At 43.8% G+C, this 62,372-nt stretch overlaps 1 protein-coding gene across 3 annotated transcripts; it reads left to right on the top strand.

The window, feature by feature from the left end:
- The first annotated feature begins 13,003 nt into the window (after positions 1-13,003).
- Positions 13,004-26,176, top strand: LOC130309300 (uncharacterized). 3 transcript variants are annotated; one of them, XM_056552310.1, is made up of 13 exons: positions 13,004-13,238; positions 15,423-15,463; positions 16,583-16,654; positions 20,542-20,586; positions 21,088-21,135; positions 21,861-21,968; positions 23,066-23,119; positions 23,266-23,385; positions 24,479-24,526; positions 24,612-24,695; positions 24,869-25,102; positions 25,230-25,509; positions 26,008-26,176. In XM_056552310.1, exons 2-11 carry the CDS (start codon positions 15,428-15,430, stop codon positions 25,073-25,075), a joined length of 822 nt encoding a protein of 273 aa, XP_056408285.1. In that variant the 5' UTR covers positions 13,004-13,238; positions 15,423-15,427; the 3' UTR covers positions 25,076-25,102; positions 25,230-25,509; positions 26,008-26,176. The 3 variants fall into 3 exon arrangements, with proteins under 3 accessions (XP_056408285.1, XP_056408283.1, XP_056408282.1); XM_056552308.1 differs by having other exon boundaries at positions 23,063-23,119; positions 25,230-25,370; XM_056552307.1 differs by having other exon boundaries at positions 23,063-23,119.
- The last annotated feature ends 36,196 nt before the right edge of the window (positions 26,177-62,372 follow it).

The following is a 62,372-nucleotide window of genomic DNA, read 5'->3' as shown; positions in this document are numbered from 1 at the left end:
AATAGCATATTAAAATCTAATGACAGCATATAAAAGTCACCTATGGAGAGTAAACAGTGTAAAGTTAATATAAAAAAAAAGTTTTTTTTTAATAAATGACCCTCACTAATAAGAAAATTAAATCATGCCCCTTTTCCCATTAAAAAAAATTGTAAATAAAATATAAAAATGATAAGTATGAAATGTAAATAATGCCCCCTTGATGCCCAGCATAGTATGAGAAAGTAGGTAAGTGGGTGGGGGGAAAGGGTAGGGGGATTGGGTGGTGGTGGGTAGGTAATTTGCCCTCCCCTATTAGGTTATGCCCCCCTGTAGGTAGGTAAGAAATACTTCTTCTAAGGTAGAAGCCCCCAGTAAATCGGTAATGCCCCCAGTAAGTAGATAGGTAATGCCGCCAGTAGGTAGGTAGTAGGTAATGCCCCTAGTAGGTAGGTAATTGACAATGCCCCCAAAAGGTAGTGCCCCCAGTTGGTAGGTAGTAGGTAATGTCATCAGTAGGTCATGTCTGAAGTAGGTAGGTAGTGCCCCCAGTAGGTAGGTAGTAGATAATGCCCCCAGTAGGCAGTGCCCCCAGTAGGTTGTATGTAATGCCCAAAGGTAGGTAATGCCTCCAGTAGATAGTGCCCCCATGTAGGTACTATTCCCAGGTTGGTCATGCCTTCAGGTAAGTAGGACCCCCAACTACGTAGTGTCCCCAGATGAGAAATGCCCCCAAAAAGGTCCTCTTAAAAAAACAAAAAAAAAACAAAACACCTTTCTGATGATTTTGCACTGAGGCCGGGCTCTCAAAATCCTTCAGAGCAGCATGGGACTTTTCTGGAAGCCGTGTGATGAAATGACGTCATCATGTGGCCTGCAGCGCCTTAAAGGGGTACTCCCATGGAAAAAAATTTTTAAATCAACTGTTGCCAGAAAGTTAAACAGATTTGTAAATTACTTCTATTAAAAAATCTTAATCCTTCCAGTACTTATTAGCTGCTGAATACTACAGAGCAAATTATTTTCTTTTTGGAACACAGAGCTCTCTGCTGACATCACAAGCACAGTGCTCTCTGCTGACATCTCTGCCCATTTTAGGGAATGTCCAGAGCGGCATATGTTTGCTATGGGGATTTTCTCCAACTCTGGACAGTTCTTAAAATGGACAGACATGTCATCAGAGAGCACTGTGGTCATGATGTCAGCAGAGAGCTCTGTGTTCCAAAAAGAAAACAATTTCCTCAGTATTCAGCAGCTAATAAGTACTGGAAGGATTAAGATTTTTAATAGAAGTAATTTACAAATCTGTTTAACTTTCTGGAACCAGTTGATAAAAAAAAAAGTTTTCCACTGGAGTACTCCTTTAATGACCAATAACCCATAATTCGAGCACGTGCCATAGCAAGCAGACCCCAGTTGATTCCTGTAGCTGAGGGCCACCACTAGCAGGCCAACATGCGGCGATCCGCAGCCAGCTATTAACCATTTAGCTTGCCGCTGTCAAAGCTGACAGCAGCATCTAAAGGAACCTTTAAGTGGACCCTGGTAGTCTAGTCGGGTGCGTGGGGTTGTGAAAACTTTACATTACCCTCTTTTCCAAAATTCCATATAAAAAATATGTAAACATAATAAAAATAAACATATTTGGTATCACAACATGTGTTAAAAAATATGTAAACGTTAAAAATACCAGACCCCAGAATTGCGTTTTTTTTTATCACATCATACCCCAAAAATGAAGTAAAATGCAAACAAAAAAGTCTGATCAATGCCACAATGGTACTGATAAAAACTACAGATCAGGTGCAAAAAATGTGCCCTCATAGAGCCTGGTAAACAAAATAAAAAAAAACTTATAGTGGTCAGAAATTGGCAATTTTATTTATTTTTTTTAAAAGTAAAAAAAAAATTAAAATGAATAAAACATGATGCAAACTATACAAATTGGGTATTGTTTAAATTGCGCCGACCTAAAGTGTCAAGATTACATGTTAGTTCGACTGTATGGTGAGTGGTGTAAAAAAAAAAAAAACTCATTTGCAGAATTGCTTTTTTTTCCAGTTTAGGAGCATATATTATGGAAAAATGAACGAAGACATTACAAAGTACAATTGTCCCGCATAAAATAAGCCTTTATATGGATGTGTAGATGAAAAAATAAAAGAGCTATGGCTATTAAAGGGCGAGGAGGAAAAAACTAAAGTGCAACAACGAAAATTGGCCAGGGGGTTAAACAGCGCTCTTCTGCTTCTGTGCTGGGGCAGCTGCAGGGGGAAAGTGGGGGCTCGGGCCTCTTACTCTGATGGCGGCCCCGCATGTCAGATTTACAATAAGGGGCACCATGTAAAAACAAACCCCCACTGAGGTTGCAAAAGTGTAAAAAGGGAAAGGTGCATTGCAAAGTACAATTTGTCCTACAAATCCCTCATATGGGCCTGTGGAGGGAAAAATAAAGTGCTATGTCACTTAGAGGAAAGGGAGAAAAAAACGGAAATGCAAACATGACGTTTTCTTAAGGCCAAAATGAGCTGTGTCCTTAAGGGGTTAGTAACATATTTATGGGACACATTGGTCCAGATTTATCATAGAATATCTATGGTAGAGATTAGAGATGAGCGAACTTTTCAAAAATTTGATTCGGCCGATTCGCGCCGAATTTTCCAGAAAAGTTTGTTTCGATCCGAATTTATTTGCGGCGAATCGATGTTAAAAAAGGCTATTTCTAGCCTACATACAGCCTCTATAGGGGTATAGAACACTTTGCTGTGTCGTAAAACGCATATGGAGTGTGCTGGGGTAGTGAAATAATACTGTTATTGTCACGATTCGGCTGGCTGGAGGTGGATCCTCTGTGCCAGAGAGGGATTGGCGTGGACCATGTCGGTGGACCAGTTCTAAGTTGCTACTGGTATTCACCAGAGCCCGCCGCAAAGTGGGATGGTCTTGCAGCGGCGGTAGCAACCAGGTCGTATCCACCGGCAACGGCTCAACCTCTCTGACTGCTGAGATAAGCGCGGTACAAGGGAGTAGACAAGAGCAAGGTCGGACGTAGCAGAAGGTCAGGGCAGGCAGCAAGGATCGTAGTCAGGGGCAACTGCAGGAGGTCTGGAACACAGGCTAGGAACACACAAGGAAACGCTTTCACTGGCACAATGGCAACAAGATCCGGCAAGGGAGTGCAGGGGAAGTGAGGTATAAGTAGGGAAGTGCACAGGTGAAGGTACTGATAAAAAACCTCATGCGCCAATCAGTGGCGCACCGGCCCTTTAAATCGCAAAGACCCGGCGCGCGCCCTAAGGAGCGGGGCCGCGCGCGCCGGGACAGCACAGACGGGGAACGGGTCTGGTAAGCGAGTCGGGATGCGCATCGCGAGCGGGCGCGTCCCGCATCGCGAATCGCATCCAGGCTGGGAACATTATCGCAGCGCACCCGGTCGGCAGGTCTGACCGGGGCGCTGCGAATAGGAGAACGCTGTGAGCGCTCCGGGGAGGAGCGGGGACCCGAAGCACTCGGCGTAACAGTACCCCCCCTTGGGTCTCCCCCTCTTTTTGGAACCTGAGAATTTGAGGATAAGATTCTTGTCCAGGATGTTGTCCTCAGGTTCCCATGATCTCTCCTCTGGGCCGCAATTCTCCCAATCAACCCCAAAAATTTTTTTACCTCTGACCGTCTTGGATGCCAGAATTTCTTTTACCGAAAAAACGTCAGAGGACCCGGAAACTGGAGTGGGAGAAACAACTTTGGGAGAGAAGCGGTTAAGGATGAGTGGTTTAAGGAGAGAGACATGGAAAGCATTGGGAATACGAAGAGAAGGAGGAAGAAGGAGTTTGTAAGAGACAGGGTTGATTTGGCACTTGATTTTGAAAGGACCAAGATAACGTGGTCCCAGTTTATAACTGGGGACACGCAAGCGGACATACTTGGCGGAGAGCCATACTTTGTCTCCGGGAGAAAAAAGGGGGGGAATTCTTCTTTTCCTATCGGCATGTTTTTTCATCCGGGATGAAGCCTGTAAGAGAGAATTTTGAGTCTCTTTCCATATGGTGGAGAAGTCCCGAGTCACCTCATCAACAGCGGGCAAACCAGAGGGCATGGGAGTGGGAAGTGGGGGAAGAGGGTGACGGCCGTACACCACGAAGAATGGGGATTTAGCAGAAGATTCAGAGACTCTGAAATTGTACTAGAATTCGGCCCATGGTAGAAGATCTGCCCAGTCATCCTGGTGGGAGGAAACAAAATGTCGCAAATAGTCACCCAGAACCTGATTAATTCTTTCTACTTGCCCATTGGATTGGGGATGATAAGAAGACGAGAAGTTTAATTTGATTTTGAGCTGATTACAGAGGGCCCTCCAGAATTTAGACACAAATTGGACGCCTCTATCCGAGACGATATGCGTGGGCAGCCCGTGAAGGCGAAAAATGTGTATAAAAAATTGCTTCGCCAACTGAGGCGCAGAAGGAAGACCTGGAAGAGGGATAAAATGTGCCATCTTGGAGAATCGATCAACGACCACCCAAATAACTGTGTTGCCATGGGATAAAGGTAAGTCAGTAATAAAGTCCATACCAATCTGAGACCATGGTCGTTCAGGAACAGGCAGAGGATGGAGGAGACCAGCAGGCTTCTGGCGAGGGGTCTTGTCCCGGGCACAGACTGTACAAGCCCGCACGAAATCAACAACATCAGCTTCCAGGGTAGGCCACCAATAAAATCGAGAGATGAGCTGGATGGATTTTTTGATGCCAGCATGGCCTGCGAGGTGTGAGGAGTGTCCCCACTTGAGAATCCTGAGGCGTTGGCGTGGAGAGACGAAGGTCTTCCCTGGAGGAGTTTGTCTGATGGAAGCTGGAGAAGTGGAGATCAGACAGTCCGGAGGAATAATGTGTTGCGGGGAAGCTTCCACTTCAGAGGCATCCGATGAAGAGAGAGGGCATCAGCCCTAATGTTCTTGTCAGCAGGGCGTAAAATGAATTTCAAAGTTAAAACGGGCAAAGAACGACGACCACCTAGCCTGGCGAGGGTTCAGCTGTTGGGCAGACTGAAGATAAGAGAGATTCTTGTGATCAGTGTATATAATAACTGGATATTTGGATCCCTCCAGCAGGTGCCTCCATTCCTCAAGCGACAATTTTATGGCCAATAGTTCTCGATCACCAATGGAGTAGTTTTTCCTCCGCCGGAGAGAAGGTCCTAGAAAAGAAACCACAAGTAACAGCATGCCCGGAAGAATTTTTTTGTAGGAGCACTGCTCCAGCTCCCACCGAGGAGGCGTCTACCTCCAGCGAGAAGGGCCTAGATGGATCAGGTCTGGAGAGTACGGGAGCAGAAGAAAAGGCAGTCTTGAGATGATTGAATGCGTCTTCCGCTTGAGGAGGCCAAGATTTAGGGTTGGCGTTTTTCTTGGTTAGGGCCACGATAGGAGCCACAATAGTGGAAAAGTGGGAAATAAATTGTCTGTAATAATTGGCAAACCCCAAAAACGTTGGATAGCACGGAGTCCGGAGGGGCGTGGTCAATCCAATACGGCTGATAGTTTATCTGGGTCCATTTGTAGTCCCTGGCCAGAGACTAAGTATCCTAGGAAGGGAAGAGATTGACATTCAAAGAGACATTTTTCTATTTTGGCATATAATTGATTGTCCCGAAGTCTCTGAAGAACCATGCGGACATGCTGGCAGTGTTCTTCTAGGTTAGCAGAAAAAATCAGAATATCGTCTAGGTAAACCACAACACAGGTATATAGAAGATCACGAAAAATTTCATTTACAAAGTCTTGGAAGACGGCAGGGGCGTTGCAAAGCCCAAAGGGCATAACCAGATATTCAAAGTGTCCATCTCTGGTGTTAAATGCGGTCTTCCACTCGTCCCCCTCCCTGATGCGGATGAGATTATATGCACCTCTTAAGTCCAGCTTGGTAAAGATGTGGGCGCCTCGTAGGCAATCAAAGAGTTCCGAGATAAGAGGTAGGGGATAGCATTTTTTTACAGTGATTTTATTAAGTCCGCGGTAATCAATGCAAGGGCGTAAGGAGCCGTCTTTTTTGGAAACTAAAAAAAATCCAGCTCCGGCAGGGGAGGAAGACTTGCGGATAAACCCCTTATTTAAATTCTCTTGGATGTACTCCAACATGGCTTGTGTTTCCGGAGCAGACAGAGGATAGATTCTGCCCCGGGGTGGAGTAGTACCAGGGAGGAGGTCAATAGGACAGTCATAAGGCCTGTGAGGAGGCAAAGTCTCTGCTTGTTTTTTGCAAAAAACATCAGCATAATCCAGATAGGCCTTGGGGAGACCAGATATCGGAGGAACCACAGGGTCTTGACTGACAGTACAGGGAGCAGGCTTAAGACAGTCCTTGTGGCAAGAAGTACCCCAGTTCTTGATTTCCCCGGTGGTCCAATCGAGGGTTGGGGAATGGCGTTGAAGCCACGATAATCCAAGAAGAATTTCCGAAGTGCAGTTAGAGAGGACCAGAAATTAAATTTTTTCGTGATGGGGTCCGATGCACATTAAGAGGGGTTCCGTGCGGTAACGCACAGTACAGTCCAATCTTTCATTATTAACAGAGGCGATATAGAGGGGTCTGGCGAGACTGGTCACTGGGATGTTGAACCTGTTGATGAAAGAGGCCAAAATAAAAGGCCAAAATAAAATTTCCTGCAGATCCGGAATCCAAGAAGGCCATAGCTGAGAAGGAGAAGGTAGAAGAAGAAATCCGCACAGGCACAGTAAGACGTGGAGAAGCAGAGTTCACATCCAGAGCTGTCTCACCTTTGTGCGGAGTCGGAGTGCGTCTTTCCTGACGTGGAGGTCGGATAGGACAATCCTTCAAGAAGTGTTCGGTACTGGCACAGTACAGGCAAAGGTTCTCAATGCGGCGTTGTGTCCTCTCTTGAGATGTCAAGCGAGACCGGTCAACTTGCATAGCCTCCACGGCGGAAGGCGCAGGAACGGATTGCAGTGGACCAGAGGAGAGAGGAGCCGGGGAGAGAAACCGCCTCGTGCGCACAAAGTCCATATCCTGGCGGAGCTCCTGACGCCTTTCGGAAAAACGCATGTCAATGCGGGTGGCAAGATGAATAAGTTCATGCAGGTTAGCAGGGATTTCTCGTGCGGCCAGCACATCTTTGATCTTACTGGATAGGCTTTTTTTAAAGGTCGCGCAGAGGGCCTCGTTATTCCAGGACAATTCGGAGGCGAGAGTACAGAATTGGATGGCGTACTCGCCAACAGAAGAATTACCCTGGACCAGGTTCAGCAGGGCAGTCTCGGCAGAAGAGGCTCGGGCAGGTTCCTCGAAGACCCTTCGAATCTCCGTGAGGAAAGAGTGTACAGAGGCAGTGACAGGATCATTGCGGTCCCAGAGCGGTGTGGCCCATGACAGGGCTTTCCCAGACAGAAGGCTGACTACGAAAGCCACCTTTGACCTTTCAGTTGGAAACTGGTCCGACATCATCTCCAAATGCAGGGAACATTGTGAAAGAAAACCACGGCAAAATTTTGAGTCCCCATCAAATTTGTCCGGCAAAGATAAACGGAGGCTGGATGCGGCCACTCGCTGCGGAGGAGGTGCAGGAGCTGGCGGAGGAGATGATTGTTGAAGCTGTGGTAGTAGCTGCTGTAGCATCACGGTCAGTTGAGAGCTGGTGGCCTTGTTGCGCTGCTGGGCGACCACCGTAGTGAGGTCAGCGACAACTGGCAGCGGGACCTCAGCGGGATCCATGGCCGGATCTACTGTCACGATTCGGCTGGCTGGAGGTGGATCCTCTGTGCCAGAGAGGGATTGGCGTGGACCGTGTCGGTGGACCGGTTCTAAGTTGCTACTGGTATTCACCAGAGCCCGCCGCAAAGTGGGATGGTCTTGCAGCGGCGGTAGCAACCAGGTCGTATCCACCGGCAACGGCTCAACCTCTCTGACTGCTGAGATAAGCACGGTACAAGGGAGTAGACAAGAGCAAGGTCGGACATAGCAGAAGGTCAGGGCAGGCAGCAAGGATCGTAGTCAGGGGCAACGGCAGGAGGTCTGGAACACAGGCTAGGAACACACAAGGAAACGCTTTCACTGGCACAATGGCAACAAGATCCGGCAAGGGAGTGCAGGGAAAGTGAGGTATAAGTAGGGAAGTGCACAGGTGAAGGTACTGATAAAAAAACCTCATGCGCCAATCAGTGGCGCACCGGCCCTTTAAATCGCAAAGACCCGGCGCGCGCGCGCCCTAAGGAGCGGGGCCGCGCGCGCCGGGACAGCACAGATGGGGAACGGGTCTGGTAAGCGAGTCGGGATGCGCATAGCAAGCGGGCGGGTCCCGCATCGCGAATCGCATCCCGGCTGGGAACATTATCGCAGCGCACCCGGTCGGCACAGCAGCACAATGACAGAGCCTGGTGGTGGCATCAGTGTCAGGAGACCATATAGTGACTGAATGACATAGCGTGGACATGTTGGCAGCAAGAGGAGACCATTTAGTGGCTGAATGGCACAGCGCTGATGCACTAGTATACTACACACCAGGGCTTCACAATCCCCCCCCAAAAAACAACACAATATATGAAGCTTTTTGACAAAGATTTCTCATTGGTAGCACCCGCTATCCAAAAATTAGAAATTTCCAGACCCAGGCCCCACCTCTGCGGCATCAGTAACCCATATATTGCTTGAAGGACACAGCCTGGAGTTGGCTGATGCACCAGTACACACCAGGGCTTCACAATCTCCCCTCCAAAATCAACACAATGAGAAATTTTTGTCAAAGATTTCTCATTGGTAGCACCAGCTTTCCAAAAATTTGAAATTTCCAGAACCAGGCCCCACCCCTGTGGCATCAGTAACCCATATATTGCCTGCATGACACAGCCTGGAGTTGGCTGATGCAAGAGTACACACCAGGGCTTCACAATCCCCCCCCCAAAAAAAAAACAACACAATATAGGACATTTTTGTCAAAGATTTCTCATTGGTAGCACCCGATATCCAAAAATTTGAAATTTCCAGACCCAGGCCCTACCTCTGCGGCATCAGGAACCCATATATTGCCTGAAGGACACAGCCTGGAGTTGGCTGATGCACAGTACACACCCGGGCTTCACAATCCCCTCCAAAAAACAACAACATTTTAGAAATTTCTTAAAGAAATACCTTTGTGTAAGAACAAGCGCATATCCAACAGAAAATTGGCCAGGGGGTTAAACAGCGCTCTTCTGCTTCTGTGCTGGGGCAGCTGCAGGGGGAATGTGGGGGCTCGGGCCTCTTACTCTGATGGCGGCCCCGCATGTCAGATTTACAATAAGGGGCACCATGTAAAAACAAACCCCCACTAAGGTTGCAAAAGTGTAAAAAGGGAAAGGTGCATTGCAAAGTACAATTTGTCCTACAAATACATCATATGGGCCTGTGGAGGGAAAAATAAAGTGTTATGTCACTTAGAGGAAAGGGAGAAAAAAACGGAAATGCAAACATGACGTTTTCTTAAGGCTAAAATGAGCTGTGTCCTTAAGGGGTTAGTAACATATTTATGTGACACATTGGCCCAGATTTATCATAGAATGTCTATGGTAGAGCTATATCCCCACGTTTATTTGGGTGGTGGGTTTGACTAGCGTGCATCTTATTTATCAAGAAGGTGCAGCAGGATGATGAATTTTGCGCAGCTCTGCTGTGGTGGGAAAAGCTCTACCACATACAGATGCTTGTGAGGGAGGGAAGTAGACACTTTCCCGGGTCCTGAATTTGGCAGGTTAGGTGTTTTTACTTACTTTCACAGAGCTGCCGGGCATCATCGTGATCGGTGATGTCTGGCATTAGAGATGGGTCCTGTGGCAGATAGCCGCCAGGACCACCCAGCTGTGACCCGTGCTCAGCTCCTGAGCGCATGTCATAGAAGGGGAGTGGGACGCTGTCGTCCACAAGGGGTTAAAGGTTGAATTGTGGAAGGTAGAAATTATTCTCACGCCAACTGGTAAGTGGTGTAGCGCTGCGCCTTAAAAAGTACCTTTGCGCACAAAATAGCGACTTTTGACAAAAGTCGCAAATGATAAAACACGTGACCACTGCATGGTCAAAAAGAAAAAGTTCTACGCGAAGGAAAAAGAGAAAACTGTCTATATCAAAAGGCGCATAAAAGTCGCTAAATATGCTGCTTGCGCCTGAACTGCGCCTAAACATAGATAAAAAAAACTGCTCTAAAACCAATGATAAATCCCTCCCATTGTGTTTACCCTTTTTTTTCCTCATCTATATTTGGCGCTATTTTGGAGCAAGTGTCCTTTTTTTTGCCTTTCGTTTTACACATTACCAGCACACAAAAAGGTGTAGAAAAATGCTTCACTTACACCTACAGAGGGACATTCATCATTGTGGGGGGCATTCATCATTGTGGGGGGCATTCATCATTGTGGGGGGGGGCATTCATCATTGTGGGGGGGGGGCATTCATCATTGTGGGGGGCATTTATAATTGTGGGGGGGGGGGCATTCATCATTGTGGGGGGGGCATTCATCATTGTGGGGGGCATTCATCATTCTGGGAGGGGCATTTATCATTGTGGGGGGCATTTATCATTGTGTGGGGCATTCATCATTGTGGGGGGCATTCATCATTGTGGGGGCATTCATCATTGTGGGGGCATTCATCATTGTGTGGGGGGCATTCATCATTGTGGGGGGCATTCATCATTGGGGGGGCATTCATCATTGTGGGGGGCATTCATCATTGGGGGGCATTCATCATTCTGGGAGGGGCATTCATCATTGTGGGGGGCAATTATCATTGTGTGGGGCATTCATCATTGTGGGGGGCATTCATCATTCTGGGGGCATTCACCATTGTGGGGGCATTCATCATTCTGGGGGGCATTCATCATTGTGGGGGGCATTCATCATTCTGGGGGGAATTCATCCTTGTGTGGGGCATTCATCATTCTGGGGGCATTCATCATTGAGGGGGGCATTCATCATTGTGGGGGGGGCATTCATCATTGTGGGGGGCATTCATCATTGTGGGGGGCATTCATCATTGTGGGGGGCATTTATCATTGTAGGTGTAAGTGAAGTATTTTCTACACCTTTTCTGTGTGCTGTAATGTGTAGGAACAACTAATGTATTATATGGTCACAGAACATTTGATACATTTTGTGCAGGTCACATTTTCTGAAATTTCTCTCTTCACATACACCAAAAATCTAAGCTAAGTCTGGGCTGGTGTAGTTAAGAGAATTCTCTGTGGTTTTGCGCCTTTCCCCAAAAAGGCGCAGTTCATACGACCGTCCACATCATGCATATTGCCATCATGTGTATCAGTGGATTACAACTCAAAATCTGCAGAAATGTGTAAAGCAAAAGGAGCAAAAGAGGCGCAAAAAAGGAAACTTGCGTCAAAATAGCGTCAAATCTAGACAGAAAAAAGGGTAAACACAAATATTAATGCCCCCATTATGTATGACATTTTTTTGTCAGCAAAAGAATTAAAAAAATGTTTTTGGGATCTGTAATTATGGCATTCCCAATGTGATATAGACTCCAGATGATAACGTTATGAGTTTATAGTTTATAGATAACAAATGTATATATTTTATTTTATCCTATTAAGGAAGCAGGGCCTGTATGCCCTGCGCCCACTCCCTTTCTATAATGCGGGGTCACGCCGTGACCTCATGTCATAGTGGGTCGGGCCGACCTCTAACAGCGGCCGGTACCCGTGGCTAATAGCGGGCATAACTGATCGCGGTGACGTGTGCTGTTAACCCTTTAGACACAGCGATCAAAGTTGATCGTCGTGTCTAAAGTTAAAAAACAATGATTCCCGGCAGCTCAGTTGGGTCGATCGGGACCACCCGATCCTCTGTACGGACACGAGGAGGTTCCCTACCTTCCTCCTCATTGTCCGATCGCCAAATGACTGCTCCGTGCCTGAGATTCAGGCAGGAGCAGTCAAACGGCGATAACACTGATCAATGCTATGCTATGGCATAGCATTGATGAGAGATCAGTGTATTGCATGTTATAGCCCCCTATGGAAAAAAAAAGTTTGATTCAACCCCTCCCCTAATAAGATTTTGAATCAACCCCCTTTTCCCATTTAAAAAAAAAACTGTGTAAATGTCCAAACTATAAAAATATATCATTAATAAAACCGCACAGTCAATGGCGTACGTGTAAAAAAATTCAAAGTCCATAATAGAGTATTTTTGGTCACTTTTTCTACGTATATATTTTCCTGCATGTAGTTATGATTTTTTCCAGAAGTCTGACAAAATCAAACCTATATAAGTAGGGGATCATTTTAACCGTATGGACCTACAGAATAATGATAAGGTGTCATTTTTACTGAAAAATGCACTGCGTAGAAACGGAAGCCCCCAAAAGTTACAAAATGGCCTTTTTTTCTTCAATTTTGTTGCACAATGATTTTTTTTTTTTTTTTTGGTTTTGCCGTAGATTTTTGGGTAAAATGACAATAAAAAAAAAGTTATTACAGAGTAGAATTGGTGGCGCAAAAAATAAGCCATCTTATGGATTTTTAGGTGCAAGACTGAAAGGGTTATGATTTTTAAAAGGTAAATAGGGAAAAATCCAAAGTGCAAAAATGGAAAAATGCTGAGTCCTTAAGCGGTTAATTTATTTTTTTGTGAGCAATTCCTTTTTGTGCCCAGAGTTGTAGTTTGGGGTTCAGTCCCCTATCAGCTGATGGCCGGGTCGGCTTTATTCCAGAATTGGGTTATGATGAGGAGACGCCCCCTGTGAGCACAGAAGTGACAGTTCACACAGTGATACAATCTCTAGAAGTGATGCTGTATATAGAAGTATATACTGCGGGGTGTCCCCTTCTATACAATTATGGCTCTTTCTTCCAGCGCTATGTAAAATGGCCATATCCAGTGTATACACAGCCAGAATAGTCCAGGCTGTAGAGGCTGACCTGTGTAAGGCAGAAATGACAGGTAATGCTGATGTCATCGATGATGTCATAATGACAGGGAGGCTAGTAATTCCATGCGCAGCTGATTTCAGCCCAGTGTGCACTTGATCTCTGATCGGTGTGTGTTTCTTTCGCTTGCTGTTTATTGGCTAGTTTTGTTTCGTCTGGTGACAACATCTGATCCAGCAGCGCTTTTTGCGCCACTGCGCAACTTGCGCAGCTTTTCTTCGCTTGCTGTTTATTGGCTAGTGATATTCCTTCTGGTGACAACATCTGGACCAGCGGCGCGTTTTGCGCAACAGTGCGACTTGCACGACTACTTGATTATTGTGACTGTCTCAAAGGTAAGAATTTTATCATTTATTACTTATAATCCCAGTATATATATATATATAAAACACAACGTGTGTGTGTATGTTCCAGCATCACGTCCAAACGGCTAAACATATTAACATGAAACTTGGCCACATGTTACTTATATATCATCAACAAACATAGGATAGGTGATTTAACCCTTACTCACCCCCATTTGCCAGGGGCGGGGTTTATGTTTAAAGTCCCATACAAGTCAATGGGAAATATATGTTACTGCATAACTTCCAAACGGCTGGAGATATTTCGATAATACTTGGTCATATGTTACTTATATGTCCACTTAAAATATAGGATAGTTAATTTAACCCTTAACTACCCCCATTTGTGAGGGTCAGGGTTTTTGTTTAAAGTCCCATGCAAATCAATGGGAAATGTATGTTCCCACATAACTTCCATACGGCTGGAGATATTTCAATACCTGGTACACATATTACGGGTCGGGATAGGAGGTCGGGATAGGAGGTCGGGATAGGAGGACCAGGATAGGAGAACCGGGATAGGAGGATGGGATAGGAGGTCGGGATAGGAGGTCGGGATAGGAGGTCGGGATAGGAGGTCGGGATAGGAGGACGGGATAGGAGGTCGAGATAGGAGGACGGCATAGGAGGTCATGATAGGAGGATGGGATAGGAGGACGGGAAAAGAGGACGGGAAAGGAGGTCGAGATATGAGGACGGGAAAGGAGGACGGGAAAGGAGGACGGGAAAGGAGGATGGGAAAGGAGGACGGGATAGGAGGACGGGATAGGAGGTTGGGATAGGAGGTCGGGATAGGAAGTCAAAAGCTTCCTCCTTTGTTTATTTTCCTCCCCAACAAGGATTAGGAAGGAAAAACCGGGCAACGCCGGGTACTCAGCTAGTAAATATATATATATATATATATATATATATATATAGTAGAGTTCTCATACAAGGCCACATTCACACACAACATTAGTAATGTCATTTCTATTCCCCCTAATACTTCACCATAACGAGATGTTATAGGAATTTTGTGTGATTCTCATAACTTGGATAAGTTCCTATATCAAGGTTTCCCAACCAGTGTGCCTCCAGCTGTTGCAAAACTACAACTCCAAGCATGCCCGGACAGCTGAAGGCTGTCCGGGCATGCTTGGAGTTGGAGTTTTGCAACAGCTGGAGGCACATTGGTTAGAAAACATTGATATACTGTATAAACAGATATACACATGAGATAGGCTGTCCGGGCATGCTTGGAGTTGTAGTTTTGCAACAGCTGGAGGCACACTGGTTAGAAAACATTGATATACTGTATAAACAGATATACACATGAGATAGGCTGTCCGGGCATGCTTGGAGTTGTAGTTTTGCAACAGCTGGAGGCACACTGGTTAGAAAACATTGATATACTGTATAAACAGATATACACATGAGATAGGCTGTCCGGGCATGCTTGGAGTTGTAGTTTTGCAACAGCTGGAGGCACACTGGTTAGAAAACATTGATATACTGTATAAACTGTATAAATTCCCTATTCAAAGGTATCACACATTTGATAATATAAAATAGGAGAAGACAAGGTTTTTAGTTTTTAAAGAACATTTGATAAATGAGGAATGACACCTGTTTCCCACAATTTAGGTCCCTTCCCCTCTTTACTAAGGACCGCCCTAATGGCACTTCCATCCTAACAAAATATCACATTAATAATTTATAAATTACTTCTATTAAAAAATCTTAATCCTTCCAGTACTTTTTAGGGGCTGTATACTACAGAGGAAATGCTTTACTTTTTAGATTTCTCTGATGACCACAGTGCTCTCTGCTGACCTCTGCTGTCCATTTTAGGAACTGTCCAGAGCAGGAGAAAATCCCCATAGCAAACATATGCTGCTCTGGACAGTTCCTAAAATGGACAGCAGAGGTCAGCAGAGAGCACTGTGGTCGTGACATCAGAGAAATCTAAAAAGTAAAGCATTTCCTCTGTAGTATATAGCCCCTAAAAAGTACTGGAAGGATTAAGATTTTTTAATAGAAGTAATTTACAAATCTATTTAACTTTTTGACACCAGTTGATTAAAAAAAAAAAAAAAAAAGTTTTCCACGGGAGTACCCCTTTAAAGACACTACAGAATTTGTATTTATTTGTTGTTTTATTATATTATTAAGATGATTTTATTTTTATTTCCTCAGTCACAATGGATAATTGGAGAAGAGGAGACTCCCCCGATGAGGTAATTTGTCTTATCTGAATCATCTATCTAGATATTTGTAGCTTCTATAACATATCTGTAGAGCAGGGTTTCCCAACCAGGGTGCCTCCAGCTGTTGCAAAATTACAACTCCCAGCATGCCTGGACAGCCTTTGGCTGTCCAGGCATGCTGGGAGTTGTAGTTTTGCAACAGCTGGAGGCACCCTGATTGGGAAACACTGGTGTAGAGAATCAGTAAATCCCTTATACAGACTCCATTCTACTCATACAGTCTGGTCATCCTCTAGTGAGCTGGCATCAGGTATAGACAGACTGTAATCTGCTTAACATTCATGGTCCATGCCCGGGTATCATTAGTTGTCTGGGCATGCTGGGAGTTGTAGTTTTGCAACATCTGGATGGCCATAGTTTGGAGACCACTGCTGTAGCCTAAAACTGATAGAGATAATATCCCTGTATGTATATTGATCTAACAGGATACTGTTATATACACTGGTAATCTTTTATGTGTCGGTTCTCTTTAAAGGGGTACTCCGGTGGAGAATAAGTCAGCTGGTGCCACAAAGTTATACCGATTTGTAGATTACTTCTATTTAATAATCTTACTATACTACAGAGGAAGTTGTGTAGTTTTTTTTTCCAGTTGAGGCAAATCCCCATAGCAAACCTCTCCTGCTCTGGACAGTTCCTGAGATGGACACAGGTGTCAGCAGAGAGCACTGTGGTCAGACTGGAATGAACTACACAGCTTCCTTTGGAGCATACAGCAGCTGATAAGTACTGGAAGGATTAAGATTTTTAAACAAAAGTAATTAACAAATCTGTATAACTTTCCGGCACCAGTTGATTTAAAATAATATTTTACACCGGAGTTCCCCTTTAAAGGGCTTATCTAGGAACAGAAAAACAGAGCTAATTGCTTTCCAAAAAAACGCTCCCCGTCTGTCTCCAAGTTGGGGTAGGTTCTGCAGCTCAGTTCCATGGAGGTGAATGAAGCCAAGTTGTAATACCACACCCAACCTGGAGACAGATGTGGAGCTGTTTTTGAAAGAAATTAGCTCTGTTTTTGTATTCATGGATAATCCCTTTAATGTTCTCATGTTTCTGATCTTTTCTTCCTCTTTTCTATGTTCACTATAGGAGAATATGAGGAGACAACCACCACCTCCACCTTCTTCACCTACTGATGAAATGATGGAGAATAACGCTGAGGTACTGTCTGCTGTCATCATATATGTGTTATAGTAAGAAGAATACCCCCATTATTGTATCGGGCTCCTCTGTATGGACTCATGTACACTGGTACGGGGCCTGGACTGCGGGGCTCGGAGCCATACAGTCTTAACCCATTGTTATACAGGCTCAGTGCCCTTTATGAGAGTCTCCTATACTGTACAACATATAAAGTTATAGGATTATTTTTATATAAAGTTATATCATATTTAACCCCTTAAGGACGCAGCTCATTTTCACCTTAAAGGGGTATTCCAGGCTAAAACTTTTTTTTATATATCAACTGGCTCCGGAAAGTTAAACAGATTTGTAAATTACTTCTATTAAAAAATTGTAATCCTTCCAATAGTTATTAGCTTCTGAAGTTTTCTGTCTAACTGCTCAATGATGATGTCACGTCCCGGGACCTGTGCATGATGGGAGAATATCCCCATAGGAACTGCACAGCTCCCGGGACGTGACATCATCATTGAGCAGTTAGACAGAAATGGGTGCACAACAGCAAATTTTTTTTTTACATTTATTTTCTATTCTGGTTTGTAATATTTTAAATATTGTTAAAGACAGTATCAAGGTATGCTCACATGCTGTCAGATCAGATGAAGATAATGGGGGGATATTCTCCCATCATGCACAGCTCCCGGGACGTGACATCATCATTGAGCAGTTAGACAGAAAACTTCAGACGCTAATAACTATTGGAAGGATTAAAATTTTTTAATAGAAGTAATTTACAAAATCTGTTTAACTTTCCGGAGCCAGTTGATATATAAAAAAAAAGTTTTTGCCTGGAATACCCCTTTAACCCTTTAGGTGTTTCACAGGAATAGCAGCAAAGTTAAATTCAAAATCTATTTTACAAGGGGTAAAAAGAGAAAAATCTTCCTAAAATTTTAAGCCAATTTCTCTCGAGTAAGGAAATACCTCATATGTGTATGTGAAGTGCTCTGTGGGTGCACTAGAGGGCTCAGAAGGGAAGGAGCCACAATGGGATTTTGGAGATTGAGTTTTTCTGAAATGGTTTTTGGGGCGGCATGTCACATTTAGGAAGCCTCTATAGTGCCAGAACAGCAAAAAAAAAAAAAAAAAAAAAAAAAAAAAAACAAACACATGCCATACTATTTTGGAAACTACACCCCTCAGGGAATGTAACAAGGGGTCCAGTGAGCCTCAACACCCCACAGGTGTTTTGACAACTTTTCATTAACGTTGGACGTGTAAATGAATTTTTTTCCCCACTAAAATGCAGTTTTCCCCAAAAATTTTACATTTTTACAAGAAATAATAGGAGAAAATGCCCCCCAATATTTGTAACATGGCATACTATTTTGGAAACTACACCCCTCAGGGAATGTAACAAGGGGTACAGTGAACCTTACCACCCCACAGGTGTTTGACGACTTTTAGTTAAAGTTGGATGTGTAAATGAATTTAAATTTTTTTCCACTAAAATGCAGTTTTTTCCACAAATTTTACATCTCTACAAGGGGTAATAGGAGAAAATGCACCCCAAAATTTGTAACCCCATTTCAAATTTTTTACCCAATTTAGGGTAACACCAGCATTTTAGTAAAAAAAAAATGTTTTTGCCATTTTCCCATCCAACTTAACAAAAATTCATCAAACACTTGTGGGGTGTTCAGGCTCACTATACCCCTTGTTACGTTCCATGAGGCGTGTAATTTCCAAAATTGGGTCACATGTGGGTATTTATTTATTTGGGGTTTATGTCAGAACCGCTGTAATATCGGCCACCCCTGTGCAAATCACCAATTTAGGCCTCAAATGTACATGGTGCACTCTCACTCCTGAGCCTTGTTATGCGCCCGCAGAGCATTTTACGTCCACATATGGGGTATTTCCGTACTCATGAGAAATTGCGTTACAAATTTTGGGGGTCTTTATTTCCTTTTACCTCTTGTGAAAATAAAAAGTATGGGGCAACACCAGCATGTTAGTGTAAAAACACTATTTTTTTTTACACTAACCGGGTGATATAGACCCCAACTTTTCGTTTTCATAAGGGGTAAAAAGAGAAAAAGCCCCCCAAAATTTGTAACTCAATTTCTCCCGAGTACGGAAATACCCCATATGTGGCCCTAAACTGTTTCCTTGAAATACGACAGGGCTCCAAAGTGAGAGAGCGCCATGCGCATTTGAGGACTAAATTAGGGATTGCATAGGGGTGGACATAGGGGTATTCTACGCCAGTGATTCCCAAACAGGGTGCCTCCAGCTGTTGCTAAACTCACAGCATGCCTGGACAGTCAGTGGCTGTCCAGAAATGCTGGGAGTTGTTGTTTTTACGATATGTTTTCTATTTTTATTGGGGGGGGGGGGGGGACAGTATAAGGGGTATATATGTAGTGTTTTACCCTTTATTATGTGTTAGTGTAGTGTTTTTAGGGTACATTCGCACTGACGGGTTTACAGTGAGTTCCCCGCTAGGAGTTTACGATGCGGCAGAAAGTTTTCCGCAGCTCAAACTTGAGGCAGGGAACTTAGTGTAAACCTGCCGGTGTGAATGTAACCTCCAGCTGTTGCAAAAGAAGTTTCACTGGTAGGAAAACCTTCAGTTAGGTTCCGTTACCTAACTCACTATTTTGCAACCAGGGTGCCTCCAGCTGTTGCAAAACTACAACTCCCAGCATGTACTGATCTCCGAAGGGCATGCTGGGAGATGTAGTTATGCAACAGCTGGATGTATGCAACTACAACTCCCAGCATGCCGAGACAGCTGTTTGGGCATGCTGGGATTTGCAGTTTTTAACCATCTGGAGGGCTACAGTTTAGAGACCACTGTACTGTGATCTTCAAACTGTGGCCCTCCAGATGTTGCAAAACTACAAATCCCAGCATGCCCAGACAGCAAACTGCATACGCCCTGCGTCCGAAGAGGTTAAAGTCTTAAATATTATATAACATCTGAAGCCGATATGATATTCTCCCATACTTTACATGACTTTTATATGATAGTCTCCCATATTATATAACGTATGATGTTTACATGATAGTTTCTAATATAATATATGACATTTATATGATAGTCTCCTATATTATATATGACTTTTATATGATAGTCTCCCATATTATATAACGTATGATGTTTACATGATAGTTTCTAATATAATATATGACATTTATATGATAGTCTCCTATATTATATATGACTTTTATATTATATTCTCCTATATTATATATGACTTTTATATTATATTCTCCTATATTATATATGACTTTTATATGATATTCTCCCATATTATATAGGACTTTTATATGATATTCTCCCATATTATATATCACTTTTATATTATATTCTCCCATATTATATATGACTTTGATATGATATGGATTTATTAAATGCAACGCGTTTCGCTGCGCATGCGCAGCTTCATCAGGCATAACAAGAGAAGGCTGATGACAGATATATATATAACTTTTATATGATAATCTCCCATATTATATAGGACTTTTATATTATATTCTCCTATATTATATATGACTTTTATATTATATTCTCCCATATTATATAGGACTTTTATATGATATTCTCCCATATTATATAGGACTTTTATATGATATTCTCCCATATTATATAGGACTTTTATATTATATTCTCCTATATTATATATGACTTTTATATGATATTCTCCCATATTATATAGGACTTTTATATTATATTCTCCCATATTATATATGACTTTGACATGATATTCTCCTATATTATATATGACTTTTATATTATATTCTCCTATATTATATATGACTTTTATATGATATTCTCCCATATTATATATGACTTTTATATGATATTCTCCCATATTATATAGGACTTTTATATGATATTCTCCCATCTTGTCTTACAGGTTACGGCACATCTACCTGGGCAGTGCCTTGAGGACAGCGTACAGGTTAGATTCTCTTTGCATTACCTTCTATCTATATCTTATTACTTCATTATGTTTGGCAAGAAGAAATGACTATGGCTTTGTTCACATCTGAGCAGGAGACCGATGTGGGGTCTCTGACTAGGATACATACCTGCAGCCCGGAGTGGTGTCCCTCTGAAGGTCCGCTTCTTTCTTCAGTGAATTGTGCAGGAGGCGGGCCCGCTGGTTGAATTTGAATATTCATGAGCGCTGGTCATGTGAGCACTCAGTAGGCGCAACCACTCACGTGACCAGCGCCCATGAAATATTCAAGCTCCCCTGGTAGGCCCGCCTCCTGTGCGCAATTCACCGAAGAAAGAAGCGGACCATCAGAGGGACACTGCTCCGAGCTGCAGGTACGTATCTTAGTCAGAGACCCCGCATCGTCTCCTGTTCCCCCGCACTATAACCCAGTGTATTGAGTTCAGTATGGGGGAACAGAATGATCGTTTTCCTTTAAACTTATTGATGCTTCTATTTCAGGTTCTCCCAAGAGTTACCTGTCAGCTCGCCCAGTTTACCATCTCTGAGGTTTGTATCTATGTATTTTTCTATTTAGCAAACGGATGTTGAGGCAGCGCAGCCAGAGTAAAGTGTAGTTGGTGGGTGCTGGCTAGTTTAAACAGTCCCGGTCGCAGACAGTATAGAAATATCCAGTAAAAAGGTTCAGCAGCACACCAGAAGAATTGCAAATGGGGATTTTTAATGTCCCATGTTCAGATACAACGTTTCAGCAGTTTCCCACTGCCTTTCTCAAGCATCTCATGCTGAAACGTTGTATCTGAACATGGGACATTAAAAATCCCCATTTGCAATTCTTCTGGTGTGCTGCTGAACCTTTTTACTGGATATTTTACTATTTATTTATCTGCTTGGGCAGGTTACCAACCAGTAACGGCTCTGCGGGCAGATACCTTGGATAACGCCAAGGGAGATGCCGGGAGCATATGTGGTCCCTTAGTAGCTTTGGCAAAAAGGGACATCGAACCTGGAACCTCGCAGGTACTTTTTGGTCTGGAGGCGAAGGGTAAGGTTTGTTGGGGGCCTCTCTCCTGTCGGAGAAGGGCTTGCGATAGACCGCATCCTTTGTGCACATTTTTTAGTGTAACACGTTCGCACTTTTTCTTGCACTTTGGGTGATTCGAGAGCACGTTCCTCGGCTCTTAAAAAAAATGTATTTGTAATGTTTATTTAATTCATTATGTTTTATACCTCCCTTATAACAAAACCTCTCCTTTGTCTCCCATTATATTTAGACTGATAGCACATCATCAGATGAGGATACAAGTTCGGATGAATCCAGTCCCATCAGCCCCATCCGTCCTAACAGTCCTATTAGCTCCATCGGCAGCATCAGCCTTCAGGTATTCCCTTTTCTTTCATTTACCTTTTATATGTAACACTTATGTATAATGCCAAATCGCTTCTTGGCCTTTTGGCTAAGATCAAGTGTAGTACCTCTTTAGCTAGTTGGCGGTGTGGGAGACCACCAAGGCAGGAGATGGGAACCACACAGAACAGTCCAGGTGTACCAGGGTAAGCCATGTGCATCCGGCGGCCGAGCCTGAAGCGACCTGCGCCATCTGGATTTGGCCCTAAGGTTCTAGTAGAGTGAAGGCCGAGGTGCAAAAGTGCCCTGGGAGTGGTGACCCCAGGGTGCCGGAACTCACTTGGGATTGGCTACCCCACTTGACTGATGGCACGAAGCACGCACTTTTTTCTCTCATTCTTCTGAGCATTCACCTCTAGCGTTCCGGCCTTCTGGCTCTTGATCTGCAGAGGATTTTTATAGATCATTCACTTATTTCTATTATGTGTTTTTGTCACTGTGCTCACGTTTGTGTTCTTTATGTGTCACAAGGATTTGGTAGTATGCGGTAGCCCTTCTGGGTGTCCCTCCTGCCAGTCTAGGGGAGGTGAGTGTGTGGTCATTAGGTTCCTCACCTCCTTGCCATACCCTGTGGTACTCCTGCTTCAGCATGAGTTCCAAACCGGTTTTACTGGTTCCTTGGTGGCAATCTGGTTAACGCCTAGTTGCCCGCCGGGAACACTTTTCGGTCCCTGAGTAGCTTAAGCCAAAGGGGACATTGTACCTGGAACATCGCAGGTGTCTTATGGCCCGGAGGCGAAGGGTTTGGTTTAGTTGGGGGGCCTCTCCTTTCAGAGAAGGGCTTGCAATGGACCGCATCCTTGTGCACGGTTTTTGTGTGAACACTTTTGCACTTGTTACTTGCACTTGGGTGATTTGGGAGCACGCACTTCGGCTCTTCAAAAAAAAATCTACCTATCTATCTTATATTTACCTACCTATCTATCTTATATCCACCGATCTATCCGTCTATCTATCTATCTTATATCTACCTATCTATCTATTCTAAGGCTATGCTCATCTTTAGCTTAAAAATACTAATAAAACACTCTTTTGATTTTTATCTGATCTTCTCCCGTATTTTCTTAGCAGGTCCCAGCACCCCAGTGTCCTCAGCACATCTTTCTTCATTGTCCTGGCTCCCTGGTTAGTTTATACTTTTCATATTGTTTATATGTAATGTTTATTTCATTAATTTATTGTGTAGAACACCCTGTTTGTTATATATCTGCCTTATAACAATAGCACATATGGTAACCCTGGACCTCTCCTTTATCTCCCATTATACTCAGACTGATAGTTCTTCATCAGATGAGGAAACAACAAGTTCGGATGAATACAGTCCCATCAGCCCCATCCGTCCTAACAGTCCCATCTGTCCTATCGGCTCGATCAGCAGCATCAGTGATCAGGTATTCCCTTTTCATTCATTTACCTTTTTTATATAACACTTCTGTATAATGCCAATGACTTTTTGTGTAAGGCTATGTTTGCACGGCGGAATTTCCGCAGGGAATTCCGCAGAGATTCCGCAGCAGCAGTGTCCCATTAGATTCAATTGGATCCTGCCGCTCTGTTCAGAGGGCAGAATTTCTGCACCAGAAACATTAAGGGTACGTTACCACCTGGCGTATTTTGCTGCGTATTTGCTGCATATTTGCTGCTGCGTATTTTATTTCCCATTGAAGTCAATGGGAAAGAAAATATGCAGCAGCAAATATGCAGCAAATACGCAGCAAAATACGCCAGGTGGGAACGTACCTTAAACGTGAAATTAAATTCCAGTGTCCGCAGAAAGAATAGTATGTTATGCCGGCGCTCCGCTCTCAGGGGCAATGTTCACGCAGAGATTTTCCTTGAGAACATAGCCTAAGATGAATCCCATAGCTGGAGCTAGGCTACACATATCAGATCATTTAATCCCCTGATATCTACTATTGTAGGAGAATCAGGACACCCCCATACACTGGGCTCCTCTATATATAGCCTGGGTTTTATGATTAAGGGTAGAAAGTCCCGTGTCTGTCTCCTCCATCATGCCCCTAACATGGGCCAATTCCTCTAGTAGTGTGCCACATAGGCAAAAAATGTGAGGATCCAGCCGAAGGCTGAGGCCAGACTTACCAGAGGTTCTCCACTCCTGGTTATACATTAGCCCCATTGTCTATAAATGAAGTGGCAGATGACATACTTGCTCCGGACAGTTCCTAAAATGGACAGAGGTGTCAGCAGAGAGCACTGTGGTCTGACAGAAAGGAAATTTATAAAGAAAAGAACTTCCTGTGTAGCATATAGCAGCTGATAAGTACTGGAAGGGTTATGATTTTTAAATAGAAGTAATTTGCAAATCTAATGCAAAAAGAAGCACACTAGTGCTTGCTTCTTCCGGCCTCTTTGAAGGACTCAGGACCCCCAGGAATCTTTAATTTCATGATCTTGGCCGACTGTATATTCCAGAGAGCACTCTACTATGTAATATTAATGTCTCCTCTTTTATGTTTTCAGCCACAACCAAGGTACTCCGTAAGATACCCAGGACAAGTCATCCCGGAGGTCAGTTTCTTCTCATAAATAATATGTAATATAATAATAAGAATAATATCTAATAAGGTGTATTTCTTCTGGCATCTTATACTAGGATTGGTTCATTGGTCCCATGCCTGAGTTGGCCTCAATGCCGGAGTATAGGGCCATGTGTGAGTGGTACAGCTCAGACCGCGAGGTACGTACTATACAAATACATGGAGCTATGTCTATAAGCCAGTGTGGCTCCAGCTGTTGCAAAACTAAAACTCTCAGCATACCCAGACAGCCTTTGGCTGACCGGACATGCTGAGAGTAGTGGTATTTCAATGCAAGAATAAGCCTAACATATAACCACTTTATTCACCACAGGCACATAGAGATAATCTGGTGGTCACACGCAGTCATGTCGGCAGACCATCTGAAGCAACATCAGCAGAGGAATTAATAAGTATAAACATTACATGTGCCTTCAACTGCACCATAACATCGAGGCCATTCATGAGATTATATAGAAACCTTAGATCGAGACTTATGAAGGCGGCCCAAAGATTACGGAGGGCCCTGCAACAGCACTGACAAAAAAAAAAAAAAAGAGAGTCCAAGGTAAGTGCCGGTTATTGCTGACATCTCTACACTCACACAGTAATATCACAATCCTCTTGTGGTCGGTGAAGGACATCGAGCACTCGTCATAAATAATGTTATAAATAATATCTGTTTTCTTTTCCAGAAACATCTATGAACATCTCCCTCCTGCCAGGGGGACTCTCTGAAGCGATAGAGTACTGAGGGCCAGTAGAAGCCGGACATGCCCTGTGAAGCCTGTGTACTCCGCTATGTCCATAATAAAAGGATTGAGACCTATTGAAAAGTGCCGTTCTGCTTTATTTCTATACCTTTGTATCACTTTGGGGATGTTTATTGATTTGGGAACAGAGCATCATGTCCACAATCTAGGCTATCCTGTAGATGGTGAACCACATGGACTGTCGTTACTGAAGGACTACAAGGTGCACATATTTGTGGTGTACAGCCGACTCTGAGGTGTTTTCCTTTGCAAAAACTGCAACAATATACAGGACCTCTCTACACTGAATTCCAAATGTGTCTCAGTCTTTGGAAATATATAGTTAAGGGCAGGAGGGGAACCTACATGTAATAAAGCTGACCAAGATATTGCCTCAAATAATCCTGTGAAACCATTATATAGGGAAATCCATCTGACCACAAAATACACAGGCCAACCGGGCAAGCAGAATTATGCCCACCTGATCCCATGCCATATAACAACCGTTTCCCTGCTATACTCCTCCCACTCCCCGTTTCCTTCAAATATTCTCACATTGCCCTTCCCCCACATAACAGGCTGGGTCTGGCTTTTCTCTTACATTGTAGAAGCATAGAATGAGTATATAAAATATAATAATGGGGACTGTTCTCTGTTCTAGAAAGAAATATCTGTATGAATTCTAATTTTCCCTTATATATTTTGTCTCTCTTTATTCTAGCATAACGATTCATGAAACCAGTGGATAAACAGCTAAAGCTGAGAGCAAGATTGTGGCCTTGGTCATAAACGTACCTGTCCTCGCTATTGCGCTGCACCTGTTCCCTGAGGAGCACTGCTGGGACTTGTCCTCATTACACTCTCCTCATTTATGGACTTAACATTTTTGGGACCTGAAATTAATAAAATCATTGTTTATTACTTATCTGTGCATCTAAGTATCTTTATGAATCGTAACAGTACTTACATTTCCCAAAATGTCATAAATATGTAATAGTTGTGGGTCCCTCAAGGATTTGCACCAATCTTGAGAACAACCCCCACCCTCCTTGTATGGCCTGCTTGTGGAGACCAGAGGGGATTGGTAAGACAAAAATAACCAAAATTGCAATTGTTTCTTCTAGTATCATACAATAAACCTGAATAGTACAGAGGCACAGGAACCCTATAGTCCACATGCAACTCTACTGTGTGAGATCCATCTTAAAGGGGGATTCTTATCTCAGCATTTTATCCCCTAGTCACAGGATTGGAAATAACATGCTGATCAGTGGGGTTCTGAGCTAAACACTCGGTCAAAAGCCCCTTAAAGAATGAATAGAGCTGGACCATGCATGTGTAACATAGTAACATAGTTCATAAGGTTGAAAAAGACCAGAGTCCATCAAGTTCAACCTATAACCCTAATGAGTCCCTACTGTGTTGATACAGAGGAAGGCAAAAAACCCTCATACTAGAGGTAAAAATTCCTTCCCGACTCCAAAATGGCACCAGAATAAATCCCTGGATCAACGTTCTGTCCCTATAAATCTAGTATCCATAACCAGCGATGTTATTATTCTCCAAAAATGCATCCAGACCCCTTTTGATCTCTTTTACAGAGTTCACCATGACCACCTCCTCAGGCAGAGAATTCCACAGTCTCATTGCTCTTACAGTAGAGAACCCCTGTCTGTGCTGGTGTAGAAACCTTCTCTCCTCTAGACATAGAGGATGCCCCCTTGTTATAGATACAGTCCTGGGTATAAAAAGATCATGGAGAGATCTCTGTACTGTCCCCTGATATATTTATACATAGTTATTAGGTCTCCCCTAAGCCTTCTTTTTTCTAAACTAAATAACCCTAATTCTGATAATCTTTCTGGGTACTGTAGTCCTCCCATTCCCCGTATTACCCTGGTTGCTCGTCTTTGAACCCTCTCCAGCTCCACTATATCTTTCTTGTACACTGGTGCCCAGTACTGTACACAGTATTCTATGTGTGATCTGACTAGTGATTTGTACAGCGGTAGAATTATTTCCTTGTCATGGGCATCTATGCCCCTATTGATGCACCCCATGATCTTATTTACCTTGGCAGCAGCTGCCCGACACTGTTCACTACAGCTAAATTTACTGTTAACTAAGACTCCTAAATCCTTTTCCATGTCAGTCGTCCCAAGTGTTCTCCTATTTAATACATAAGCCCAGCCAGGATTTTTCTTCCCCATGTGCATTACCTTACATTTATCAGTGTTGAACCTCATCTGCCACTTCCCAGCCCAAACCTCCAACCTATCCAGATCCATTTGTAACAGTGCACAGTCCTCTATAGTGTTTACCGCTTTACAGAGTTTAGTATCATCTGCAAAGATTGCTACTTTACTATTCAACCCCTCTAGTGACGGATATTCGGACCAATTAAAATGGCCCTGCCCATATAAGGGAGTGGCGGCCATAGCGCGCTCTCTTGTTCCCGGGCTTTGATGAGAGAAGGATCTGCGCTGCTGTCATCAGTGAGTTTAGGAATGAGCCTTGCGGCAACGGCTGATCGTTACCAAACCGTGAGTGTATCAATCCCTAAGCACTCTGAAAGATCACCGGACCTTATCTATCCCCTAAATCCGGAAAGATCTTCGCAATTAACCCTAAATTCAGAGACTTATAAACAAGTCAGCAACAACTGTCAGTCAGTGAAGTGTATAGAGACTGTATTGATGAGACTGTTACTGTTCATTGGATGTACTGCAAGCCTTTAAGTAAAGTTTATCCAAGTTCAAGTTCAACTACCTTGTGGACCTTCAGTCATTTTATGCATGCACCTATCGTTACTGGGAAGGGCGGCAATAGGCCGGAGAATTACCTCAGCATACTAGCCCTCAGCCTGGCGTCACGAACAATAGGGTTAACCTTAACCCCTGATATACTGAAACAAAACCCTGACTACACTACCCCTACCCCAGAGGCCTACCACATATAGTTAAAAAACATTTGGGGGTAAGTTTTACTCTCTTTGGCAATGAGTCTTTCTGTCTCTCTTTTTGCAGCTTTTATTTGTTTTTTTTTTACATATTTTATATTTTTCTCTATACCTTTTAAATGCTTCTTCACTGCCATCATATTTTAGTAGTTTTTTGTCATTTATTGGCCCCTTAACATTTTTATTCATCCATATTGGTTTTCTTTTATTTCTGACCCTTTAATTCCCATATGGTATATCGATCTTACAGTGAGAATCTTAAAGTCTCCCTTTTAATGTCAGTATTCTTGTTTTTGAGGAAATTATCCCAATTTATATTGATAAGGACTTCTCTGAGTTGATCAAAAGCAGACCTAAAGCTCTACTGTAGTCTCATATGTCCACAAAACATTGTTCCAATAGCCTTGTGGTTTGTCCAAGTGATCTTTAGCAAACTACAGATAGGCAGCAATGTTGTTTTTGGGGAGTAGCTTTCTCCTTGCAATCCTGCCATGCACACCATTATTTTTATGTGTCCTCTGATGGTGGCCATTAACCCTTTGAGGATCAAGGGACGTATTTGTTTCATGTTTTTAATTGCCCGATACAATCCCTTGGTCCTCAAAGGGTTAAGCTTAAAGTGTACCTGTCATCAACAAAACCTTTTTATATAATGTAGATTAGAGATGAGTGAACTTTTGAAAAATTCGATTCGATCGATTCAACGAATTTTCCGAAAAAGTTTGTTTTGATTCAAATTTTTTTGCGGTGAATCTATATTAAAAAAGGCTATTTCTAGCCTACATACAGCCTCTATAGGGGTATAGAACACTTTGCTGTGTTCTAAAACGCATATGGAGTGTGCTGGGGCAGTGAAATAATACTGTTCTTCAGAATAACATGCAGATTACCGGCATAGCTTTTAGAATCACTGCCGCACAACAGCACAATGACAGAGCCTGATGGTGGCATCAGTGTGAGGAGACCATATAGTGACTGAATGACACAGCTTGGAGGTGTTGGCAGCAAGAGGAGACCATATAGTGGCTGAATGGCACAGCCCGGAGTTGCCAGCAGCATGAGTAGGCACTAGGCATTCACAATCCTTAAGATTTAAAGATGAATTAAGAAATTTAAACAGAAGATTTTGGATAGCGGGTGCTACCTATGAGAAAATGTGAAATTCCCAGACCCAGGCCCCACAGCGGCATCAGTAAACCATATATTGCCTGAATGACACAGCCTGGAGTTGGCTGATGCATAAGTACACACCAGGGCTTCACAATCCCGCCAAAAAACCACAACAATTTTAGAAATTTATGAAGAAGATTTTGGATAGCAGTTGCTATCTAAGAGAAAATTTTAAATTCCCAGATCCAGGCCCAGCAGCGGCATCAGTAAACCATATATTGCCTGAATGACACAGCCTGTAGTTGGCTGATGCACGAGTACACAGCAGGGCTTCACAATCCCCCCCAAAAAACACAACAATTTTAGAAATTTTTAAAAAAGATTTTTGATAGCGGGTGCTACCTATTAGAAAATGTGAAATTCCCAGACCCAGGCCCCACAGCGGCATCAGTAAACCATATATTGCCTGAGTAACACAGCCTGGAGTTGGCTGATGCATGAGGAGACCATTGAAATGTCTGATTTGTTAACTTGAAATTTAAATCAAACTTTGAGTGTCCCGGACCCCAGCGTGTGGGTACGAAGGACCAAATCCAACAAGCCCCCACAGGGCTCATGTGGCCGTGAGATGTAGGCGCAACGTCTCCATTGCCCTGACTGGCCCTTTTTTTGTTTTTGTACCTTTGTTTAAGAACAAGCGCATATCCAAGAGTCCAGAAGACTCTATAATGTAGGATGGTGGACCACAAAAAGACATTCTTCTCTAAAGTAATGTTTTCTGAAATAAAGAAGCAGAGTTCATCCATCTCCGTATTATTTTTGACAATTTTAATTAAAAAATCACACACAACAAGCGTTCAATGGTGTAATGGTTATTATTCTGGAAAATTCAAGTTTATTACTGACAAAATCCTAAAATATAAAAAAATAACAGTACCCAATAGGGTTTAATAACCCCATACATTGCACCATAAATGTTGAAATTTTTATTAAGCATGTATGTATCTATTTCACAAATCGTAAAATTAAAGGCCCAAGCCCAGAAGCATCATGAAGGCAAGTAGTTCCTGAAAGACACAGGAGCAGTCAGGAGTAGGCATCAGCAGTACCCAAGAGGCTTTCATAACCCCTTACATGGCACGATCGAGATCGAGCAATAACAGGTGTGTGAGGCCCTCAGATGTCCGGGGCTGCACGCGCGCTACACTGAACGGACCAGCGTGTGTCTATCCTTCACCGACAAGTGTGGGTAACCCGCTCAACCCCGTTCATGATAGGGATCGGGGATTGCAATTATTTGCCATGAAAGAAGAATTCCAACTAAGTGCTGGTCATAAGCTCTGGTTCATTAAGTCCCTGGCCTTTGTACACACCGCCTGTCTCTACTACCGATTGGATGGTTTAGTGAGGTGCTCTGATCGGCCCCGGCGGGGTAGGCGACAGCCCTGGCAGACGCCGAGAATTTAAAGATCATTTTTGAAATTAGCATTAAGCATGTATTAGCTACTTCTAAACTTCCAAAAATTAAAGGCCCTAGGCCAGAAGCATCAGTGAGGCAAGAAGTTCCTGAAAGACACGGGATGATCCAGGAGCAGGCATTCACAGTACCCAAGAGGGTTTCATAACCCCTTACATATAAAGATCAATGTTGAAATTTGCATTAAGCAGGTATTTAGCTACTGCTAAACATTCAAAAATTAAAGGGCCAAGGCCCGAAGCATCTGTGAGGCAAGTAGTTCCTGAAAGACACAGGATGAGTCAGGAGCAGGCATTCGCAGTACCAAATTCATAATCCTAATTGATAACCCAAGAGGGTTTCATAACCCTAATTGGGAAGTGTTGGTGTAGCAGCATGGTCAATCTACTCTGAGGCATCTAGCATTGGTGGCTGGAAATCCTGGCTGATCCATCCCTGATTCATCTTGACAAACGTCATTCTCTCCACATTTTTAGTGGACAGACGAGTTCGCCTTGGGGTGACTATGGCCCCGGCCACACTAAACACCTGCTCTGATGGCACACTACTGGCCGGGCAGGACAGCTTTTCCAGGGCAAACTCTGCCAGTTGCGGCCATGAATCAAGTTTGGCTGCCCAGAAGTCCATCGGATCTTCAAGGTGTGTTGGCATGGCCATGTCAAGGTATGCCACCACCTTCTGGTTCAGGTCCTGCTCCATGTCTACCTGCTGCTGATGAGTTGCTTCACTATGTGGGTGAAGAAAGCTACTCATCAGCGACTGTAGACTCAGGCTGCTGCTGATTGAGCTGGTACTGCTCCTGCCACCCCTCCCCTCCCCAGTAACCATGGCAGTGGAAGGTGAGCGCAGAGGGCCCCCCGAGTTAGACTTGCGGGTGGATGGACCATGTGGCCGATAGGCATCGGCCAACTGACTACGTAGGATCTCTCTGTAGTAGGTCAGTTGGTCCTCCCTCTCAGTGGGTGTAAAAAAGGCCCCCATTCTGGTACGGTAGCGAGGGTTTAATAAGGTGGAGATCCAGAAGTCATCCCGCTGACGAATTTTGACAATTCGGGGGTCACTACGTAAGCAACTGAGCATGCATCATGCCATTTGCGCCAGTGGCTCGGAGGGACTACCTGCCTCCATCTCCACTGCATACTGCCACGGTGTGTCTGGGTCCTCTGTCTCGCCTTCCTCATAATCCTCCAGCTCCACTGGCTGCTCCTGCTCCTCCTCTCCTGACCGATCACTAGAAACACCGGCCATCTCATCCAACCTAAACTGTGCTCCGCTCTGCCCCTCATCCTCCTCCTCCAGTTCAGCCCCCACAGGGCTCATGTAGTCTTGAGATGTTGGTGCAATGTCTCCATTGCTGTGACCAGCCATGGTTTCAATAATTTGTTGTAGGAAATGTAGGAGTGGAATTACGTTGTTCACGGCGTAATCCAGGTGACTTACAAATAAAGAATATAGTGGTAGACAGACCTCTAGGTACATATTAAATAAACAGTATTAGATAAATATTAGAATTGAGATGTGAGGTAGGTGTGTATGTGCAAATAGACTAGCAGTAGATAATATAAGTAAAAATTAGTTTATTAATGTAAAATATAGTAGTCCTAGCAGGGCCCTTGCTATGGATCTACTAAATATATAAACAATAAATTTGTACAAAAACAGTTAAAAATAATATTACGTTGTGCAAAAAATAATAAAAAATATTAAAATATCAAATAAAATAATGGGGCAGTCACCAATGGTATAGGAAATTGTGGACAGTTATAATGCTTTGTAATCCATAGAAATGCTTTGTAATCCACAGAGATACTTTTAGAGTACAGTGATCCCTCAACTTACAATGGCCTCAACATCTTTTCTGGACCATTGTAAGTTGAAACCAGACTCAACATACAATACTCCGGACAATCCAGATCTGCAAAACATATCAATAGCTGGAAGAACTGACCAATCAGAATGGACATTTCACTGGTAAAACACCTGTATTACTGAAGCGTATGCACTGAATTCCTGTCTGGTAGTGCCCCCTACAGTACAGGGAGGTATTACATGTTCTGTACTCTTTACCTGTACCAGGGTTACCTGCTCCTTTGGACACCAGTTGAGGGCGGCTCCATGTTACTTTTTTAGGACACTGTGTACTGTACAGGACCCTGAAGAAGCTCCTGTCCTCTACATAGACCAGCAAATCCTTACATATAAAAGTAAGAAAGATCTGCTGGGAGCTGTAAATCACTGTCTATGTCAGTGTTTCCCAAGCAGGGAGCCCCCAGCATTGCAAAACTACAACTCCCAGCATGCCCGGACAGCCTTTGGCTGTCCGGGCATGCTGGGAGTTGTAGTTTTGCAACAGCTGGAGGCTCCCTGCTTGGGAAACACTGACATAGACAGTGATTTACAGCTCCCAGCAGATCTTTCTTACTTTTATATGTAAGGATTTGCTTTATCTGTATTAGTTATCTACTTATTTTTCTTTAATCCTCACTTTTTCCTATTTTTGGATGACATTGGGCCTTTAGAACCAATTACCAGGTTTCCATTGAGTTATGATCTTAACATACAATGGTTTCAACATACAATGGTCATCCTGGAACCGATTAATATTGTAACTTGAGGGACCACTGTATACTTCAAGTATAATTGCAGTCCACTGAAGTTTTAGCAAAATAGTAACAAATAGAATATCAAATAAAGTATATGCCTGTGCTTCTGGACCACTCACCGCTCCGCTGTGTGCAGGAAACCTGGGATGGAATACCCTATTTCGCTGGGCTCCGTATCGCAGACTGGCTTGGCGGCCAGCTCAGTGTGGATGTCTGCGTGATAAGTCCGAGGATTTCCCAATTCTGATGGCAACAAGGATGCGGTGTGTGGCTGGTGAGTGGATGCAGGTGCAGATTAGCAATGCTGAAGGCGTCGTCCATGTGTTTGAGAGCGCATGTATGCACAGTGGTCCCAAAAGCAAGGGATTCCAGCTGTTGCAAATGGTAGGATGGTGTTAGGCTTCCAATGGTGATCTGAATGCTGGGGGTGGATAAGCTAGACGCATTTCGGGAGTGTCCCCTTTTTCAATAGCTGTTGTATACCCCATGTTTGAGGGTTTATATAGTCCATGTTGCTTTAATTGGTGGCTGATTTAAGGTTCGTTACAAACTGTGGACTGGGTTGTTGGTGACGTGTAAAACACGGACTAGATCATGCACAATTTAAACATAGTGTATAGAAATAAGTTAGGAATGGCTGGTCGTTACGAAAAAATTTGAAAAGTGGAATGTAAGTAGAGATATATCATAACGATGTAAAATTGGTTCATATGGGTATAGAATGAATTATTCTAGAATCTAGAGTGTGAATTTTATGTGGATGAATAAAGTATGCTGATAGAATGGATAACATAGATAGTACGTTTAATAAATAATATCAACATATGGATAGATGGAAACCATGAACATATGTATAATATATAGCTACAGAGATATAGAAATATGAAAATTAAAAATTAGAAATATAAAGTTGTATATGTTAAAATATATAAAAAATATACAAAATGTATATAAAAATTTGTATATGGTTATATTGGTTATATATTGTAATGGATGCTAAATCTATAAAAAAAAAAGTGTCAAAATAGTATAAAAGATGGTACAGTTTGTAAATGATTATGGCTAAAACTATAAAAAAAAAATTGAAAAATGTTTTTACAAAAAAAATCTTTTACAACATTTTTTATAAAAAATTCTAAAAAAAATAAATAAAAAAATACATTATAAAGGAAAGAATTTGATTTTGTTAAAATTTTATATGAAAAACCAAATGAAAATAGGGTGCTATAATTAAGATGTGATAATAAATTAGACAATAAATAAGACAATAAATGTGGACTACTGGTGCAGATGAAATTATCCATGTGAGTCATGACCCTGGGCCCATCCAGACGCTGATAGACAGCCTGGTACTGGATGGGGCGAGGGGCAAGGCCCAAAATGGAGGCATCACAGGAATCCAAAAACTTCCAATTCCGAATTTAAGCCCTTGGGTTCTTGAGATTCAAATTCATAGATCTTCCTGGCTTGTAATTGCCTCCCCTACAATCTTTCTTTATTTTTTGAATGCCTGTATATGTCATATTAGATGGGTCCTGTTGATGGTGGTGTAAAAAGTGTAATGATAATGGATGTTTGGTGTTTCCTTTTCTTATGTTATAAATGTGTTCTGAAATCCTTGCTTTAAGTGCTCTTTTTGTCCTGCCACATATTGTTTGTTGCAACCACATTGTATAATATAAATGATACTTTTAGTATTACAGGAGATATTATCTGTAATTTCCCAACAGAAATTATTGACTGTGAAATGTTTTCTGTTTTCTTTTGAAATGTGGTTAGTTTACAGTTTGAACATGTGTTGCATCTAAAAAAAACTTTAAAATGAAGCCATGTGTTATCTGTGTATGGCCCTAGTTTGTTTTGGATCGTTGGGGCTACTTGTAAACTTAGATTAGGAGCTTTTGAATAAATAATGGAGAGGGTTGGGGTTAAAATAGAATTTAAAAATTTGTCTTGATGTAAAAGATGCCAATGTTTGTTGAGGATTTTTTCCATTTTTTAATATTCTTGGTTAAAAGGTAATATGAGACGTGTTTCGTTGTCTTCCTTTGACATGGGGGGGGTGTCTAAAAAATATGTTTTTCTATCTTGGTTTTCTATTTTAGTTTTGGCTTTTTCTAGAATTGAATTTGGATAGCCTATTTCTTTAAATTTGTCTGTAAGGGATTGTGCTTCTATTTGGTATTGATCATCATAAGTACAATTACGTTTAAGGCGTAGATATTGGCCTGATGGTATATTCAGAAGCCATCTAGGAAGGTGGCAACTGGAGAACAGAATGAAACTATTTTTTGCTGTTGGTTTGTGAAAAGTATTTATTTCAAGTTTACTACCTGTGCTCCTTATTTTAAGATCTAAAAATTCAATGGATGTAGTATCGTTGGATGAAGTAAAAGAGAGATTCCAATCGTTTTTGTTAATATCTTTTAAAAACAGGTTTAGATCATCCAAAGAATTTTGCCAGACTAAAATGATGTCATCTATATACCTACGCCATAGGACCAGGCCCACACCTAGATGGGGGGTGACAAATGTTTCTTCCCACGCAGACATAAATAAATTAGCGTAACTAGGTGCGAACCTGGTTCCCATGGCGGTTCCTGTTCGTTGTAAATAAAAATTACCATTAAAATTAAAATAGTTGTGAGTTAAAATGAATAAAATACTGTCTAAAATAAATTGTATTTGTGTTGTTGGAAGGTCTCCTTTTGTTATTTTTTTAACTGCATTAATGCCTAAATTATGATATATTACTGTGTATAGCGAACTAACATCTAGTGTTACTAATAGGTAATGTTCTTGCCTTTTTAGATTTTCTAATATAGATATGATCTGGGTAGTGTCCTTAAGGTAGTAAGGTGTGGTTTGTACATAAGGTTGGAGCATTTTATCTATGTATTGTGATAGGTTTGATGAGATGGATTCATCTATTGGTCAGCCGGGTGGGTGAATGGGATTTTTGTGTACCTTGGGGATGCAATAAAACACTGGTATCCCTTTTTGGGTACCAGTTATGAATTGTTTTTCTTTTTGTGTTAGGATACCTAATTGGGAAGCTGTGTTGCAGAGGGTTTCTAATTCGGTGCTGTAATGTTCTGTGGGGTCTGATTTAAGTATGGAATAAGTGTTTGTGTCCGTTAATTGGGAGAGGCATTCTTTGTTGTAATCCTCTGTATTTAGTACCACTATTCCTCCCCCTTTATCTGCAGGCCGGATTGTTAGATTATTGTCTTGTTGCAACTGTTTAATTGCTTCTCTTTCTCTATAGGTTAAATTGGATTTGGTGAGTGTAGATGGGAGTTTGCGGAAATTGCATTCTACTGTGTGTTTGAAGGCAGAGATGTGTGGGCCTGCCTCATGTCTAGGGTAGAAATTAGATTGTAGCTTACAACTGGTGTGTGTATATATGTCTGTGGTAGGAATGTGAGGTTCTGGGGGGTTCTTTAAAAAATATTTTTTTAAACATAGTTTTCTTATGAACTTTTCTATCCCTATATATGTATCAAATTTATTAAGCTTTTTTTGTAGGGGCAAATTTTAGACCTTTTTCAAGTAATTTGGTTTGGGAGTTAGTGAGAATGGTGGAACTAAGGTTTATAATGGAGCTGACGGGTTTGGTTACTTGGCCTTCCCTACTTTGGTCGGGGGTTGGTTTATTATGTCTGGTTCTTCTGACTCTTCAACTAACCCTCTTTTTCTTGGGGTTGGAGGGGGTTGAGTTTGGAATGGGGATTGATGTTCGGCATAGGGTGGATATCTGCTTGAATCGTGCGTTGTTTGGGATGTGGTAAGGGTGGTTGGGTGTTGGGAGTGATGAGTGTTGGTATGGTGGTTTGTAGAGTTGGGAGAAGGGGCGAGGGTTTTCGTGTTTGGGGTGATTTGTAGTGGTTCCATCTTGGTTGATACTTGTGGTATTGTGATTTGTGAGTTCTGTTGGGTGAATGGTGGTAGAATGGACGGTTGTCTTAAAAATCTGCACCTGCGTCCACTCATCAGCCACACACCTTGTTGACATCAGAATTAGGAAATCCTCGTACTTATCACACAGACATCCACACTGAGCAGGCCACCAAGCCGAGTCAGTCTGCGATATGGAGCCCAGCGAAATTGGGGCTTCCATCCCAGGTTTCCTGCACACAGCGGAGAGGTGAGTGCTGCAGAAGCACCGCCATATACTTTATTTGATACTCTATTTGTTACTATTTTGCTAAAACTTCAGTGGACTGCAACTATACTTGAAGTATACTCTAAAAGTATCTCTGTGGATTACAAAGCATTTCCATGGAGTACAAAGCATTATAACTGTCCATAATTTCCTATACCATTGGTGACTGCCCCATTATTTTATTTTATATTTTAATATTTCTTATTATTTTTTGCACAACGTAATATTATTTTTAACTGTTTTTGTACAAATTTGTTGTTAATATATTTAGTAGAGCCATAGCAAGGGCCGTGCTAGGACTACTATATTTTACATTAATAAACAAATTTTTACTCATATTATCTACTGCTAGTCTATTTACAAATACACACCTACCTCACATCTCAATTCTAATATTTATCTAATACTGTTTATTTAATATATACCTAGAGGTCTGTATATCACTATATTCTTTATTCCCTTTCTGGCACGTAGGGTTACGTGTAACACAGAAACCTCGGTACATATTAGCACAGTGTGAGCCCCCCAAACCCTTGTTTACTTGACTTACAAATAATGTGGCTTCCTCAAAGGGCCTCAGCAAACGGCAGGTGTCACGTATGAGCGGCCACTGGTTCACATTGAAGTAACACAGGGGAGTATTCCTATCTGCTTGGATCATCAAGAAATCGGTGATGGCTTTTCTTTGTTCTTATAGTCTGTCCAACATATGGAGGGTGGAATTACAACGTGTGGCAACGTCACAAATATGACTATGTTGTGTGATACCGTTCTGACGCTGCAGCTCAAGGAAGGTGTGCTTGGCGGTGTACGAGTGACTGAAGTGCATGCACAGTTTCCTTGCACAGGATGTTTTGCAAATGGGGTGAAGACTTGAGGAAGTGCTTGACAACCAGATTCAACACGTGTGCCATGCAGGGCGCATGTTTCACACTTCCTTGTCGCAGTGCGGACACAATGTTCTTCCCATTGTCGGTCACCATGGTTCCCATTTACAGATTTCATGGAGTAAGCCATACTCAGATTTCTTTATGAATGAATTTTAGCAGTTCCTCCCCTGTGTGACTCTGTTCGGCAAGGCAAACCATGTGAAGAACAGCTTGACACCGCCGTGCCCTACACACATGGTATGATGAAGGGCCACCGAGATTTGGACGTGCAGTGGAGGCCGAGGACACGGTGGAGGATGAGGAGGCGGCGTCGCACACTGTAACAGGGCCAACTGCCTGAGAGCGAGAGCGTGGAGGAGGATGCGGTGTGACCTGTCCAAGTTGCTGGAACCACATTTGCCCAGTGGGCCATAAAAGACAAGTATTGTGCCTGCTCGTACTTACAGCTCCACACGTCGGCGCTGCCGTGCACTTTTGAACACACCGACAGGCTCAAGGACTGGCCCACCATCTCTTGTACAAACTTATGCAGGGCTGGTACTGCCTTCTTCACAAAGAGATGACGGCTTGGGACTCTCCACCTCGGCTCGGCACAAGCCATCAATTCTCTGAAAGGTGCAGAGTCCACCACTTGAAAAGGGAGGGACTGCAGCACCAACAACTTGGAAAGGAGCACATTCAACTTCTGCGCCATTGGATGAGTGGGCGCATACTGTTGTCTCTTGGACATGGCTTCGCCGATGGATTGTTGGTGGAATGGCTGACTAAAAGCGGGAGAAGCAGGAGCATCTGGAGCGACAGAAGGAGGGTTTGATACACACCTCCCTTCGGTTGAGGTGGTGGAGCCTTGGCTGGATGAAGGAGGGAGCGGATGGCCACTGAGTGATGCAGCAGGCTGGACCGCTACATCGGAGCCACGGTTCTTCCAGGCCGCTTTATGGTGGCGAAGCATGTGTTGATGCAGGGCTGTGGTGCCGACATTAGGACCCTGGCCCCGTTTCACCTTCTGCCGACAGATCTTGCATGTGGCTACGTGAACCTCCTCCGGATTCCTAATGAAAAACTTCCACACCGCCGAGTAGCTGATTTTCCCACCTACAGTCCGCACTAATTGACTGCTACTGGTGCCGTCTCAAGGAACCCCTGTTCCACTACCTCCCGGAAAGGTAGGCTGCCGCGCCGCAGTTGGTCTCCCCCAGGCATGTTCGGCTTCTGAATTTCCACTCCTGCCACCACGCTGACTGCCAACCGTGCTACCGCCTTGCTGCCTCAAGGGCAATCTGCAACTCTCTTGTCCTGATGATGATGAAGCCCCTTCTGCACCCAGCTCCCAATTGCGATCGGCTTCATCATCATCAACAGGTGTGTGCACGTCACTGATGTCCTCCTCAGGTTCCCCAACAGTGTCTGCTTCAGGACCCTGAACCCTTGCAACACTGCCTCCGCATCACTCTCCGCATCAGTACTTGGCCGCCTAGCGGAGCAAGCGGCGCATGTCTCCTGCCCTTCTTGGCTGGGCAGTAGCTGCTGACTGTCCTCTATTAGATCGTCCTTAGTAAATAGTGGAGCTGAACCCACAGCATAAGATACTACTTTAGGAGAGGGAACAGCATAGGACAAAGGCAATGGGAGGACAGGGACTACTCCCGGGCCATGCCAACTGAGGGTTGTGTCTGAGGACTGTTCACTGGGGGTGTCAGATGTCACTTGTGATCATGTGGATGAGCGTGTTAACCAATCGACGACGGCAGATGGGTTGCTGGTGGAGACACGACCGCTGGCTGATAACGGGAGCTCAGGCCTCTCGCTGCGACTCCTGCTGCCACTCGTCCCTAGTCTGCTGCCAACTCTGCCTGAAGTATTTAGGCCTCTGCCACTTCTCTGTGCACGTCCTGGCACTTCTCTGCCTGACATACTTAGTGCGCATATGAGGGTATTACAATACGCTTCACTACTCTTTAAACAGAATTTGTCTAGAACAGCAGCAGGTGATTACTTATGGCTGTCGTTTCACAGTATGTAGGACCTTGACAGATTAACAGGTACAAAATGTTACACTACTTGGATGTACATATGCGGTATGCACTGATGAGGGCAGAAATATGCGCAACTATATGCAGAAAAAACTCTGTATTTTTGTAAAACACCAGCCGGTGAATACTATTGTTTGGACTTTGACAGTATGGAGCACCTTGACAGCTTAACAGGTACAAAATGGTACAATACTTGGATGTACCTATGCGGTATGCACTGATGAGGGCAATAATATGCGCAACCATACGCAGAAAAAATAAGTATTTAAAAAAAAAAAAAAAAAAACAGCTGGTGAATACTTTTGCCAGGAGTCAGGACTTTCCCTGTATCTAGACTTGTTACAGATACAGAATAGTAGACTGCTTTGATGTAGACATGTGTTATGCACGTATGAGGGTAGACAAATGCACAACAGTCCGCTGAAAAATAACTTATTTGTGAACAGCAGCAGGACCCAACAGTGCAGCACCACAATAAAAAAAAAATCCAGGGATTAAACCCTAAATTGCACTCTGTCACACAATTCTGAGCAGCAGATGATTTGTGGAGCAAAAACAATTCTGATTTGCGCTAAACAATGAGGACATAAGATGGTTGATGAAGTTCAGGCAGCTTGGAGATCTGTATGAGGCAGCTGACAGCTATCTGCCCCTCTCTACTGCAATGCTCAATAACGTGAATAGGAGGTTTAGCAATCAATGATCCTTCTCAGAGTAACAGCAAAGCACTCTGCACTCCTGCCTTTCCCTAATGCTGATGTGACTAGCAGTTGCAGAGTAACTCTGTGGTATAAGCTATTCACACACACACAGTCCCGTCCTCTCCATCTGAGTGCATAGATGAAATGAAGAGAGGCAAGATGGCCACCGATTATATAGGGCTGTGACATCACAAGGGTCAATGAATGCTGATAGGCTGCATCTCACATGTGATTCAGGGTCATCCCGCCTACCTTCATTTCCGTCGCTGTTTCCCGCCCTCCCATAATCCCCTGCCCCATGTACTCAAACGTGGATCTGCCATTTTAGGTCTCCAATAGCCTGGAACGCTTTAAAATTAAGTTTAATGAAGCAATTCACGCGATCGAATCGTTGAGATATTCGCATTTGCATCTCTAATGTAGATAATAACATTATATGTATATTTGCAATTTACATTGGTTAACAAATGTGTATATTTTTGGGTGAAAAAAATGCTGTCTCTGCAGCTATTGCCTGTGTGTCTCTGAGAGGAGTCCAAATACAGGAAGTGATGGTGGAACAAGCAGGGCTCTGTGCAGGCTCCTGGCTTGTCAATCATCATCATATGAGCCCATAGCATGTCACAGAGCCTCACTGCACAGAGCCCTGCTTGTCCTCAGTGTACAGAGCCCTGCTTGTCCTCAGTGTACAGAGCCCTGCTTGTCCTCAGTGCACAGTGCTCTGCTTGTCCTCAGTGTACAGAGTCCTGCTTGTCCTCAGTGTACAGAGCCCTGCTTGTCCTCAGTGTACAGAGCCCTGCTTGTCCTCAGTATACAGAGCCCTGCTTGTCCTCAGTCTACAGAGCCCTGCCTGTCCTCAGTGTACAGAGCCCTGCTTGTCCTCAGTGTACAGAGCTCTGCTTGTCCTCAGTGTACAGAGCCCTGCTTGTCCTCCATGCACAGAGCCCTGTTTGTCCTCAGTGTACAGAGCCCTGCTTGTCCTCGGTGTACAGAGCCCTGCTTGTCCTCGGTATACAGAGCCCTGCTTGTCCTCAGTGTACAGAGCCCTGCTTGTCCTCAGTGTACAGAGCTCTGATTGTCCTCAGTGTACAGAGCCCTGCTTGTCCTCAGTGCATAGAGCCCTGCTTGTCCTCAGTGCACAGAGCCCTGCTTGTCCTCAGTGCACAGAGCCCTGCTTGTCCTCAGTGTACAGAATCCTGCTTGTCCTCAGTGTACAGAGCCTTGCTTGTCCTCAGTGCACAGAGCCCTGCTTGCCTCAGTGTACAGAGCCCTGCTTGTCCTAGGTGTAGAGAGCCCTGCATGTCCTCAGTGTACAGAGCCCTGCTTGTCCTTAGTGTACTGACCCTGCTTGTCCTCAGTGTACAGAGCCCTGCTTGTCCTCAGTGTACAGAGCCCTGCTTGTCCTTAGTGTACTGAGCCCTGCTTGTCCTCAGTGTACAGAGCCCTGCTTGTCCTCATGGTACAGAGCCCTGCTTGTCCTCAGTGCACAGAGCCCTGCTTGTCTTCAGTGTACAGAGCCCTCCTTGTCCTCAGTGTACAGAGCTCTGCTTGTCCTCAGTGTACAGAGCCCTGCTTGTCCTCCATGCACAGAGCCCTGTTTGTCCTCAGTGTACAGAGCCCTGCTTGTCCTCGGTATACAGAGCCCTGCTTGTCCTCAGTGTACAGAGCCCTGCTTGTCCTCAGTGTACAGAGCTCTGCTTGTCCTCAGTGTACAGAGCCCTGCTTGTCCTCAGTGCATAGAGCCCTGCTTGTCCTCAGTGCACAGAGCCCTGCTTGTCCTCAGTGCACAGAGCCCTGCTTGTCCTCAGTGTACAGAACCCTGCTTGTCCTCAGTGTACAGAGCCTTGCTTGTCCTCAGTGCACAGAGCCCTGCTTGTCCTAGGTGCAGAGAGCCCTGCATGTCCTCAGTGTACAGAGCCCTGCTTGTCCTTAGTGTACTGACCCTGCTTGTCCTCAGTGTACAGAGCCCTGCTTGTCCTCAGTGTACAGAGCCCTGCTTGTCCTCAGTGTACAGAGCCCTGCTTGTCCTCAGTGTACAGAGCCCTGCTTGTCCTCAGTGTACAGAGCCCTGCTTGTCCTCAGTGTACAGAGCGCTGCTTGCCCTCAGTGTACAGAGTCCTGCTTGTCCTCAGTGTACAGAGCCCTCCTTGTCCTCAGTGCACAGAGCCCTGCTTGTCCTCAGTGTACAGTGCCCTGCTTGTCCTCAGGGTACAGAGCCCTGCTTCTCCTCAGTGTACAGAGCCCTGCTAGTCCTCAGTGTACAGAGCCCTGCTTGTCCACCCTCACTTCCTGTATTTGTACTCCTCATAGAGACACACAGGCAATAGCTGCAGGGAAAAAACATACATATTTTTTAACCAATGTTTATTACAAATATACATATAATGACATTATCCATATGATATAAAAAGTTATTGTTGACGACAGGTACCCTTAAAGTGAAGAAGGGCTTTAGCAGCTTAGAGGTTACCTTGGGTTCCTTTGTAACCTTACTGATTATTAAACTCCTTGTTCTAGGTTTGCTCTTTGTTGGCTGAGCACTCCTGGGGAGGGTAATAAAGCAACCGGCTCAGCTTTCATATCTTAAGTTCTGATTGGTTCTGGCTGTGATTGGTTGTTGTGGGCAAAACCAGATAGTTTTGGTTTCAGACAGATTGATAAATCGGGGCTAATCAGTCTGACTGCGGATTGATGGAGTCAAAATTATTTAGAGATGGGTTTATAACCATTTCCAGCCTGATGAGCATCACCAAGTCTTCTTCTAAGGTCCCCAAAAATCTATTTGGTTTGTGCCATGATACACTTCACAAACGTGTTTAGACTATGTTAAGACTTGATTCCGCTCCATCACCAATCCACACCTGATTGCCATCCCATATCTGTTAATCCTAAAGGTTCACATACGTTTGTCAAAAATGTGGTATTGGATCATTTGCCTAAAAATAGACCAAATCTGATATTTGGTTCCCTTTATCTACGTTTGGGACTTTTGTGAAAATCTGATATTTTAGGTGGAATTTATGTAAAAAAAAAAAAAAACTCTAAAGGTTTCACAAACTTTCATGCTTTAAAGGGGTATTCCAGGAAAAAAAAACTTTTTTATTTTATATCAACTGGCTCCAGAAAGTTGAGTTGTTCTTTTCTGTCTGGCAACAGTGTTCTCTGCTGACATCTCTGCTTGTCTCGGAAACTGCACAGAGTAGAAGAGGTTTTCTATAGGGATTTGCTTCTACTCTGGACAGCTCCCGAGACAGGTGTCATCAGAGAGCACTTAGACAAAAAAGAGCTCACCTTCAGCAGCTCATCAGTACTGAAAGGATTAAGATTTTTTAATAGAAGTAATTTACATATCTGTTTAACTTTCTGGAGCCAGTTGATATATATATAAAAAAAAATTTTTTTCCTGGATAACCCCTTTAAGTTTGTTTTCCAGTTGGTTGAAAGAAAGACTATCCACAATGAGTATTATGAACATATACACTCCATCTACATGATACACCAACAGATTTTGCATTTATATATGCTGGTGGGGGAGGTTTAACTGCAAAATGTTCTTTATCTTATTAATAACATTAAAGGTAAGTCCACCTCTATCAACCAGGTCTTATTTTTCCAATACATCTAAAATAAAATATGAAGTTTCCTATACTAAATATCGCCTACCGTTTTGTGTTGACATTTCCAAAGCAAACCTGTGTGCCTCCATGGTTACAGACTACAAACCATCCCAGTGTAGTCAGAATGTGTAATTATACTCCTTTTTATCTCTCCCCTTGTACTTCATAAAATGCATTTAAAAGGTTAGCAAAAATAACAGGGATCTGTCGTCGCATGCAATGGAGGTACATGGCCAGCATAGGAGTTGCACACACAGGATAGGTAGATATTTGGATGACAGATGTGTGACTATTTCCTCATATTGTACAATTCCAGTTTGGCCGCAGCATATCAGTTTTCAGAAAAATTACTCTGAGGTGTCATTGGATGGCTGATGGCTCCCTGTTCTAGAATATGTTGTATGAACTTCATACGCTTCAGGAGGTGTTAGCTACATATAAAAAGTTTCAAAAGTAAATAAACAAATCTTAATATGTGCAGCATTTTCTAATATATTTATATATATATGGCGGTGGGCTGTAACATTAAAACCACTGACAAGAGAATTGCACAGCATCGACCATCTCATTATAATGGTCATAGAGTGGTATATATCAGGCAGTAAGTGAACAGCAAGTTCTTGTTAGTGTCTGTGTTAGAAGCATGAGAAATGGACAAGTGTAAGGGCCAAATTGTGTTGGCAACACAACTGGGTCAGAGCCTCTCCAAAACTGCAGGTCTTATGAGTTGTTCCCAGGATGCAGTGGCTAAGATCTGTCAAAATTTGCAGATGAAGATAGGACAGTCCACTCCTCTAGTGGCACCCAGGGCATGTGCCATATCTGCATGCTCTAGATACACCACTGGTTTAAAAACTAGAATGATTCACAGTTGGGATGGGGTTTTTGGGGTTGTACTCATCCTTCTTATTCCTCCAAAAACGGTGAGTGGAGTTTACACCAAAAAGCTCTATTTTTGTCTCATTAGACCACATGACCTTCTCCCATTCCTCCTCTGGATTATCCAGATGGTCATTGGCAAACTTCAGAAGGCCTAGACATGCGCTGGCTTGAGCAGGGGGACCTTGTGGGCACTGCATGATTTTAATCCATGACGGTATAGTGTGTTACTAATGGTTTTCTTGTAGACTGTGGTCCCAGCTCTCCTCAGGTCCTTGACCAGGTCCTGCTGTGTAGTTCTGGGCTGATCCCTCACCTTCTTCATCATCATTCATGCCCCATGAGGGGAGACCTTACATGGAGTCCCAGACCAAGGGAGATTGATCGTCATTTTGAACTTCTTCAATTCTCTAATAATTGCGCCAACAGTTGTTGCCTTCTTACAAAGCTGCTTGCCTATTGTCCTGTAGCCCATCCCAGCCTTGTGCAGGACTACAATTTTATCCCTGATGTCCTTATACAGCTCTCTGCTCTTGGCCATTGTGTAGAGGTTGGAGTCTGTTTGTTTGAGCGTATGGACAGGTGTCTTTTATACAGGTAACAAGTTCAAACAGGTGCAGTTAATACAGGTAATGAGTGGAGAACAGGAGGGTTTCTTAACCACTTAAGGACCAAGGACGTACCGGTACGTCCTTGGTCCTGCTCTCCTGATATAACGCGGGACCCGCCTCTAATAGCGCGCAGCGGCTAAAAGTGAAAGTGAAAGTTGCCGGCTAGCTCAGTCGGGCTGTTCGGGATAGCCGCGGCTAATCGCGGCATCCCGAACAGCTGATAGGACAGCGGGAGGGCCCCTACCTGCCTCCTCGCTGTCCGATCGCCGAATGACTGCTCAGTGCCTGAGAACCAGGCATGAGCAGTCATGCGGCAGAATCGTTGATCACTGGTTTCTTATGAGAAACCAGTGATCAGCATAGGAGATCAGTGTGTGCAGTGTTATAGGTCCCTATGGGACCTATAACACTGCAAAAAAAAAGTGAAAAAAAAAAGTGAATAAAGATCATTTAACTCCTCCCCTATTAAAAGTTTGAATCACCCCCCTTTTCCAATAAAAAAAAAACACAGTGTAAATAAAAATAAAAATAAACATATATGGTATCACCGCGTGCGGAAATGTCCGAATTATAAAAATATATCATTAATTAAACCGCTCGGTCAATGGCATGCGTGCAAAAAAATTCCAAAGTCCAAAATAGTGCATTTTTGGTCTATCAATGCAACAATGGTACCGTTAAAAACTTCAGATTACGGCGCTAAAAATGAGCCCTCATACCGCCCCATACATGGAAAAATAAAAAAGTTATAGGGGTCAGAAGTGCGACAAAATCAAACCTATATAAGTAGGGTATCATTTTAATCGTATGGACCTACAGAATAAAGATAAGGTGTCATTTTTACCGAAAAATGTACTACGTAGAAACGGAAGCCCCCAAAAGTTACAAAACTGCGTTTTTTTTTTCAATTTTGTCGCACAATGATTTTTTTTTCGTTTCACCGTAGATTTTTGGGCAAAATGACTGACGTCATTACAAAGTAGAATTGGTGCCGCAAAAAATAAGCCATCATATGGATTTTTAGGTGCAAAATTGAAAGAGTTATGATTTTTTAAAGGCAAGGAGCAAAAAACGAAAATGCAAAAACGGAAAACCCCCCTGTCCTTAACCCCTTCCCGCTATTGGACGTATGCATACGTCCAGGCGAATTACACGTTCGCGCAAATGGACGTATGCATACGTCCAAGCGATCTCCTGCGCTGCCGCTGGCAGCGCAGGAGATCGCGGGTGGGACTCAGCTGTCAATCACAGCCGGAGTCCCACCGCAGCTACCGGGGCCGCGATCGCGCCGGTCCCGGCAGCATTAACCCCATAGATGCCGTGATCAGTTCTGATCACGGCATCTACGGTGTTTGCAGGGGGAGCGCTCTCCCCCTGCCCATCAATCGCGGCGCCGCGATAAAATAAGGGGGATCGGGGGTGTCCAAGACACCCTCGATCCCCCTAGAAGAGATAGGAGTGAGGTGGCAGGTTTGCCACCCCTCCTATCCCTGCTATTGATCGGCGGAGCGGCCGACCAATAGCAGACTGGGGGCGGGGGGGTTAAAGTTCGGTTCCCCCCGCTATGCCCACCCATGGGTGTCCGGGCACAGCGGGGGGAACCGTGTAATAGTGGCGGCGGCGGCAGCGGCGGTCACTTACCCGGCGGCGGAGGCTGTGATCACGGCGGCGGTGGAGGTAAGTATGACGCCGCGTGTCCAGAGTCTGTTGCCTAGCAACATCTGTAGGGCGACAGTTTAGAGAGTGGTCTCTAAACTGTCGCCCTCCAGATGTTGCAAAACTACAACTCCCACCATGCCTTGACAGCTGTTTGCTGTGTTGGCATGCTGGGAGTTGTAGTTTTGCAAGATTTAGAGGGGTTCAGGCTGGAGATCACTGACAGTGGTCTCTAAACTGTAGCCCTCCAGATATTACAAAACTGCAACTCCCAGCATGCCCAGACAGCAGTTTGCTGTCTTAGCATGCTGAGATTTGTAGTTTTGCAACATCTGGAGGGCCACAGTTTAGAGACCACTGTCAGTGATCTCCAGCCTGAACCCCTCTAAATCTTGCAAAACTACAACTCCCAGCATTCAGGAACAGCAAATGGCTCTCTCAGCATGCTGGGAGTTGTACTTGCGTGCCTCCAGCTGTTGCATAACTACATCTCCCAGCATTCCCTTTGGCAATCAGTACATGCTGAAAGTTGTAGTTCTGCAACAGCTGGAGGCACACTGGTTGGGAAATACCGAGTTAGGTAATAGGTTCTATTATCTAACTCAGTATTTTCCAACCAGTGTGCCTCCAGCTGTTGCAAAACTACAACTCCCAGCATGCACGTTCTGTCAGTGCATGCTGGGAGTTGTAGTTCCCCCCCCCCCCTCCCATGTGAATGTACAGGTTACATTTACACTGGCGACGGATTACAGTGAGTTCCCTGCTTCAAGTTTGAGCTGCAGCCGCAGCTCAAACTCCTAGCGGGAGACTCAGTGTAATCCGCCGTCAGTGTGAATGTAACCTAAAAACACTACACTACACTAACATAAAATAAAGAGTAAAACACTAGATATACACACGTACACTGCCCCCCCACCCCCCCTTCCCCTCCAATAAAAATGAAAAACGTATCCTACAGCAGTGTTTCCAAAATGGAGCCTCCAGCTGTTGCAAAACAAAAACTCCCAGCATTTCCGGACAGCCATTGACTGTCCAAGCATGCTGGGAGTTTAGCAACAGCTGGATGCACCCTGTTTGAGAATCACTGGTGTAGAATACCCCTATGTCCACCCCTATGCAAATCCCTAATTTAGGCCTCAAATGCACATGGCGCTCTCACTTTGGAGCCCTGTCGTATTTCAAGGCAACAGTTTAGGGCCACATATGGGGTATTTCCGTACTCGGGAGAAATTGCCTAACAAATTTTGGGGGGCTTTTTCTCCTTTTACCCCTTATGAAAAGGTAAAGTTGGGGTCTACACCAGCATGTTAGTGTAAAAAAAAAACATTTTTGTACACTAACATACTGGTGTTGCCCCATACTTTAAAATTTCACAAGCGGTAAAAGAAAAAAAGCCTCCAAAATTTGTAACGCAATTTCTCCTGAGGACGGAGATACCCCATATGTGGACGCAAAGTGTTCTGGGGGCGCACAACAAGGCTCAGAAGGGAGAGTGCACCATGTAAATTTGAGGTCTAAATTGGTGATTTGCACAGGGGTGGCTGATTTTACAGCGGTTCTGACATAAGTGCAAAACAATAAATATCCACATGTGACCCCATTTTGGAAACTACACCCCTCACGGAATGTAACAAGGGGTACAGTGAGCATTTACACCCCACAGGTGTCTGACAGATCTTTGAAACAGGGGTCTGTGAAAATGAAAAATAAAATTTTTAATTTGCACAGCCCACTGTTCCAAAGATCCGTCAAATGCCAGTGGGGTGTAAATTCTCCCTGCACCCCTTATTACCTTCCGTGAGGGGTGTAGTTTTAAAAATGGGGTCACATGTGGGGGGGTCCACTGTTCTGGCACCACGGGGGGGCTTTGGAAATGCACATGGCCAAATTCTCTCTCCAAAAGCTCAATGATGCTCCTTCTCTTCTGAGGATTGTAATTCGCCCCCAGTGCACTTCACGTCCACTTATTGGGTATTTCCATACTCAGAAGAGATGGGGTTACAAATTTTGGGGGGTATTTTCTGCTATTATCCCTTGTAAAAATGTAAAATTTGGGGGAAAACAAGCATTTTAGTGTAAAAAAATGCAAAAGTCGTGAAACACCTGTGGGGTATTAAGGTTCACTTTACCCCTTGTTACGTTCCCCAAGGGGTCTAGTTTCCAAAATGGTATGCCATGTGGGTTTTTTTTTCTGTCCTGGCACCATAGGTGCTTCCTAAATGCGGCATGCCCCCAGAGCAAAATTTGCTTCCAAAAAGCCAAATGTGACTCCTTCTCTTCTGAGACCTGTAGTGCGCCAGCAGAGCACTTTTCATCCCCATATTGGGTGTTTTTTGAATCAGGAGAAATTGGGCTTCAAATTTTGGGGGGTATTTTCTGCTATTACCTTTTTTAAAAATGTAAAATTTTTGCTAAACCAAGCATTTTTGGTAAAAAAAATAATTTTTTTTTTACATATGCAAAAGTCGTGAAACACCTATGGGGTATTAAGGTTCACTTTATCCCTTGTTACGTTCCTGAAGGAGTCTAGTTTCCAAAATGGTATGCCATGTCGTTTTTTTTTCTGTCCTGGCACCATAGGGGCTTCCTAAATGCGACATGCCCCCTGAGCAAAATTTGCTCTCAAAAAGCCAAATATGACTCCTTCTCTTCTGAGCATTGTAGTTCGCCCGTAATGCACTTCAGGTCAACTTATGGGGTACCTCCATACTCAGAAGAGATGGGGTTACAAATTTTGGGGGGGTATTTTCTGCTATTAACCCTTGCAAAAATGTGAAATTTGGGGGGAAACACACATTTTAGTGAAATTTTTTTTTTTTTTTTTACATATGCAAAAGTCATGAAACACCTGTGGGGTATTAAGGCTCACTTAATTCCTTGTTACGTTCCTCAAGGGGTCTAGTTTCCAAAATGGTATGCCATGTTTTTTTTTTGCTGTTTTGGCACCATAGGGGCTTCCTAAATGCAACATGCCCCCAAAAAACCATTTCAGAAAAACGTACTCTCCAAAATCCCCTTGTCGCTCCTTCGCTTCTGAGCCCTCTACTGCGCCCGCCGAAAAATTTACATAGACATATGGGGTATGTGCTTACTCGGGAAAAATTGGGCTACAAATTCAAGTATAAATTTTATCCTTTTACCCCTTGTAAAAAATCAAAAATTGGGTCTACAAGAACATGCAAGTGTAAAAAATGAAGATTTTGAATTTTCTCCTTCACTTTGCTGCTTTTCCTGTGAAACACCTAAAGGGTTAAAACGCTTACTGAATGTCATTTTGAATACTTTTGGGGGTGTAGTTTTTATAATGTGGTCTTTTATGGGTATTTCTAATATGAAGACCCTTCAAATCCACTTCAAACCTGAACTGGTCCATGAAAAATAGCGAGTTTGAAAATTTTGTGAAAAATTGTAAAATTGCTGCTGAACTTTGAAGCCCTCTGGTGTCTTCCAAAAGTAAAAACACATAAATTTTATGATGAAAATATAAAGTAGACATATTGTATATGTGAATCCAAAAAAAAAAATATTTGGAATATCCATTTTCCTTACAAACAGAGAGCTTCAAAGTTAGAAAAATTCAAAATTTTCTATTTTTTCATCAAATTTTGTGATTTTTCACCAAGAAAGGATGCAAGTTACCACAAAAATTTACCACTATGTTAAAGTAGAATATGTCACGAAAAAACAATCTCGGAATCAGATTGATAAGTAAAAGCATTCCAGAGTTATTAATATTTAAAGTGACAGTGGTCAGATGTGCAAAAAAGGGCTGCGTCCTAGAGGTGAAAATGGGCTGTGTCCTTAAGGGGTTAAGGGGTTAAAGCCCAGGAGAAAAAAATGTTTTGAATATTAACTGGTGCCAGAAAGTGAAACAAATTTGAAAATTAGATGTATGGAAGCTGTGTAGCTCACTCGGGGGTAGATTGTACCTGAGGTTAAAGGTGTTACCTTTACCCAAAAGGCCTATAATAGAATACAATTGGAGATATATAAATAGAATTTATATAGAACCAGTCCTCAAGGTACAATTTCAAAAGAATAAAGATATAGATGAAGATAAAGATGAGAGTAGGTCCAGTAGATATAATAAATGGTATTTGTGTTCGGGGACTTAATGCGTATCGTACCTACATAAACTAACCACCTGATGAACTAGCTAACAGGCAGTCTGAGTTGTGCCATGTACTGCCGTGTGTAGGTATACCTGAATAAAATAGCGGGCATACCTATTAGCCGTGAATGGATTATAGAAGAAAAGGGGGGAGGGGGGAATTTTTTCGGGTGGGATGCGAAGAACCCGCTGCGTGGAGACGTACTGACGCCGCGGGCTCTTATAGTGGTAACCCCGCCCCCTCACACAAACACAGGCCAACTACGCCGGCCTTCCCACTTGTGTTCGGGGACTTAATGTGTACCGTACCTACCTAAACTAACCACCTGATGAACTAGCTAACAGGCAGTCTGAGTTGTGCCATGTACTGCCGCGTGTAGGTATACCTGAATAAAATAGAGGGCAAAACTGCAAAATTTGAAACAAAAGCGCTTTATTAACAAACAACATGACAGTACCAAGGACTGAAAAGCACGCGACATTTCGGCCTTAGGATTGGGTATGTAGCGCATGTATATGCTGGATTTCCACCGGCCTAACTTGCGAATTATGTGAGCTGGTACCCCCTGCCGTGATGCAGATGATGCGGCACCAATACGAAGGGAGTAACCAGATATGACTGCCGCATTGCCCCCTAAACTTCTTACTAACGCTCGTATGTGCTTGATGAATTGTGCTGTGGTGAGAGCGGCCCCTTGAAACAACAGCAACGGCTGAGATCTACTGGCTCCTAGACGAGAGGTCAAGAGATTGCTTAGGACGTGCACCGGACACCACCTATGATCGGTAGGAAAGTATCGGACAGTAACCACTTGCCCTGGTAGGGATGTTTAGTAGAGCTCAACTCTAGCGTGTAGTGATCCGAACTCCGTATTAATTGACCCAGTGTCAAACAAGGACTACTCGCTGTCTTACTAGTGAATTCTCCGGGTCTGAGGAATCTGTAGTATCCTAAAAACAAAGCTGCCTTCAGACACAGACTATCCCTGAAGCCAAATGGTGACCTGTCTACAGCGTCGGCTAATTCTCTAAACAATTTGGCCGCCAGAGGTTGGCGGGAATGAGTCTTCACTCCCTCACGCCTTAGAGCGCCCCTAAGTGCAGCTTTGATAGCATGTGACGTGAACAAAGATGCTAAATGTGGTTGTGCTAATGTGATGAGGTGCTGTACCCCAGCAAGGTAAGACCTGATAGTGTTGTGAGCAAGGTGCAAAGAAGAGTGGCAAAAGCCGATGAAACCAAGTAGGAGAGTGATAGAGTGCGGAGTTTCTTCAGGGAAATTGTTACAGAATGTGGTGTAAGTGCTCCAGGCTGTTTTATACATCTCCTGAGTGCTGGGGGCCAATGATTTGTTGATGAGATGTTTGGCAGCCTCCAAGTAGAGTATTAGTCCAGGATCAGTTCTTGTGGCATGGGCACTGGAGCCCCTTGAGGGTCTGCCTCTGGCATGATATGGAAAAAGAGTTGAAAATTCAGTCTGGATAAGGAGTCTGCGGCCGTGTTCCTAACCCCTTGAATATGTGAACTGGTGAACCGGAAGTGATGCTGCAGGGACAACCATACTAATCTCCTAGCTAAAGACATAATCAAGGCTGACTTGGACCTGCCTTTACTCAGAATGTCTACGGTGGCTGCGTTGTCCGAAACAAACATCACTGTCTTCCTGTGCCACAAATGACCCCACACTTTGGCCGCAGCCACAATTGGATAGAGCTCAATAATGCTAAGCTAGAGGAGAACCCGGGTGACCGTGACACCTCGGCCGGCCACTCTCCCGCCATCCACTTACCGCCCCAGACGGCGGCAAAGCCAACGGAGGATGAAGCGTCAGAGAATATCAATGGTGAGAGATTATCAATGCCTGGAACAAAATATGCCCTGCCATTCCAATCTTTGAGAAATGACTCCCACATGAGCAAATCTGCCCTGGCATGCTTATCCAAGATTACCACATCATTCTGACCAGGGACCGAAGCCATGAGTACCAACAACCTGGAAATGAAAGACCTACCTTGTGGCATTATGCGCATAGAAGTTCAGCATGCCAAGGAGAGATTGGAGCTCAACTTTCGTGACCCTGGGTGACATGAGGGTGTCATGAATGATCTTCCTAATTTGTCCACGGGCAACCTGGCTTCCATGGCTTGAGTGTCTAATTCTATGCCGAGAAACGTGAGAGACTTGCTTGGACCCTCCACCTTCTTATCCGACACTGGAATTTGCATTTGACTGAACGAGGCCAGCAGGACTCCTAGATCCCTGGGACGTGCCTCGCCTTTCCCAATTAAAAGGAAATCATCCAAATAATGTATCACATGATTGCATTTGAACCTGTGTTCTAATATCCAATGTAAAGCTTGGGCGAACTTATCGAATATGCAGGGGCTGCTACGAGACCCGAAGGTTAATTTGACAGCAAAGTAATATTGACCACGCCATGTCAGTCCGTGCCACTTCCACAATTCTGGATTAATGGGAAGAAGTTTGAAGGCGTCAGCTATGTCTGCCTTAGACAACCAAGCATCACCCCCTATGCTGAGAATCACTGCGATGGCCTCGTCAATTGATGAATACTTGAGAGCAAACCCTTCTGCTGGAATAAGAGAGTTTAAACTCGGAGTGGAGGACGAGTAAGGAGTGGACAAGTCGTAGATCAGACGCTGTTTATTACTGAACTTGCCAACTACTAGGCCATCAAATGGTGATTCATAAAAAGGGCCTAACACAAATCCTTTAAGTACCTCATTGGCAATCAACTTATCGACCACTGCTGGATTTCGCGAAGCCGACCTCAAGTTTTCACACTCAAAAGGGGCACTGGGGAGTGCCACGAAACCAGTGTGAAATCCTTCTACCAGACCTGACATCAGATACGACACAAACTGGCTGTCTGGGTGCTCCTGAAGAAACAACTGCATGAACGATACCTCCACCACTGTTAGTCATGCTCTGACTTTTTGGGGGCATGCTGTCTTCGGGTGTACCCGGAAGCAGACTGCGCATACGTGCAGCAGTCTGCACTGGTGGTAATTGCAGACAGTATAGTTGAAATTATTGCAAATTTGGGATTTGCCTAAGTACCTGATGGGTCTACCAAGTTTGTCGGTTAAACCCGACGACTTAGGACCTCTCGTAGACACAGTGGAGGAGGATGTCCCTGGAGCTGCCTCTTCGTCCGTGTTATTGAGGCTACTGCACCATTCCGTCGTGTGAGCTATCAACTGACATTTGGCGCACACTTGGGCTTTCAAACCTGCGAAATGGTTGCAGAAAATTTCAGTGTCGATAGCTGCCCAATTCATGGTGTAATTGTACTGAACTAACGCTGCGGCCGCCTTGGCGGAAAACGACTTATGATAGTCGTAAAACGTGTTGCCGCCATACTTGTGAGACAGCTCCGTCACCTTGAAGAGATACATGTCGAGCTCTTCGCGATGCTCGGGTTTGTCCGAGCATATGATGTCCCTATATATGGCGAAGGCCATGCTAAACTCAGCAAGGGAAAGTTTCCTGCTAAGTCTAACATCCTTAGCTCTGAGGATGACCGATACCTCGCCACATGCTATCGTCTTGTTCTCTATAATGTCATGTGTGGCAATTAGAAGGGAGGCTAGGTTGACGTCCTTACCCTCAATGATATCCTTCTTAAAAATTTGCCGGGATAAAGTGGGCAGGAGCTACGCTAGGAACTACTGTGTTAAGTCCTACGGACATGGCTGGGACCGACTGCTGGACCGGCTGGACGGTCGTAGCTGAAGAAGGAGAGTTAGCCCGGTTCTCTAAGTTATCAATCCTGGAGGAGAGGGAGTTAATCAGTGTGTGTAGCTGGGTGATGGACGTATGCAACGTTTGCATAGATACTCCCCCGCCACTGGGCCCTGCTTGATCGCTAGAACCAGCCTGTTCCGTGATTAACAGGCGGTAAAGTTCAGCCTTTCGGGCAGTAGCTGGAAATGGTATGCCCCTCCGCACAAGCTCGGCCGTCAGTTTAGGGATGGTCCAACTACGTAGTGACTGCACGCTACCGTGCTCGGATGTTCTAGTGATGTTCTCCAAGATGGAGCCGGAGTCCTCGATATCAGAAGCATGAGACATCCCTACCAACAAGAAAATGGTAATTACCGCCAGACCGATGTTGTCTAGCCGAATCAACTTCAACCCATCCTAGCACCACCAATCACGCAACCAAACAAAGAAAACTTACCTATCACTGTCTCTGCCCTAATCACATGGGAAAAAACGACAACGAGGCCTGAAGACGTGTCAGACCTCCAGATTCGTGACATAGTGACATTGGTGGAATCATACCCTTAACTAGTGACAAGTGACCATACAACGTGACAAGCTTCGAAATGCCCAATGACGTGATGGGCGGTCGCCTGTTATCTTTACTACCCAAAGACGTGATGGGTAATAACCGTATCTACCTGTGTTCTGGAAACTTTTACAGGATGGAAGAATGGATGTACCACAATGAACCTGCCCACTGGAGACTGTGCACAACCTGAAAAGAAGTAAAAAACCCAGTCATACCGAGTCGCTAACCCCTGCCACTGGCTCTGACTAACCGTACCTACCTGAATATAGAAAATCGTGGCAACTACCAAGACATGCAGCTCCATACCCTACTAAACTCAACTGACAGGACAATTGACAGCCAATGCTGAACTTGAAAACAAATACAAAGAAAAACATCATTCAACCTGCCTATCCCCCGACAGTTAGGGACGTGCACCCAAAGACGTGATGGGTAACCCAAACCAAGATTGCCAGTACCTGTACTGAGAAAAGTGCTGATCTGCCACACGAGCCCACGTACTAGCCTGGAACTGGATCAGCGGATCTGACGCCAACACGACCTAGTGACAATGAACAATCCATGACCGAAAGTAACATGACTCTTACCCCTTTCTGTGCCTTCTTCCCTACGTACCTACCCTAATAACTGAATACGTATAGCAAATAACCCAGATATGGAGTTCTGTCGACTACCAACCCAGCACGAGCAGGATAGCTGAAATACAAAAATACATCATACCGTCTGGCCTAGCGAATGACAGTTTGGGACGTGAACCCAATGATCAAATGGGTAACCCCAACCAGTGGTTGTCAATACCTGAACTGGAACACATGCGCTGATCTCTACCACGAGCCCTGTACGAGTCTGGCACCAGAGAATCAAAGTCTGACACCAACTAACCTAGTAAACGAAAACACAATGACAATCCGAAGCTGCCAACAGCACCCCAAGGCCCTACATGCGAAGAACCCGCGGCGTGGAGACGTACTGACGCTGCGGGCTCTTATAGTGGTAACCCCGCCCCCTTACACAAACACAGGCCAACTATGCCTGCCTTCCCACTTATTATATTATAATAGTACAAACAAAGATTTGTTTAAAATGTATGTATGGTAAAGGACGGCCTAACAATGAGTAAAAAATAGGTAGTAAAAAATGTTAAGAAAATAATGATAATAAAAAGTGGATAAAATCAAGGGGATATGCTGTATATCAGAGCAATTAATAATAGTCTCTAATGCAGATGATATTTTCACGCAAAAAATAGTTCATTCAATTAATTGTGGATGCATACACTTCATGGGCGGCACGGTGGAAGATAGCGCTTATTGAAAGATTTGTCACAGTTCAGTTGTAATAGTCAGCGCTGAAGATATATTATTGCTGTAAAGATATAGTGTTGCTGTGAAGATACAGTGTAATGATGTGCTGGTATGCATGTCTGTGTGTTATTAAATAGCAGTGAAATAAAAACTAAAACTGTACAGGAGTCTGGGTGTGGTCAGGGGGCATGCTTAGGGTGGGACTTTTGGATGCACACCCTAATGCAATAAGTTGCCCATACCTATGATATCAATACAAGGGATTATTGTCCGACAACCAACTTGTCATTCCCATAAGACACACAGTGGGACACTGCACATGTGAAAACATCTACAATGGACGACATAACAATAAGAGGTGAAGGGGCAGCTGTCAATCTTCTGTGTGTATAAGAAGATCCGAGGCTCCACTCACACACAAGATAACAGTATTATAGACGGCACACAGTCTGTAACAAAGTAGCATATTGATCAAAGCATTGTCAAGAAAAAAAAAATGATATAATGATTTTTGTAATTGAGGAGGAGGGGTAAATCTCCAATAAAATATTTAATGAACTGTGTTTATAACTTTTCATTATCACATTTAGAGGGACAGAACTTTCAGGACATAACTACACAGAACAAGGGATTGTTTTTTGCAGGAAGAGTTGTGTTTAACCCCTTAAGGACACAAGTCATAAATGTACAGCACTGCAGCAAGATACTTCACACACAGCCTCGTACACTCGTGGCCCGACTATGAAGCAAACACAGGGGATGCGATTGATTTATAGCAGGATCTGTTGAGTGCACATGGCTGCCGGAGATCTCCTCTCCTGCTCCTTGATGGACGATCTTCTTATGCAGGATGACTTGATCAGTAGTAATGTGTTATTACATAGTACTGAATAGCATATTAAAATCTAATGACAGCATATAAAAGTCACCTATGGAGAGTAAACAGTGTAAAGTTAATATTAAAAAAAAGTTTTTTTTTAATAAATGACCCTCACTAATAAGAAAATTAAATCATGCCCCTTTTCCCATTAAAAAAAATTGTAAATAAAATATAAAAATGATAAGTATGAAATGTAAATAATGCCCCCTTGATGCCCAGCATAGTATGAGAAAGTAGGTAAGTGGGTGGGGGGAAAGGGTAGGGGGATTGGGTGGTGGTGGGTAGGTAATTTGCCCTCCCCTATTAGGTTATGCCCCCCTGTAGGTAGGTAAGAAATACTTCTTCTAAGGTAGAAGCCCCCAGTAAATCGGTAATGCCCCCAGTAAGTAGATAGGTAATGCCGCCAGTAGGTAGGTAGTAGGTAATGCCCCTAGTAGGTAGGTAATTGACAATGCCCCCAAAAGGTAGTGCCCCCAGTTGGTAGGTAGTAGGTAATGTCATCAGTAGGTCATGTCTGAAGTAGGTAGGTAGTGCCCCCAGTAGGTAGGTAGTAGATAATGCCCCCAGTAGGCAGTGCCCCCAGTAGGTTGTATGTAATGCCCAAAGGTAGGTAATGCCTCCAGTAGATAGTGCCCCCATGTAGGTACTATTCCCAGGTTGGTCATGCCTTCAGGTAAGTAGGACCCCCAACTACGTAGTGTCCCCAGATGAGAAATGCCCCCAAAAAGGTCCTCTTAAAAAAACAAAAAAAAAACAAAACACCTTTCTGATGATTTTGCACTGAGGCCGGGCTCTCAAAATCCTTCAGAGCAGCATGGGACTTTTCTGGAAGCCGTGTGATGAAATGACGTCATCATGTGGCCTGCAGCGCCTTAAAGGGGTACTCCCATGGAAAAAAATTTTTAAATCAACTGTTGCCAGAAAGTTAAACAGATTTGTAAATTACTTCTATTAAAAAATCTTAATCCTTCCAGTACTTATTAGCTGCTGAATACTACAGAGCAAATTATTTTCTTTTTGGAACACAGAGCTCTCTGCTGACATCACAAGCACAGTGCTCTCTGCTGACATCTCTGCCCATTTTAGGGAATGTCCAGAGCGGCATATGTTTGCTATGGGGATTTTCTCCAACTCTGGACAGTTCTTAAAATGGACAGACATGTCATCAGAGAGCACTGTGGTCATGATGTCAGCAGAGAGCTCTGTGTTCCAAAAAGAAAACAATTTCCTCAGTATTCAGCAGCTAATAAGTACTGGAAGGATTAAGATTTTTAATAGAAGTAATTTACAAATCTGTTTAACTTTCTGGAACCAGTTGATAAAAAAAAAAGTTTTCCACTGGAGTACTCCTTTAATGACCAATAACCCATAATTCGAGCACGTGCCATAGCAAGCAGACCCCAGTTGATTCCTGTAGCTGAGGGCCACCACTAGCAGGCCAACATGCGGCGATCCGCAGCCAGCTATTAACCATTTAGCTTGCCGCTGTCAAAGCTGACAGCAGCATCTAAAGGAACCTTTAAGTGGACCCTGGTAGTCTAGTCGGGTGCGTGGGGTTGTGAAAACTTTACATTACCCTCTTTTCCAAAATTCCATATAAAAAATATGTAAACATAATAAAAATAAACATATTTGGTATCACAACATGTGTTAAAAAATATGTAAACGTTAAAAATACCAGACCCCAGAATTGCGTTTTTTTTTATCACATCATACCCCAAAAATGAAGTAAAATGCAAACAAAAAAGTCTGATCAATGCCACAATGGTACTGATAAAAACTACAGATCAGGTGCAAAAAATGTGCCCTCATAGAGCCTGGTAAACAAAATAAAAAAAAACTTATAGTGGTCAGAAATTGGCAATTTTATTTATTTTTTTTAAAAGTAAAAAAAAAATTAAAATGAATAAAACATGATGCAAACTATACAAATTGGGTATTGTTTAAATTGCGCCGACCTAAAGTGTCAAGATTACATGTTAGTTCGACTGTATGGTGAGTGGTGTAAAAAAAAAAAAAACTCATTTGCAGAATTGCTTTTTTTTCCAGTTTAGGAGCATATATTATGGAAAAATGAACGAAGACATTACAAAGTACAATTGTCCCGCATAAAATAAGCCTTTATATGGATGTGTAGATGAAAAAATAAAAGAGCTATGGCTATTAAAGGGCGAGGAGGAAAAAACTAAAGTGCAACAACGAAAATTGGCCAGGGGGTTAAACAGCGCTCTTCTGCTTCTGTGCTGGGGCAGCTGCAGGGGGAAAGTGGGGGCTCGGGCCTCTTACTCTGATGGCGGCCCCGCATGTCAGATTTACAATAAGGGGCACCATGTAAAAACAAACCCCCACTGAGGTTGCAAAAGTGTAAAAAGGGAAAGGTGCATTGCAAAGTACAATTTGTCCTACAAATCCCTCATATGGGCCTGTGGAGGGAAAAATAAAGTGCTATGTCACTTAGAGGAAAGGGAGAAAAAAACGGAAATGCAAACATGACGTTTTCTTAAGGCCAAAATGAGCTGTGTCCTTAAGGGGTTAGTAACATATTTATGGGACACATTGGTCCAGATTTATCATAGAATATCTATGGTAGAGATTAGAGATGAGCGAACTTTTCAAAAATTTGATTCGGCCGATTCGCGCCGAATTTTCCAGAAAAGTTTGTTTCGATCCGAATTTATTTGCGGCGAATCGATGTTAAAAAAGGCTATTTCTAGCCTACATACAGCCTCTATAGGGGTATAGAACACTTTGCTGTGTCGTAAAACGCATATGGAGTGTGCTGGGGTAGTGAAATAATACTGTTATTGTCACGATTCGGCTGGCTGGAGGTGGATCCTCTGTGCCAGAGAGGGATTGGCGTGGACCATGTCGGTGGACCAGTTCTAAGTTGCTACTGGTATTCACCAGAGCCCGCCGCAAAGTGGGATGGTCTTGCAGCGGCGGTAGCAACCAGGTCGTATCCACCGGCAACGGCTCAACCTCTCTGACTGCTGAGATAAGCGCGGTACAAGGGAGTAGACAAGAGCAAGGTCGGACGTAGCAGAAGGTCAGGGCAGGCAGCAAGGATCGTAGTCAGGGGCAACTGCAGGAGGTCTGGAACACAGGCTAGGAACACACAAGGAAACGCTTTCACTGGCACAATGGCAACAAGATCCGGCAAGGGAGTGCAGGGGAAGTGAGGTATAAGTAGGGAAGTGCACAGGTGAAGGTACTGATAAAAAACCTCATGCGCCAATCAGTGGCGCACCGGCCCTTTAAATCGCAAAGACCCGGCGCGCGCCCTAAGGAGCGGGGCCGCGCGCGCCGGGACAGCACAGACGGGGAACGGGTCTGGTAAGCGAGTCGGGATGCGCATCGCGAGCGGGCGCGTCCCGCATCGCGAATCGCATCCAGGCTGGGAACATTATCGCAGCGCACCCGGTCGGCAGGTCTGACCGGGGCGCTGCGAATAGGAGAACGCTATGAGCGCTCCGGGGAGGAGCGGGGACCCGAAGCACTCGGCGTAACAGTACCCCCCCTTGGGTCTCCCCCTCTTTTTGGAACCTGAGAATTTGAGGATAAGATTCTTGTCCAGGATGTTGTCCTCAGGTTCCCATGATCTCTCCTCTGGGCCGCAATTCTCCCAATCAACCCCAAAAATTTTTTTACCTCTGACCGTCTTGGATGCCAGAATTTCTTTTACCGAAAAAACGTCAGAGGACCCGGAAACTGGAGTGGGAGAAACAACTTTGGGAGAGAAGCGGTTAAGGATGAGTGGTTTAAGGAGAGAGAC

Source organism: Hyla sarda, unplaced genomic scaffold (genome assembly GCF_029499605.1).
Source record: "Hyla sarda isolate aHylSar1 unplaced genomic scaffold, aHylSar1.hap1 scaffold_1523, whole genome shotgun sequence".
In the NCBI taxonomy this organism is placed as follows: Eukaryota; Metazoa; Chordata; class Amphibia; order Anura; family Hylidae; genus Hyla; species Hyla sarda.
Note: the sequence above shows the minus strand (reverse complement) of the source record. Positions and strands in the feature narration are given on the sequence as shown.

Bases quoted from the DNA above. Each gene is read 5' to 3' on its own strand.
- LOC130309300 (XM_056552308.1), top strand. From the start codon at position 15,428: ATGGATAATTGGAGAAGAGGAGACTCCCCCGATGAG. The intron at 16,655-20,541 runs GTACTGTCTGCT...CTTGTCTTACAG, and splicing joins TGATGGAGAATAACGCTGAG to GTTACGGCACATCTACCTGG. The intron at 21,969-23,062 runs GTATTCCCTTTT...GTATTTTCTTAG, and splicing joins TCGGCAGCATCAGCCTTCAG to CAGGTCCCAGCACCCCAGTG.